This window comes from Silene latifolia, chromosome Y (genome assembly GCF_048544455.1).
Source record: "Silene latifolia isolate original U9 population chromosome Y, ASM4854445v1, whole genome shotgun sequence".
NCBI lineage: Eukaryota > Viridiplantae > Streptophyta > Magnoliopsida > Caryophyllales > Caryophyllaceae > Silene > Silene latifolia.
Window position 1 is genome coordinate 392,351,696 of NC_133538.1, and position 72,089 is coordinate 392,423,784.

At 41.6% G+C, this 72,089-nt stretch overlaps 4 protein-coding genes across 4 annotated transcripts; all 4 read left to right on the forward strand.

Annotated features, from left to right (window-relative positions):
• Nucleotides 1–21,765: 21,765 nt before the first annotated feature.
• Nucleotides 21,766–23,708, forward strand: LOC141632082 (uncharacterized). Its single transcript, XM_074444664.1, has 3 exons — nt 21,766–22,546; nt 22,736–22,836; nt 23,085–23,708. Exons 1-3 carry the CDS (start codon nt 21,766–21,768, stop codon nt 23,706–23,708), a joined length of 1,506 nt encoding a protein of 501 aa, XP_074300765.1.
• Nucleotides 23,709–27,737: 4,029 nt separating this feature from the next.
• Nucleotides 27,738–30,810, forward strand: LOC141632083 (uncharacterized). Its single transcript, XM_074444665.1, has 4 exons — nt 27,738–28,642; nt 29,622–29,784; nt 29,838–30,167; nt 30,577–30,810. Exons 1-4 carry the CDS (start codon nt 27,738–27,740, stop codon nt 30,808–30,810), a joined length of 1,632 nt encoding a protein of 543 aa, XP_074300766.1.
• Nucleotides 30,811–33,661: 2,851 nt separating this feature from the next.
• LOC141632084 (uncharacterized) lies at nt 33,662–34,339 on the forward strand. Its single transcript, XM_074444666.1, has one exon. It carries the CDS (start codon nt 33,662–33,664, stop codon nt 34,337–34,339), a length of 678 nt encoding a protein of 225 aa, XP_074300767.1.
• Nucleotides 34,340–34,722: 383 nt separating this feature from the next.
• LOC141630111 (autophagy-related protein 101-like) lies at nt 34,723–53,326 on the forward strand. Its single transcript, XM_074442985.1, has 7 exons — nt 34,723–34,973; nt 35,083–35,119; nt 35,511–35,596; nt 36,831–36,926; nt 37,482–37,641; nt 37,737–37,902; nt 52,972–53,326. The coding sequence occupies exons 1-7, from the start codon at nt 34,941–34,943 to the stop codon at nt 53,045–53,047; spliced, it is 654 nt and encodes a 217-aa protein (XP_074299086.1). The 5' UTR covers nt 34,723–34,940; the 3' UTR covers nt 53,048–53,326.
• The last annotated feature ends 18,763 nt before the right edge of the window (nt 53,327–72,089 follow it).

Consider the following 72,089-nt stretch of genomic DNA (forward strand, 5'->3'; position numbering starts at 1 on the left):
TGGTTGAATCAGCGGGCCGTTTGGCAAGTAGATACCAAGGGGCGTGTTGAAGAAGATACGTCGATTGGCATTTGACACGGCTGTCGCGTACCTGTCAAAAATAACCAACTGGCCAACTAACTAATATAGCTAGGGAAGTCGGGTCGAATCCACAGAGAGGTAGGAATTTGTCGGCTAAACTCAAGTTCGTCTAAGTAACCAAAATGGGGTTTATAATTTGTGATTTCTACACTAAAGAGAGTAAAGAAAAGAGAAATAAAGGAAGAGGATTTGACAGATAAAGGGGAATAGCTAAGACAAGCGGTTCACCACAATCGTCCTCGAGTAATCTAGGTCCCAGTCAATGCAAGATCTGATCTAAGGGGTAGCGAACGTCACCTTTCGGTCCTTAATTCACCCTAAAGTGTAAACAGTTTAACTTTCGTCCTCGCTGCAATACTCTATTGCTCGCTACTAGTCTCCCCCTTCCAACCTTTCGGTCCAGGTCAAGGTCCACTAAGAATAAGGGTCTAATTGCGTCGACTCAATTAGGCAATTACAATTATATGTAGCATTTTAACAACATGGACGATACTAGCATTAACCCAGTAATTCCATTACTCTCCCTTCAAATCATGGATCCCCTATAGTCTTAGCATGGGAAATTAGCTACTCATAATTATGGGGGTAACAATCATAACAACTGAACAATTAAAACTAAACATGATGAAAAATCTAAAGAGATGATTGAACAAATATAAATCAAGAGGGGAAAGGAAATAAGAACAATAAGAACAGTAAAAACGATTAAGAAATAAATTGATAATACCGAATTGAATAACAAGTAGAGTGAAGAATCCAAAGGATAGTGATAAAAGTGGCAGTAGAAAATGTTCGTAGTGAATGAGATGGGAGTAACGTAATGTTCTCCTCAGTCTTATACTGTAAAAACATCTTAAACCTAACCCATGGACTGATTATGAAAGGCCCACAAAAGATTAGGCGGAATTAAACTAAAAACACACGAGAAACCCCTCGATCGAGTAGAGAGACTACTCGATCGAACACCAAGTCACTCGATCGAGCTAGTGCATCCACTCGATCGAGCACTGCTGTATGAACTTCCTCGATCGACTCCTCCAACCAGTCGATCGACCAGCATGGGTGCATGAAGCATTCGATCGAGCAGAGAGGCCACTCGATCGAGCTATATAAGTGCGTCAGGAATTGTGTTTCTCCCTTGCTCCGCTCATGCGCACTCTAGGTGTGAAATTCCTAGGCTCCGGCTCCATATTTCCCATGAATGCATACAAATGGGACAATTAAGGCTCGTTTTAGCTCCTCTTCGGTCAATTCCTGCAAAATACAATAAACGGACCAAAGTAGAATATTCGGGGGTATTTGTAGCCAGATGCTACATAAAAAGCACAGAAATGCGTGTAAAAATGAGGTAAAAACCTTATATAGAAGACACGCATCAAATCTCCCCAACCCAAACCTTTGCTTGTCCCCAAGCAAATATGAATGCGACTAAGGGTGAACAATAGAACGGGACCAACGCATCAGCTACAAATCATCCATCAGAACCAATTTAATGCAACAAAATGACAAAGTGGCAGCCGAAAAGTGCAACCGAGTTAAATTAATATTTCAAGCTTACTGAACCGTCGACCTTGCAAGATTCAAAGATGTCGGACTCTCACGGGTCGCTCGTCACTAAAAATCAGGTATAGGGTGAGTATAAATGTGAAAGATAGGAAGAAGCAAGACACTCACCTAACTCGACCTATAAGAACATGCATGCAATTAACGTGAATAAAGTCTCTACAACCGTACATAAGCATTCCAACCATACTAATGACCAAGACACGTGCCGAGGACTTACATTTGGGTTAGTGAGGTAATGGGTAAGAAGGGGCTAAAATGAATTTGGATATGTGGGGTTAATAGCTAGGCTAGCAACAACGGATCCAAATATAGACTGCATCCCAACTTCGTACTCATTACAACAAGATTAAACGGTGCAAAACTATGCACTAAACCTCACAAAATACCAAAACTCGTCAACTCCCCATAGGATATAAATAAGTCATGGGAGTGTGAAACAATGCACAATTCTCAATTTTTTTTTCATTCTCTCCTTTTTTCTCATTTTGAAATTTTTCTTCTCTGTCTCTTTTTCGTTTTTTTTTCTTTTCACTTCTTTCATTTTTTTCATTTTCACAACTCAACACATTTTTCTTCTTTCTTTCCCTTCAATTCTTCCACCATCTTCTGAAATCAGATGAAATAACCATATTGCAATAACACATTCCAAGAACTACTCGTTACTAGCTCAGCTAGGGTAGGAAAAATTATAGAAAGTAGTTGATGGGCAAAAAGGCAATTTGGCTATGTGAGGCTCATGGATAGAATGAAATAAGGGGGATTGCCTCTCCTAACACGTGTCACCATCCACAGACCGAATGCATACAGGTATTAAGAAGACTAGACTCATGCTTATGCAAATTGATGTTACATGTCTTAAAGAGAGTACTACTCACATTCTAAATGAAACCGGTCATGAATGTCACCAGTTTAATAAGCTCTAACCTCAGAATGTTATTGTAGCTTGCCGGCATAAAGAATCAAGTCTATTCGTTCAGATAAGAGAGAAATAAAAACTCGTGGATTATGCATACAAACATGCCAGCTAAATGTCACGAATATGCCAGGCTCCAATAAGGATTCAAAGTAGCGTCAGTGTTCAAACGTTCCGACTCAATTTAAAACATGAAAATATGGAAAATTTTTTGAATTTTATGATTTTTTGGAATTAATTAAAAAAACAATGCATGCGGAAATAAATAAACGTGCAAGCAGAAGTGCAAGAAACATGCAGACACAGAGATGGATGCATACCTCCCCAAACCAAACCGTACAATGCCCTCATTGTACCAAAAATAGGGAAAGAAATGCAAACTGAAAGGAAAACGAGAAGTGGAGTCGGGAACTTACAAAACGTCATTAGCGGGACCTCCCCAAACCGACCATGAAAATGGGAGGTCCAAGAAAGTCAAACAATGGTTGTGTGGACGTAAAACAAGCACTGGGGTCACAATTTCTCGATCGAGCCCCTGAACATTCGATCGAGTGAGCCTATGCATTAGAAGAGCTCGATCGACTACCAACCCACTCGATCGAGCGGGCACGAGTAAGGATCTGGTCGATCGAGGACATCATCCCTCGATCGAGTAGCAGCCGCGTCAGAAAGTGCTCGATCGAGCACAAAGTCCTTCGATCGAGTACTTTTAATCTGCCAAAAACGCATAAAAGCAAGGAAAAACACAAAAATTGTTCCGTCTAAAGTTTAACGTAAAGCTTAAGGAAAAACAAATAGTTCAACAAAGTTCAAAATAAAATCGTCCGGCCGCCTCCCCGAGAGCGCTGGTTTAAGAGGTCCCGCACGACCTTTCGGTATCAAATCGGCGCGCGTCGAGCTCGTCGAAGTGCAAAACTTCAACAGGCTTGTCCGCTTCACTCGCCTCATAGTAATGCTTCACATATTGGCCATTCACCTTGAATCTATGGCCCTCGGAATCTTCAAGCTCTACGGATCCAAATTTGGTAACACCCACACCGTGTATGGACCAGTCCACGGACTTGACTTGCCAGAAATAGTCTCAACCGGCATTGAACAATGAACACCTTTTGCCCCACATGGAACTCCCGAGGTAAGATTCTCTTGTCGTGCCATCTCTTCGTCTTTTCCTTGTAGATGCGCGAATCGTCATAGGCATTGAGCCTAAATTCTTCTAATTCATCTAGCTGCAAAAGACGATTCGACCACACGCTTTAGGATCATAATTAAGCTCACGAATTGCCCACCAGGCCTTACATTCCACTCAACGTAAGTGACACGATTTTCCATAAACTAACCTATAAGGTGATGCACCAATTGGTGTCTTAAAGGCGGTTCTATAAGCCCATAATGTGTCATCTAGCTTAAGACTCCGGTCTTTCCGTGATTTAGAAACTACTTTAGACAAGATCTCTTTCATTCGCGATTAGAGACCTCTGCGACCACTAGTTTGGGGATGATACCCCAAACCACGCCGGTGTTGGACACCAACTCTGACAAAGATGGAAGTGAGTTTCTTTTCTTTAAAATGCATTCCTCCGTCACTAATGACGACCCTAGGGACACCAAAACGGGGAAATATGATCTTTTTGAACATTTTAATCATGGTCTTACCGTCACAATGAGGTGAAGCAATCGCTTCAACCCACTTTAGACCCTTAGTCTACAGCTACTAAGATGTACCTGTTACCTTTACTGGATGGGAACGGTCCTTGGAAATCAATGCCCCAGACATCGAAAACCTCAACCTCTAGGATGCCGTTTTGTGGCATCTCATGTCTCTTCGAAATGTTCCCAGATCGTTGGCAAGCATCACAAGCTGAAACAAAAGACTTGGCGTCGGCAAACAAGGAAGGCCAAGAAAAACCGGACTGAAGTACCTTAGCCACGGTGCGCGATGGACCGTGGTGACCACCATATGAAGAGGAGTGACAACCTTCCAGGACTATTTTGGTCTCCCACTGCGGAATACACCGTCTGTAGAGACCGTCTGCACATTCCTTAAACAAGTAAGGGTCGTCCCAGTATATCGCTTAGCGTTATAAAGAAAACGCTTCTTTTCTTGATGAGAAAGGTCAAAGCGCGCTTGCCACCGACAACGAAGTTAGCTATATCTGCATACCAAGGTTCCTGGTCAACAATAGACGACACAAAAGCAATTAGACTATCGTCAGAAAAGAATCATCAATGGGTAGAGAATCTTCCCTTCTTGTCGCATCGCCGCGACAAGTGATCGCCTACAACGTTCTCGGCTCCTTTCTTATCTTTGATCTGCAAATCAAACTCCTGGAGGAGGAGTATCCACCTCAGCAGCCGTGGTTTTGCCTCCTTCTTAGCAAGGAGATGCCTCGAGCTGCATGGTCAAAAAAACAGAACTTCCGACCCAACTAAATAAGTACGAAACTTTTCTAAGGCATAAACTACGACTAACAACTCCTTCTCAATGGTAGTGTACTTCACTTGAGCCTCATCCAGAGTTCGGCTCGCATAGTAAATAGCACTCAAGGCCTTGTCTTTCCTCTGGCCAAGCACCGCTCCTAGTGCGTAGTCACTCGCGTCACACATGATTTCAAACGGCAAGTCCCGGTTGGGAGGTCGATGATCGGCGCAGAGAGACTAAGGCCCGCTTTAACTCCGTTAAAAGCGGAAAGACAAGCATCAGTGAACACAAAAGGGGCATCTTTAAGCAACAGCTGTGTAAGTGGTTTAGCAATTTTGGAGAAATCCTTGATGAACCGGCGATAAAAACCGGCGTGACCAAGGAAGCTCCTCACCCCCTTAACATTAACAGGAGGCGGTAATTGCTGAATCACTTCCACCTTTGCTTTGTCAACTTCTATTCCCCTATCAGAAACCAAGTGCCCTAAGACAACTCCCTCGTTGACCATGAAGTGGCACTTCTCCCAGTTCAGCACAAGGTTAACCTCAATACAGCGCTGCAACACTTTCTCAAGGTTAGACAGACAATCAGAAAAATCACTTCCGTATACACTGAAGTCATCCATAAAAACTTCCATGATAGACTCAATATACTCTGAAAATATCCCCATCATACACCTTTGGAAGGTGGCAGGGGCATTGCACAAACCAAAAGGCATTCTGCGGTACGCAAAAACGCCCTTAGGACAGTAAATGTAGTCTTGGCCGATCATCCGGGTGGATAGGGATCCGAAAGAACCCCGAATACCCGTCTAAATAGCGAAAAAATTTGTGGGAAGCTAACCTTTCTACCATTTGATCAATAAAAGGAAGGGGAAAGTGATCTTTCTTGGTGGCGGCATTTAGTCATGTCTGTAATCTATGCACATCCGCCAACCGATTACTATTCGAGTAGGTATTAATTCATTCTTTTCATTCTTAACTACAGTTGTCCCTCCTTTTTCGGGACCACCTTGCATGACTTACCCATTTAGAATTACCGACAGAATAAATAATACCGCATCCAACAACTTCATTACCTCACCGTCACAACATCCTCCATCTTCTCGTTCACCGGGCGACCCTGTCTGCAAGGTTTGTGATCCTCCTCCAGCTCTATCCTGTGCATACAAATATCGGGACTAATACCCGTGATATCATCCAGTGAATAGCCCATTGCTTTCCTGTTTTTCCTAAGTACAGCTAACAAAGAAGTCAGCTGTTCATCACTAAGCTTAGCACTAACAATGACAGGATACTGCTCTGTATCGTCAAGAAAAGCATATTTAAGATGAGATGGGAGAGGCTTACGTTCCGGTACCTTTACCTCAATGGAGCAAAGAGTGATGATCATTTGTTCCACCTGCTCTCCCTCACGCTCATCTAAATCGTCAACAAGCAAATCCAATGCAGCGTCATCGTCCTCTGGGCTATCTGCACACTCATCAAAAAGCATGAGAGCTTCCAGTGGGTCCTTCATAAAAGAACCCGACCAGAAGTCATAAATAGACTCATCAATGATATCGACCGAATAACAAGTGTCCTCTATCATTGGGTGGGCTAAAGTATTAGGCAAACTAAAGGTGATAGCGTCATCCCCTACTCGCAAGAGTCGACGCCTTGTCTAACATCAATAACGGCCCCAAATTGCACAAAGGAACGGTCTTCCTAAAATAACTGGGTCCGGGTGTCCTCGGTATATCCAAAACAATGAAATCTATCGGGATGTAAAGCTTGCCTATTTTCACAGCACATCCTCCAAGACACCTAAGGGTCTCCTAACGATCTATCGACCATCCAGGGTAATGTTAGTCACTTTGAAGTGACTCGCTTTCAATTTCTTGCATGTGAAGGGGCATGACACTAACACTGGCACCTAAATCGCAAAGGGCCTTATCAATAATCAAATCACCTATGACACAGTAATAGAAAAGCCGCCGGGTCTTTCATTTTTGGAGGGGCCTTATTTAACAACAGGTTACTAGACTCTTCCATAAATGAAATCGTCTCAAATTCGCTCAAGTTCCTCTTACGCGTCACAATATCCTTCATAAACTTAGCGTAAGTAGGAACCCGAGTGACAAGGTCGAGAAAGGGACAATTACAAGGTTCTTCACGATGTCCACGAACTTACCGTCTTGTTGCTCGATCCTTGCGTCCTTCAGACGACTCGGAAAAGGTACCCTGGTAGCGATGAGTGGTCCTGCGACCTTTCCTTTACCCTTATTAATTCGTGACGTCTCCACAAAGCAGGGGAGATGACACGGTGGCGGTATTAATTAACAAATTGGGATTCCCGCCATTTACAAAGATCGATCGAACGTCTTCACCGGTCGATCGACCGCTTTCTTCCTCAAATTCATTCGATCGACCTATCCCGTCACTCGATCGAGTGCCTTCTTCACCTCTCTTCACTCGATCGACCAACCTGGGCTCGTGATTCTCGATCGATCGTCATGTCACTCGATCGAGTGATCGGGTGATTAGAACCACTCGATCGAGTGGATGTGTTGCTCGATCGAGTGGTTACTTGCACACGCAGCAAGCATTTCTGCAGGAACTCATCTAAATCGTCTTCTTCATCACCGTATCGACACCTCATTTTCTTCATGATTAAAGTCACTTTGGAAGTTCATTGACCGACGGAATCGCGAATTGGAGGAGTCTTGGCTTGGTCTGCCGCGAGTGTTAGGCTGCGCGACTTGCTCTCTCAATTCGATATAACGAATCCGATTGCAACATGATGGATTTCGGTTCGGCAATTGCTTCTCTTGAAGAAGGAGAGCCCTACCGTGATGTTGGCGTAGAAGGGGTAGAAACGCTCTTTATCTCCTCATATAACTGGGAGAAAGGAACTCCCTGCTTGAACTTCTTGTATGCAATGGCACGCTCTACACCTGCCGTGCACTCATAAAGGTCATGCCCTTCCTCGCCGCATCTACCACATGGCTCTGTATGCTCTGTAATCGTAGGCATCTTGACAAATAAACTGCTATCCCGCAAAACTAATCAAAGCTTCGCGAAAATGAGATCGATCTCAAGGAATGAATCCCTTGAGACGAAAGACAAACTTAATTAAAGCAACAAATATGCACCACCTCCCTAAGAACGGCGCCAAAATTTGACACGGTTGTCGCGTGCACTGTCAAAAATAACCAACTGGCCAACTAACTAATATAGCTAGGGAAGTCGGGTCGAATCCACAGAGAGGTAGGAATTTGTCGGCTAAACTCAAGTTCGTCTAAGTAACCAAAATGGGGTTTATAATTTGTGATTTCTAAACTAAAGAGAGTAAAGAAAAGAGAAATAAAGGAAGAGGATTTGACAGATAAAAGGGAATAGCTAAGACAAGCGGTTCACCACAATCGTCCTGGTCGAGTAATCTAGGTCCCAGTCAATCAATGCAAGAGAGTCTAAGGGGTAGCGAACGTCACCTTTCGGTCCTTAATTCACCCTAAAGTGTAAACAGTTTAACTTTCGTCCTCGCTGCAATACTCTATTGCTCGCTACTAGTCTCCCCCTTCCAACCTTTCGGTCCAGGTCAAGGTCCACTAAGAATAAGGGTCTAATTGCGTCGACTCAATTAGGCAATTACAATTATATGTAGCATTTTAACAACATGGACGATACTAGCATTAACCCAGTAATTCGATTACTCTCCCTTCAAATCATGGATCCCCTATAGTCTTAGCATGGGAAATTAGCTACTCATAATTATGGGGGTAACAATCATAACAACTGAACAATTAAAACTAAACATGATGAAAAATCTAAAGAGATGATTGAACAAATATAAATCAAGAGGGGAAAGGAAATAAGAACAATAAGAACAGTAAAAACGATTAAGAAATAAATTGATAATACCGAATTGAATAACAAGTAGAGTGAAGAATCCAAAGGATAGTGATAAAAGTGGCAGTAGAAAATGTTCGTAGTGAATGAGATGGGAGTAACGTAATGTTCTCCTCGCCTTATACTTTGTAAAAACATCTTAAACCTAACCCATGGACTGATTATGAAAGGCCCACAAAAGATTAGGCGGAATTAAACTAAAAACACACGAGAAACCCCTCGATCGAGTAGAGAGACTACTCGATCGAACACCAAGTCACTCGATCGAGCTAGTGCATCCACTCGATCGAGCACTGCTGTATGAACTTCCTCGATCGACTCCTCCAACCGATCGATCGACCAAGATGGGTGCATGAAGCATTCGATCGAAAGCGAGAGGCCACTCGATCGAGCTATATAAGTGCGTCAGGAATTGTGTTTCTCCCTTGCTCCGCTCATGCGCACTCTAGGTGTGAAATTCCTAGGCTCCGGCTCCATATTTCCCATGAATGCATACAAATGGGACAATTAAGGCTCGTTTTAGCTCCTCTTCGGTCAATTCCTGCAAAATACAATAAACGGACCAAAGTAGAATATTCGGGGGTATTTGTAGCCAGATGCTACATAAAAAGCACAGAAATGCGTGTAAAAATGAGGTAAAAACCTTATATAGAAGACACGCATCAGCATTCTGTCAAGGAGCGTGTTGAAGAAGTTTTGTCACTGTTTGTCGATTGACATTCCATGGCTGCATGCTTGACATGTGTCTCGTTGTTGATTGGTTGACGTTTCATGGGCTTTGCCCTGATTGGTCAGATTGAGTGGGCTTTGCCCTATAAATAGGAGAGTTAGCCCCTGAATTTGGCCTTCCAAATTCATTTTCTCAAAAAATTTTCTTCTTCTTGCTTAACTTTCTTTGACGAAACTTCTCTCTAGTCTTCGAAGCGTTACTCGGCGTAACACTCATCCCAAGGTAAACAAACAAATTTTCCAACTTTTTAATTGTTTAAGTTTCTTTGTTGTGAACATGTCTTCTGCTGATGCCGGACCTAGTAATCCTGCGCCGGGGGGTTCCCCGTCGCGTCTTGATAAAGAGGAGGCACTAGCCGCCGTTCCGATAAGGTCTGGGGGCCCTAGGTCTCCTTCTTTTGAAGTTGATCCAAAAGTTCTGGAGGATTGGGAGGATGATGATGATGTTGATGATGACGGTGATGATGAGGAAAGGGCTCATCCTAATGACGAGAGGCCGTACGTCCTGGATCACGGCGACGCCTGTAAGGTCGGCCCTGACCGTGCTTGGACCCACAAATTTGCCCGTTGTTCTGGTCCTGACTTCTTCGAACATCATTTCTCCTTCGGCAGGGAATATAAGATTGTTATTCCTAGAGAGGGTCAGCCGTCTGTTGCCCTCCTCCGGTCAGATCGGCGTATACATCGGACACCGGAGTATGGGCTCCGGTTTCCTCTTAATGAATACGTTATGGCCATAATTAAAGCCATGAACGTCGCCGTGGCCCAACTGCACCCGTTGGCCATTAGGACTATAGTCGGCTTTGTGTGGCTCTGCCTTTTCAAGGGGGAGGTCCCAACGGTTAACTTATTCCGCCGGCTTCATCACCTTCGCCGTCGGCCCCCAGGTCGCGTTGGGTGGTACAAAGCATGCGACGGAGCCGGGTTATGTCTCCGTTGATAAGCTTTCTTCCCGCAAGGACCGGAAGCCGCGGTGGGTGTACGTTGAGGTTCCGAGGATTATCCATCGCCCGGTCCTTCCAAAGACCGCGTCAATTTGCGGTGCGAGAGTAAGGGGAGCATGACAAATGGGTCTCCCGGAGTAAGCTTAAGATGGACGCCAGCACGGTCCCTCTTAATGCGGATGAGAAGCGGGCGATGAGGCTGTTTGAGGCTGAGAAGAATGGGATGCCGAAGGGATGGATGCCCCCAAATCAGATCATTCTTCAGGATGAGTTGCTCTGCCATGTCGGCCTCATACCGGCCCTCGAATGGGGTGAGTGGGGTCGGTGTGAGGCCCATCTCTGCTTTTAATGTTTCTGTTTTTTTTTTTTTTTTTTGAACTGAGATTTATTTCTTCTACTTAACCCTTGCTTCGTTTCCTTTGCAGACCATTTTGGCCCGGATCTGTCTGAAGATATCCTTAGGAGAATGGGACTTGATAAGGACAAGCAAGTTGTTGATTTGCATCCTAAGGCCCAGACCCGTGATCGCAGACCGGCGCCAAATGATCTCATGGATCAGCAGCTGAAGGGCTTAGATACGACGGCGGCCCAGGCGAAGGTTGTTGGTAACATACCGCGCCGAACGCGGAAAACAAAGTCTTCGGCGGCGACGGCGTCAACATCAGTTCCACCTCCAATTCCCTCAGTTCAAAAGGAGACGGTGGAGATCGTCGATATTACCGAGGAGGTGGTCACCTTGGCAGTGGAATCTCCTCTCTTCCGCAAGAGGAAAGAGACTACTACTGCCGCTGATGCTTCTGCTTCTACTGCTGCTACTGCTGCCGAGGCCGACAAAGAAATGCGTCCTCCGGCCAAGAAGGCCAAGCCTGGTACAGATCTATCCTGTGGCTCAGACTTAGCCGGTTCATTAGGCGTTCCTGATGACAGGCTCTCTGGTATGTCCATGAATGTTGACATGGATGCTTTGATTGAATTTTTTGTAGATCAACCGCCGCCGCCTACCGGACACACTGTTGAACGGCGTGCTGAGAAGCGAACTGCGCAGGCAGGTGGTACAGATGCCACCGTCGTCTCTTCCTTCCCGAAGCCTACCCCCGCCCAGATTAGGTCGGAGGGCCTGAGTTTGTCCAGGATGCTGTCGAAGTAGGCTGAGGTGGCCGGTGCTCTTATTGTGGAGCAAGAAAAGGCCATGGCTGAAGCTGCCCCACAGCTCGAGCGGCTCAGGCTTGAACTCGCTGCTGCGGAGAAGGAAGCTGAGAGGGCCAAGGCTGAGGCTAAAGAGGCGGTCCGTGCTGAGAGAAAATTTAGGAGGATGTCGAAAAGGCGATCCTTCCGAGAGAGCCAAGGCTGAGGCTGCAGGGGCTGAAGCCGCTAAGCTGCTGGAGGAGCGTAACAAGCTTCAGGCCGTTGCCGACTTCAATGCTAAGAAGAGGGAGGAATGGAGGGACATGTTTAGGGCTCAGGGGAAGGCGCTTCAAAATAAGATTGCTATCATCGCCCAGAGGGAGTTGGTCATTGAGACGCTCCAAAGCGAGATTCTTCCTAACATGTGCGCCCAATCACGGACTGGCCGAAGAAGCCGCCAGGGAAGTGATAGGGAGCTCTTTCTTGATGGCTCCTTTCCGTGGCAAAATTTGACGAGCCGCTTGATGACAAGCTTGAAGCTAAGGAGAAGGCCGCGAGGCGAAGGCCGCCGAGGAGGCAAGGGTGAAGAAGGAGGAAGAGGAGGCCGCGGAGAAGGCGGCCCTTGTTGAGAAGGCTAAGGCGGCCAAGGAGGAAGCCGAGAGAATGAGGGCAGTTTGAGGCCGCCGAGGCAAGCCGCCAAGACAGCTTTCGGGTCGCCTACCAAAGATGATGCTTTGCTAACGTCGCCGATGGCAAGCAAGAACAGCATAGGGAGACGGGCGGTCGTCACCACAGTTCACCCGACATCTCGGATAGCTTCACCATGTCGGGGCCAACTATTGAGCCTTTCCTCCCCGCCATCTTTTGGCGCTTCAAATGATATGTCTCAGAACCTTTTGTTCTTCTTTTCCTTGTTTTTTGTAAAACTTTGGTAGGTTGTATTTTGGCTTATCCCTATGGGACTACGTCGTCTATATTCTCCTTGTAATCATTTTCAATAAAGTTTGTTTATTGGCCCTCGGCTTGGCCGGGGCTTTGATCACAATCCTTCACTTGTCTTCTTTCGTTATTAATTGAGCGCTTTTTCGTTTTTACCTTCGGCCTGGCCGAGGCAGTTAGAATGCGTATCTCAACTGTGTTTAACGTTTTTTAAACATGTTGGCATGTTGGTCGCTTCCTCTTTCACTCTCGGTCTGGCCGAGGCGTCCGATTTGCGTTTTCCAACCGTCGTTGTGAACATGTTAGCGTATCGACCGTTGTGTCCCCTGCCAGGCCTTCGGTTGGCCGAGGCGGCTAGAGGTTATGGCTCGACAGCGTTTGTATCTGTAGACATATTGATCGCTTCCTCTACCAGGCCTTCGGTTGGCCGAGGCGGCTAGAATTGCGTCTCAACTGTACTTATACGTTCCTAAGGCATGTTGGTCGCTTTCGCGAGTATCAATCGTCTTTGGTAGTGATCGCCGTGGCGTCTACTTCTTGGGGTGACTGCCCGGCTTGGGCCGTGGCGTCTATCTCGATATGACTACGGAGGGGATAAATACTTTGATGGAAAACTTGGATGATTTTTCAATAGATATAAACACGCGTTGGGGTGCCAACAACAGTTTTTGGACACCTCCGCCGCTATACAAAGTATTTCCTGAGGTTGTCAGTGTTCCAATGGCTCATCAAAGGCACACCCTCCATATCTCATCGGGTATGTACCCGGCCTCATTTCTTCAACCACTTTGTAAGGACCCTCCCAGTTGGCCGTCAATTTACCATGAATGTTCCCTTTGTTGGTGGCGGCCGACTTTCTTAGGACTAGATCCCCTACTTTTAAGTCCCTTTTGTGGACTCTTCGATTTATAGGCTCTTCTCATTCGGTTTTGGTATCGCCAAGTTGAGGCGTGTTGTATCTCGGCTTTCTTCGACCAGGTCTAGGAGGTTCTCGACCTTCCTCATTTTCAACCGGGTTAAAGGTGGCCGTTTCAATGCTCGGCACCGCCGCTTCAATTAGGCAGGATCGCCGGACCCGTAGACTAAGTGGAATGGATCATGCACCCGTTGCTTCTTTCTCCGTGGTCCGGAGGGACCACAGGACGGCGGGTAGTTCATCGGCCCATCTTCCCTTTAGGTCTTCAACTTTCTTCTTCAAACCGTTGAGGATTGTTTTATTGGTCCGCCTCACTTTGCCCGTTTGCTCGTGGGTGGCGGGAGAGGAGTATGCAAATTTGATACCAAGTTCTTCCAACCAGTTCATTATTGTGTCACTCCAAAACTCCCGGCCGTGGTCAAATACCATGACTTGGGGTAACCCAAAACGAGTTATAACATTTTCCCAGATTACCTTTCTTACGGCCGCCGTGGTCTTGGCAGGTACCGCTACAGCTTCAACCCATTTGGTGAAGTAGTCAACGGCGACAATCAAGTACTTTCTTCCTCCGGACGCCGTTGGAAATGGCCCTAGTAGATCCATCCCCCACTGTGCAAAAGGAAGGGGACTAAGTACCTACCAGTCTCGGGAAGGTGCATGTATCACCGGAGCATGTATTTGACAGTTGTTGCACTTTTTGGTTTTGGCTCGGAATCCTCAAGCATGGTGGGCTGTAAGTAGCCGGCTCGGAGAGCTTTGTGGGCTAGTGTTCTTGCCCCCATGTGATGACCACAGATGCCTTCGTGAATTTCTGTCAGTATTAGCTCCGCGTCGGCTAGGCCGACACATTTCAAGAGTGGCCTCGTCACGGACCTCAGACCTGGGAATGCATTGTATCTGGAAAGATTTCAATTTTGAAGTGTCAGCTTTTACCCTTTCCAGGTATCTTACCATCCCGTCGTCTCGAGTCTCGTACTCTCCTCTGATTTGATTAGCCACTAAAAGTGAATCTGTTTTCAAAATGATGTGTTTCGCCCCGGCAGCTCTAGCTAGCTCGACTCCGGTTATCACTGCCTCGTATTCGGATTCGTTGTTTGAGGCCGAGAAGGTAACTTTCAAGGCGTACTCAAACTCGTCCCCGTTTGGGCTGATGATAAGTATGCCGGCTCCTGAGCTGTTCGCCGTGGAGGACCCGTCGGTGTATACTTCCCATACTCCGGGGTTTTGCTCTTCTTGATATGTGCACTCGGCCAGGAAATCTGCAAGTGCCTGTCCCTTTATCGAGGGCCTCGGCTTGTATTGAATGCCGAAGCCGGATAGCTCTACTGCCTATTTGATGAGCCTGCCGAATTGCTCAAATTTTTCCAATGCTTTCTCCAATGGTTGGTCGGTTAAGACCGTCATGGGATGTGCGTCGAAGTAAGGCTTCAGTTTTCTTGCGGCAACGACGACAGCAAAGGCTACTTTTTCAATCAGTGGGTAATTTCTTTCGGCAACAATGTATGGTCGACAAAGTAGATTGGGTGTTCTTTGTTTGTCTTCTTCTCTCGATGATCACGGATCGACCGTGGCGAGGTAATCGCTATGTATAGATATAGCGTCTCCCCAAAGATCGGCCTGGACAGGGGTTGGGAGAGTTTGAAGATGAGCTTTCGATTGCCTGAAAGCGTGCTGTTCCTCCCCCCACCAAGTCCTTATTTCCCTTCAACACTTTGAAGAATGGGGTGCTCTTGTCGGCTGACCGAGAGATAAAACGGGCTAAAGCCGCCATCCTCCCGTCAACATCATAACCTCTTTTCGATTCCTCGGCTCCGGCAGTCCAGGATTGCTTGGACTTTCTCGGATTGGCATCAATTCCCGGCGCCGACAAGTACGCCGAGGAACTTACCTGACCGGACACCGAAGTTGCATTTCATTGGGTTAAGTTTCATCTTGTATTTCCTTAGTGAACAAAATGTCTCGTGTAAATCCGCTAAGTGCTCGCCGTCAGACTTGCTTTTTACAATAGCATCGTCGACGTAAGCCTCAATGTTTCGCCCTTTTTTATTTTGGAACACTTTGTCCACCAGTCTTGTGTAAGTTGCGCCGGCGTTCTTCAAACCGAACGGCATCATTTTATACATGTATGTGCCGTTACCGGTGATGAATGCGCATTTAGGCATGTCTTCTTCGGCCATGAATACCGATGATACCCGAGAAGGCATCCAGCGAGGCTCAAGATAGTGTAGCCTGCCGTGGCGTCGATTAAACTATCTATTCGAGGCAAGGGATAGCAATCTTTGGGGCACGCTTTATTAAGATTGGTAAAATCTACACACATCCTCCACGCCCCCGATGATTTCTTCACCATTACAACATTAGCTAACCACTCAGGATAAGTACAAGGCATGATAAAGCCCGCCGCTAGTAATTTATCTACCTCGGCTTTGATGGCCTCATCTTTCTCGGCTAAGGAGTTCCTCATCTTCTTCGCTTGACAGGCGAGCGGTGGAGAGTACGTTCACTTGTGAACAATTACCTCCCGCTCACGCCCGGCATCTCGGCCGCCGAGTAAGCGAAGACGTCTTTGTTCTTCCTCCGCAGGTCTAGGAGAGCGGCCCTGAATTTTGGCTCCAGGTTGACACCGACGATTCACGGTGCGCCCGGGTCAATTTCCACTTCTTCGGTCTCCGCTCCTTCGACCATGCCGATAGTGGCATCCATGAGGTCGCCCTCCTGTTGTAAGGATGGGCTTTTCCCCTTCTCTGACTTCTTCGCCACTTTGAGGGATTGCATGTTGCACCCTCCTCCGCGGATATCCGGACGTTGACTACTTCGTCTTTTTCGTCCTTTGAGACGAGCTTATGCGCTTCCCCCCGGTCCGAGACATACATCAGTGTTAGAGCCCAGATGGACATTACTGCATCGGCCTCGCTCAGAGTGACTCGGCCTATGAGAACGTTGTAGGCGGACGAGCCGTCAATGACCACGAGCTCAGATAGGACATTCTTAGCCGCATTCCCTCGCCGAACATCACCTAGATCGATTGACCCCGGGGTACCAGGCCCCGGAAAAATCAGACAATGGATTGGTGCAGGGGCTCAAGTCCTCAATCTTCAGACCGAGATTGAGAAAGCACTCCCTGAACATAATGTTCGTGTAGGCGCCTGTGTCAATCAGGCACCTCTTGACCAGGTGGTTGGCTATGTCCAAGTGGACTACAAGTGGGTCGCTGTGCGGGGCGATGACTCCCTCGTAGTCCTTCTTCCCAATAGTCATATCGGGGATGTTGGAAGCGGGGATCGCTGTTTTGGGCACAAAGTTGATGGCCTGATATAGCTCGTTCAGGTGCCGTTTGTGCCCATGAGCGGACCCACCGTTCTCGTTGCCCCCGATGACAACATGGATTACTCCTATCCGTTCAAAGACGGACTTTTTATTTGAGCCGCCGGTATTAGTCTTTTGGCCTCCGGCAACATATTTGCTGAGGCTCCCCTTCCGGATCAGCTCTTCAATGGCATTCTTCGGATGCCATAGCGGTTGTCGATTAAGTGACCGGTGTGGCCGTGGTACTCACAGTACTGGCTCGTGTCACCGTCCCCCCTCGCCTTGGGAGGCCTTTCCCACTTCTGACCCTCGTTCTTGCTCAGGGAGAAGACCTCGGCGGCAGATACGACCAGGGGGTGTGACCATTGTACCGCTTTTGGTAGTACGGTCCCGAACTCCCCCCGGCGCCCGCCGAGTTCTGTTTCCTGGCGGACTTGTCAGACCGTGACCTATTATTGTCACGGCGTCCTTCATCCGGGTTGTCCTCCCGGCGACTCTTACTCTCTGAGTGCCCGGCCTCGCTGGGGCCTACCCAGGTTTTGTGATAGTCCTCCACCTTTATGGCTTGGTCGGCCATCTTCCTGGCGGAGTCTAGGTTCAGGCCTCCGCACTTGATGAGCTCGTTTTTTAAGTCTCCTCTCGGGAGGCCTTTCATCGCGCGAAGGCGCGCTTCATTGCTCACTCACGAATTTGTCGAACCTTGGCGTCGAACCTCTTCACATAACTTTGGAGAGACTCGCCTCCCTCCCGTTTGATAGTCGAGATCCGATGTCTCGACGGCCCTTCTCTTATTGCAAGAATACTTTGGGCCAAAATATGTCCCTTAGGTCGCCATAACAGTATATCGACCCATTGGGTAGCCCCTTGTACCAACTTTGTGCCATCCCATGCAGGGTCATTGGGAAGACTCGGCACCAAACCTCATCAGGTTGCTCCCATACCGACATGTAAGACTCGAAAGCCTCGGCGTGGTCGGTTGGGTCGCTTTCTCCTTTGTATGATATGGGCGGCAACTTTAGCTTAGTCGGCACCGGGACCTCTAGGACATAGGGGTTGAGGGGCTGTCTAACCACGTGTCGAATGACACGCGGCGATCGGCTCCTCGCATCCTTAGTCCGGCTCCTCTCCCCGTGATGGGAAGGGCTTCTTCTCCGACTCTGGTGAGTCGGGCTTCTTCTCCGACTCTGGTGAGTCGGACTTCTTCTCCGACTCTGGTGAGTCGAACTTCTTTCACTCCTCCTGCGGGGCAGGCCTCGTCGGTGCTGCGGCGACACCGTCCTCCCGCGAGTGCGGGAAGGACTCGGGTCTACCACCTGCACTCTCGCTCCCCCTGCGTCTTGACATGGTCGCTTCCTCCAATGCTTCGTTCAAGTTTCTCGGAGTCACTTTTTGGACCCTGATCTCCTGTGGGGGCGCCACCGCTCTTGTCGTTGTGACAGTGTGAGTCGGCGTGCTACCCATTAGGTCCAGGAGCAGCTTTAGTTTAGCTGCATCAACCACATGTCCCATGATAGTGACTTGGTCGGCGGGCAGCGGTGTATCTTGTTCCTTTGGCATCCCGTTCGTCGTATCAGTGATACGGCCGGTGGGGGACTGCCCGATTTCAGAGTTGTGGAATGTGTCATCTTGGTAGAATTCATTTTCCACGAGCACCATCTCTGGTTGTTTCGACATCTTCTTAGCTTGTTGGATGGGTTTTGTTTTGTTTGGGAATGAATGTGACTAGCTTCTAGTATCTTCCCCACAGACGGCGCCAATTGTTCCGGGTGTAATTCCAGAGCAGTGTTGTTTACCACGCAAGCTTGGTGAATGGATGTCCTTCCTTGCCTTGACTCTTCCTCTCGGTCTCTCCTGAAACGATGAACAAACTGAGGGCTCGGCTTTGCACCGAGCGTACTCACTCCGACGCTCAAGTCAGTGAACTTAAAGGGATTAAGTTGTATGTTACTTGACAAAGTATATTTTAGAGAGATAAGGGAGATTATACCAGATGAATCGTGAGTTTTAGGTTAGATTCTGGATCCTTTCCTCAATGAGGGTTGAGGAGTATTTATAGACTTTCACCTTTTGTCACGTAGTGGCCAAGTGGCCAAGTGGCTAGCAGGTGGAAAGACTGATCTACCCTCGGCCGAGGGACCCATGGCAGCCGGCGGGCCCCGTGACTCCATGCCGAGGGGTCTTGGATATGAGTACGCGGATATGTGCCCCTACCGCTAGTTGTCCCAAATAGAGGCACAAGAGACAGCCGACAGTCGCGTCGGCTTGGGTCAGTTTCTAAGTCGTTGACTTGTCAGGATATCTTTGACCTTGCTCAATATGTTGACTCGGTCGGCGGGTGCAAAATATGCCCCATCAATAATAATAATAATAATAATAATAATAATAATAATAATAATAATAATAATAATAATAATAATAATAATAATAATAATAATAATAATAATAATAATAATAATAATAATAATAATAATAATAATAATAATAATAATAATAATAATAATAATAATAATAATAATAATAATAATAATAATAATAATAATAATAATAATAATAATAATAATAATAATAATAATAATAATAATAATAATAATAATAATAATAATAATAATAATAATAATAATAATAATAATAATAAAAGGATTATATAAATGTAGAGTGTAGGAGTAGCTGAGGGTGTTGTCGATTTTTGGTTGGTCCGGATTAAACTAGGTTCAAAAGTGAAATGTGACGGTCTATAGCTAGATGGAAAAATGTCTCGAGTTTATTTTAACTTGAGACGGAGACTAATATTATTACTGTCACTATTATTATCCGACCAAAAATACGTATACATTTATTCTTATATAAATTATGCCTCAAAAATATAATTTTAATAATTTGTATTTTTATAAAAATGAGCTTTTATATAATACGTTCATAAAAATCGTGTTTGACATCAAATTAATTAAATTGAATAATTCAAAAATATATAATAAAATGAATAAACAGTATAATAAGTTTTAAATGTCAAAAAGGGAAATTCGCGGGTGTTACAATGACGATGATACTAATGTCTAATCATCACAAGAATCTATATCTCACTGAAACACCCCTGGTAATTATACGTCTTTATTGCCAACATTTGTTTCCTAAGTTATCTACATGTGACCTACTAAGTCAACTACACAAATCCTATCACTAACATATCCTAAATCTACAAATATTTACACAAAAATATAAAAAACCCTAGAGAGAGAAAGCAATGGAAAACTAGAGAGAGAAAGCCGCCATTGATTTTCGAGCCTATGGCTAGGAAATCGAACCTTCAAAGACAGAGGGAGATGACACTTAGAGGACGGAGTGTGCCAGGCACAAAGTCTTCTGCAGAGGATGAATCAAACACGGAAAATGTGGAAATATCAAACCCTAATGCCCCAAAGACAGGACCGAATGTTGAAGAGGAGGGTAAGACTAGGAACATTAATGAGATTACTGGAATTCCTGAATTAGTGATCGAATCTGAAGATGACGAAGAGGAGTATGATGAGGATGAAATTGAGAATGAGGAGGATGAGGAAATAGTGGTGGAGACTGTAGAACAGGGGAAACCTAATGCTAAAGATGCTCAAAAAACAGAGACTGACAGTGAGAATGAGGAGGAAGAGGAAATAGTGCAGGAGACGGCAGAACAGGGGAACCCTAATGTTGAGGATGATCCAATAACAGAGAACGATGACATGTTACAAATACAGATGGAGGATGTTGAAGAGGAAATTGAATTCTGGAGCCAGCAGTAGTGTGCTTTATTCTAGGGGCAAATCCGCCATGGGAGGTGGTTGAAGGTTTCATTAGACGTATTTGGACGAAGTATAATATTGACAAAATCTCATTTATGCCAAATGGGATCTTTCTGGTGCATTTTAAAACCATGGGAATGAAAGAAAAGGTTTTGAGTTCAGGGCATTATTTATTTGACAATAAACCTATGATAGTGAAGTCGTGGACAAGAGATTTAGAAATGACGAAGGAGGATGTAAAATCGGTTCCTGCTTGGGTTCAATTGCATAAATTACCCCTGAAATTTTGGGGTAAAGGACTACCTAAAATAGCAGGTTTGATAGGGAAGTTTATAAAGAATGATGCTGCCACTGAGGAGAGGACTAGATTGGGGTATGCTCGTGTTATGGTTGAACTTGTTGTTGATCAGGAGCTTCCTCCACAGGTTGCATTCAAAGATGAGAAGGGTTCAATCATAAGAGTTGATGTAGAGTATGAATGGCGCCCAATTAAATGCAAGAAATGTATGGGTATGGGGCACTATATGGAGCACTGTAGGAAAGGGACACAGGAGAAATTTGTTCAAAAGCCAGTTAAGAAAGTATGGAGGCCAGTGGTGAAGCAGAATGCTATTGTTAAACCTCAGGAGAACAATGGGATTGTGACCACGGTTCAGAAAGTTCCGGTTGTAGCTGGGACTGTCACTCCACGCAAAAGACTGGTTAGGATGCATAGACAGGAGGGGGATAAGAGTGGATATAGCACTGAGTCTTTTGGAGCTCACTCTTACAAGGATGTCTTGGCCTCCCCCTCTAAATTGAATGGTGGTGATACTAGTAATGGTAAATCTTCTCCAACTTCTTATGGATAAAATAGGATTTTGGAATGTGAGAGGCATGAATAGAGTACATAAGCAGAAATTTATAAAAATTTTCTTGCAAAATAAAGAAGTAGGTTTATTTGGTTTGTTGGAAACAAAAATAAAGAGTAGGGCATATGCTCGCACTGTAAATAATTTCAATAATTGGTGTATATCCACTAATAATGGGTATCACAATAGTGGGAGAATTTGGGTTTTGTGGGATCCTAAGTTATTTAGGATACAATTTCTTGAGTATAATTCTCAATTTATTCACATGAAGGTTGAGACAGTGGTGAGTAGAAGCGTCTTTTATCTAACAATGATCTATGCTTTCAATAATATTCATGAAAGGGCTCCTCTATGGGATCATCTTAGGAGAATTGCAGGACTGGTTGATGGTCCTTGGGCCATAGCAGGAGATTTTAATTGTGTGCTTTCAGCAGCGGAGAGAGTGGGAGGCAATACCCCTACTGCTGAAATTGATCCCTTTAGGACCTGTGTTCTTGATTGTGGAATAGTGGATATACCTGCAATTGGTTCACTTTTTACATGGAACAACATGCAAAGGCCTGAAGATAGGATTTATAGCAAGATTGATAGGTTTATGACAAATAAAGCATGGAGTGATCATTTCCCTGATCTATATGCTAACTTCCTGCCTGAGGGCATGCTTGATCACACCCCTTGTCTGATCAGTAGCTCAACTCAGGTCCAGAAAGTCAGAAGTTTCAAATATTACAACATGTGGGGAGCATCTAAGGAGTTCTTGCCTACCATCACACGATATTGGAGTAACAGTATTCTGGGCACTCCTCTATTCAGGCTAACAAAGAATCTGAAACTACTGAAACCTGCATTGAAGGCTTTGAACAGGAAGAACTATAGTGATATTGAGAATAATACTGCCATTATGCAAAGACGGGTAGCTGATTTGCAGGAACTGATTGGGAAAGATCCTACTAACCTGCAACTAATCTCTGAAGAGTTTGAGGCATCTAAAACTCTTAGGGAGTTGAGTGCTGCCAGGGACAGCTTCCTAGCTCAGAAGGCTAAAACTCAGTGGCTGCAGAAAAGAGACTCTAACAGTGCCTACTTTCACTGTCTGCTCAAAAAAAGAAGGAGTGGGAATAGAGTCATCAGGATTGAAAGATAGGCATGGTAAAATGTATGATACCCCAGAGCAGGTGCACAATGCTTTTCTAGATTACTACCAACACCTGCTTGGGGATAATCAGGAAACCAAAAAGGTTTATAGAAAATTATTGATCAAGGTCCTAGATGTAATGCAGATCACTATGTGCAGCTGGCCAGACCTGTCACTGGCAAGGAGATCAGGGACGTCTTGTTCAGCATTCCTGGCATAAAGTCCCCAGGACTGATGGATATACGAGTAAGTTCTTCAAAGATGCATGGGATATGGTAGGTGGGGATGTTATCAGTGCTGTCAAAAATTTCTTTACCCGGAAAAGACTTCTTAGGCAAATCAATGCAATAACTCTTACACTCATACCCAAATGTGAGAGACCACAAAGTGTAATGCAATTTCAACCAATAGCCTGCTGTAATGTCATCTACAAAATTATCTCAAAGCTCTTATGTGCTAGACTAGCAAATGTGTTGACTGTTATTATTGATCAGAATCAGGGAGCTTTTATTCAGAATAGGAGCATCCAGGAGAACATTTTGATTTGTCAAGACTTAATCAGATTATATGAAAGGCCAAATGCTACTCCTAGGTGTATGTTCAAGATTGATTTGCAAAAAGCGTATGACACAGTAGAATGGTCCTTTGTTGAACAACTGTTGGATGAGTTCCATTTCCCTGATGACTTCAAAACTATGGTCCTGCAGTGTATCAGCACTGCCAGCTTCTCACTCTCTTTAAATGGGGATATGTTTGGGTATTTTCAAGGTAAGAGGGGCCGTAGGCAGGGAGATCCACTCTCCCCCCTACTCTTTACCTTATGCATGGAATACTTGACAAGGACTCTGAAGTATGCAGCTAACAAGTTTGACTTCAAATATCACCCTTTGTGCAAAGAATTAAAATTGGCAAACCTGATGTTTGCAGATGATGTGCTACTGTTCAGCAGGGGTGATGCTCATTCTATGATGCTTCTGTTAAAGTCCTTCTCTACATTTTCCAATGCGTCTGGGCTGAAAGTAAGTGCCACCAAGTCAAATGCCTATTTCCAGGGTGTGCCTGAGCATATAAAGCAGGATATTTTGAGAGTCTCAGGATTTGTTGAGGGGCAGCTGTAATACCCCGTATTTTATATTACTATTTAAGTTGGGTAAATTGTTGAGTCGATAATTATGGCAAGTTATTTTATTTAACTCGCGTTGTATCGATCCTAGTTAATTGACACGGGTTTATACGGAAATTTAAATGTGAGCTAACCCATTTAGCATCGACCCATTTGAGCTGGCCCAATAAAATGTCCAGCCCAAATTAACCTTAATTAATAATAGTACCCTAACCTTAATTAAATAATAGCACCCTAAGCCTACAAATACTACCCACTACCCGTAATAATGAAAGCACAAGCACACAACCAGCCTTCCTCTTTTCTTTAGATCCAATCTTACCTTTCACACATTTCGAGAGAGAGAGAGAGAGAGTGGGGCCTTGACAGTGCAGCAAGGAATAAATTAGGGCGGTTGTCGACGTGGTAAGGCGGCTCTACTGGTGGTTTTCGTGGCGGTTCAGGTAAGCTGTCACCACTCCTTTCCTCTTTTGTTGGTTGTCAGGGTGTGGTTGTGGTCACGGTGTGTCGTAGTGAGGCTATAAGGGTGGTTGTTGGCAGGGTGAGGGAGTAGTGCGGTAAGGGTCGAGTATGGTGGTGGTGTTTAGGTGGTCGTTAGGTGGTGGTGGTGGCTGTAATAGGCGGCAGCGATGGGAAGGGTAGCAACAGGTTAGTTACGTTTTTCAGACGGGTTTAGGTGTTTAGTTTTGGGGTGGAGCCACCGTGGACTCGGGGGAGGTCGAAACGGTGGCTCCATGTTGTCTGGGTTCGTGGGCTGGTGGCGACCAGGTCTGTGGTGGTTGGCAGGGGGATGGTTGTTGGCTGCGGTGGTGGTATGGCAAGAAACAGAGGCGTTTGGTGAGTCGTGGTGGTGAACCAGACCATTTGGTGGTGCTGGTTTGACTCGCCGGCGGGAGTCGACCCCAGTGGGGGCGGTTGTTGGTGGCTGGGTTGAAGTGGGGGACATGGTTGGTGGTTGTCGTGGTGGTGTGAGTGGCGCGTGGTGAGGGTGAGTGAGTGTAAAGGGGACGGGGTTGATGACGGGGTATTTAGGTTTCGAAACGGGTTTTGTCATAAGTTTAATAATTAGAATTCGTTGATATATCGTATTAATTAATTAATCAATTTAACTTCCGAGTTATTTAAATAATTGGAGACGGGTGTTTGAGTTGTTTAAATTCGATTCGGGTTTCTTAATCGTTAATTCATTTAAATCTTTTAATTAACATATTAGTTATTTAATTCAATTCCCGAGTCACTTAAATAATTATTTAATTCAATTCCCGAGTCACTTAAATAATTATTTAATTCAATTCCCGAGTCACTTAAATAATTATTTAATTCAATGTCGAGTCATTTAAATAATTAGAGACGGATTTTGAGTCGGGACTAGTAAACTGGAAAACTGCTATATCGGGGAAGTTTCCATTTAAGGAAACTTCCAATTTAGGAAGTTCTATTTTTAGTAACTTCTATTTTGGGAACGGGAATAGTTAAGTAATCATTTATCACTATTTATCTTTCAGAGGGCGAATTTGTTGTGGAATATTACTGAGCATCTGTCCATTTGACTGCAGTACTGAGGTAGGGAAATACACTTGTCCTATCATCGTTGTTGAATTGTGTTGACCTGATTCCTGGTTGTTGATTTACGTTATGATTTATATACGGAAAGGTGATTGACTGAATTGATCATATTGAGTATGATATCACAACATCGGGTAACTGGCATGATTTTATGATTTATCAGTTCATTGACTTATATATATATTGTGTTGCATCAATTTCTTTTGAGCATTCATATGCATTGGAGATGGAGGATGTTGTGGTGATGCGGTGTGATGATGACGATGTTGTGATAAGGCCCAGGCGGGTTCTGCAGACACATACTGGATAACCTCACCGTTGAGTGGTATATCGACGACGGTCGATTGATATAGTCTCTTAGGGATCGGTATGGCTGGGCGTTCCGGGGATGTGTGTGATGGAGTTGTGACCGAGATGGAGGTGACGGAGGAACATGCATATCATATTTTATTGTTTCATTGTTTTCCCTACTCAACCTCGTGGTTGACCCTGTGTATTCGTGAACACCTGTGATGAACCGTTTTATGGGGAGCAGATTGACAGGTACCTCAGAGACTGATAGGAGCTGGATGGGAAGAGAACTTGGATTGCATGACCTAGAACTAGCCCACTTTTATTTTTGTTTAGTTATCAGACTTTAATTTCAGTTATGAGACGTATTCCATCTGAGTTGTAAACATTCATAACTTTCTATTTAAAGTACTGTCTATTTTTCCTTTGTTATCTACTACCTCGGATTTCCGAGATGGTACCACCCTTCTTTATCTGAGGAGTCCTAGGCCAGGCCCTTAAATAAATGGGGGTGTTACAAAGTGGTATCAGAGCGAACGATCCTCAGGCCTAAACCAATGAATCCAATGAACATAGGAAGAGTCTAAATAAAATGAACCCCGGGATAGAACTGTTAGGAGCCCACTAAGGTAAGGGATGAGTTAGGGGCCCCCTCACACCGAACCAGTGGCCCTCTCAGTTTGACCCGGAAAACCCGAGTGTATATGAGAGAAAGGGTAGAAAAGTTACATGATATTGGGCATGAAATTCATATATCGTGCCTAAGGGTTAACCGATCGGTATAGTAATTGTTGCGTAAAAGAGTTAATGGGAAGTGATAGCATAATACTTTGCATGTTTTAAAGTTGATTCATACTTATATCTTTATGCGGTTATATGATCCCTAAACCATGTTAGGTAGACAAGTAGAGTAAGAAGTGATAGAATTGGCTAGAGCTGCCAATATGATTTTGTGTTGTAGCTAAATCCTAAAATTTTCTTATAGTCATGCCTCCAAGAAGGGACACAGCTGTAAATAACACCCAGGCAGAGTTAGACCAGCTACGGGCTGAGAATGAGGCCCTAAAGGCCAAAAGAATTGATCCTGCTAGAACAAGTAACATAGTGGCGAGGCATAATCCCACCTTCTTCACTGGGGAAGGGGAACCTCACTTGCTGGGTGAGTGGTGTCGGGAATTCACCAACCTTTTTGAGCTGATTGCTTGTCCGGAGGAGCTGCAAGTGGACCAGGCTGCCCACTATCTTAGGGCCTCCGCTGGAGAATGGTGGATCAGGAACAAGGCGGAGATCCGACATGTTGCTCGGGACACCGAGGAGGGCTATGTGTCTTGGTTAGAGTTCCAAGAGATACTGACGGACCAGTTCATGCCAGAGTTCAGGAAAGCTAAGCTCAGGGAGGACTTTGATACATTTCGGATGACAGAGGATATGACGGTGGACACTTATCACAGGAAATTCCGACTGTTGGCGTCGTACATCGACGAATTTGCTAGGAATGAGACCATGCTGGCTATGAGGTTTGAAAGGGGACTGACGGTGGACACCAAGAAGAGGCTTACGGCAGCTCCGCCTACCACCGTTCAGGACATCTACCTGAGGGCTGGTGCTGCTGAGAGGCTCTCTGAGCAGATCAAGGAGGAGAAGAAAGGAAAAGCTGAGAAGAGAAAGCTGGAAACTGCCAGCGATAATGCTGGGGCCAAGAAGCCAAATTCAGGCAAGTTCGGTGGATACTCCACCAATAGTGCTCCTGGGGGTATGAGAAATCAAAGCGGAGGCAGTTACAGGAGTGCTAGTATGGGAGATAGTGCGCCCAAGGTCACTTGTTTTGGCTGTGGGAAGTTCGGGCACAAGGTGCGGGAATGCAGGAGTTCTGGAAGAAACCAAGCTGGGGGTTTCCGGACACCTACATCTGGGTACAGCGGATCTCGTACAGCGGGGTCAGGGTACAACAACTACCGTGCCCCTAACCCTGGCTATGGAGGAGGTGCCCGATCTGGGGCAAGTAACAGTTATCAAGGAAGCTACAACAACTATCACAACCGTAGCCAGCTGAACCAGCCCAGTGGGAGTGGCAATTTTCAGAGGAACCAGAATGAAGGGAACAAGCAACCTGGTACGGCTCCATCCAAATCGATCTGGAGCTAAGTCTAGTGGCAAGATCTTTGCCATGGGAAAGGAAGCAGCTAAGGAGGATGCTCACGTAGTGACTGGTACATTTCTTGTCAATTCTATACCCACTTTCGTGTTATTCGTTTCTGGTGCCACACATTCGTTCATATCTAAGGAACATGTTAGAACCTTGAACCTTACTGTTTATGATAGAGTCGTTGATTCTGTTACAGTACCTTCGGGAGAGTCTGTGTCTTGCGATAGAATCTATACTAGTATACCTATTCAGATTGGGGAGGTTGTCTTTCACTGTGACCTTATGGAGTTTCCATTAGGTGGTTTCGAGGTGATTCTAGGGATGGATTGGTTGGGAAAATACAAAGCCTTCATTGACTGTTACCAAAAGAAAATATCATTGAAAGGACCTAAGGGAGTCAGAGTAACCTACAGGGGATACAGGGTTAAACCCAAAGTCAAATTTATTTCTGTAAACACCCTTAAATTGAGTCTGAGAAAGGGAGACCAGTTGATCTTGTGTCAGATGTGGGATAGAGAGTCTGAAGCCCCTAGGATTTCTGACATACCTGTAGTGAGAGACTTTGAGGGGGTATTTCTGGAAGAGATTCCCGGGCTACCACCTAAGCGCGACGTTGACTTTTCCATTGATCTAAAACCGGGAGCTGGACCTATTTCTAAACCACCATACCGTATGGGACCGAAAGAGATGGAAGAATTGAAGAAGCAATTGGATGAATTGGCTGAGGAGGGTTATATTCGACCCAGTGTTTCACCTTGGGGAGCACCTGTCCTATTTGTCAAGAAAAAGGATGGAAGTTTGAGGCTGTGTGTGGATTACCGAGAGTTGAATAACGTGACTATCAAGAATCGTTATCCTTTGCCAAGGATCGATGATTTGTTTGACCAACTGAGTGGAGCTGGAGTGTTCTCCAAGATTGATCTGAGGTCGGGTTATCATCAACTGAGGATAAAGAACGAGGATATTCCTAAGACGGCATTCAGAACTAGATATGGACACTACGAGTTCGTGATCATGCCCTTCGGATTGACCAATGCGCCAGCTGTGTTTATGGACTTAATGAATCGGGTGTTTAGTCCTTATCTGGACAAGTTCGTGGTTGTATTTATTGATGATATATTGGTTTACTCCAAGAATGAGGAAGAGCACGAGGAGCATCTGAGGATAGTGCTGAGAACTTTGGCAGAGAATCAGTTGTATGCCAAATTGAGTAAGTGCGAGTTCTGGTTGGAGAAAGTTGCCTTTCTGGGGCATGTGATTTCCAAAGAGGGGGTGTCAGTGGACCCTAGTAAGATCGAGGCGGTGACTAGATGGCAGAGTCCAAAGAATGTGGGCGAAATTCGAAGCTTCTTGGGACTAGCTGGATACTACAGGAGGTTTGTCAAAGACTTTTCGAAGATAGCAAAACCATTGACATCTCTAATGAGGAAGGAGAATAGGTTCGTTTGGGAGGAGAGTTGTGAGAAGGCTTTCCTAACACTTAAGGAGCGCCTAACCACAGCTCCTATCCTTGCTTTGCCAGATGGGAATGATAACTTCGAAGTGTATACCGATGCTTCCAAGAAAGGGTTCGGATGTGTGTTGATGCAGAACGGGAAGGTAATCGCGTACGCTTCTCGACAGTTGAAGACCTATGAGGAAAATTACCCTACTCATGACCTAGAATTGGGAGCGGTGGTGTTTGCTCTTAAGTTGTGGCGACATTATCTCTATGGAGCGACCTTCAAGGTATTTTCTGATCACAAGAGTCTGAAGTATATCTATACTCAGAAGGAGCTGAACATGAGACAAAAGGAGATGGATCGAGTTGATTGGCGACTATGACATGGACTTACTCTACCATGAAGGGAAAGCGAATGTCGTAGCTGATGCTTTGAGTCGGAAGTCTATCCATGCCCTGATCAGTGCCAGATCCAGGGTGAGGATGCTAGGTGAGCTAAGGAACATGGGGATTTACATGATACGACGAGGTGAGACTATGGGAGATATGACAATTGAGCCGGAGTTGTACGAGGAGATTCGAGAACTACAGCAAGAGGATGCTAGAATTCAGAAATGGCGCAATGCGGTAGAGCGGCAGTGCGAACCTTACTCTAAATTCGGTATTCATTCGGATGGGAGTTTGAGGTTTGGACAAAGGTGGTGTGTGCCGGCTATCGAGGAATCAAGAAGAAAATTCTTACAGAGGCACATGCTACTCCTTACTCTGTACATCCTGGAGGGGATAAGTTATACAAAGATCTCAAAAAGACGTTCTGGTGGCCTAACATGAAGAAGGAGGTCGCTGAGTTCGTGTCTCGATGTTTGACATGCCAGAGGGTGAAGGGTGAACACAAGAGACCGCAAGGGAAGGTGCAGCCACTAGAAGTGCCAGAGTGGAAATGGGAGAGTATATCCATGGACTTCATCGTTGGGTTGCCTCGGACTCAAAGAGGTAACAACATGATTTGGGTAATCGTCGACAGGTTGACCAAGTCAGCTCACTTTATTTCCATGAAAGACACTTGGAGTAAGGCTGAGTTGGCTAAGGCTTATGTTCAGTACGTGGTAAAGCTGTATGGTGTGCCTAAGGATATCGTCTCCGACAGAGATTCCAGATTTCTATCCAAGTTCTTGCAGGAATTGCAGTCATTAATGGGCACTCAACTGAAGATGAGCACCGCTTTTCATCCTGCGACTGACGGACAGACAGAGAGGACTATTCAGACCCTCGAGGATATGTTGAGAGCTTGTGTTCTGGAGTTTGGCGGATCTTGGGAGGACAGACTAGGGTTGATCGAGTTTTCTTGGAGAGGTGGCATACCGTTTAGCTTTGCCACCAGCGTTAGCCAGAGTTCACAACGTCTTTCATGTTTCCCAGTTGCGGAGATACTTGAGCGATCCATCACATGTGTTGAGTCCTGAGGTGATCGAGGTGGATGAGCAGTTGTCCTATCTAGAGACACCTAAGGAGATTCTGGACAGGAAAGTGAGAAAGACCAGGAATGGAGAGATAGCTTTGGTGAAAGTCTTGTGGTCTAACCACAACGTTGAGGAAGCTACATGGGAGACTGAGGCTTCCATGAGGGAAAGCTATCCACATCTGTTTGCATGAGGTAAGTTCCGAGACGTAACTTTCTTTTTAGGAGGGTAGAATGTAACATTTCGGTTTTATAGGCCTAAACCACGAGTCCTTTTACTGGAACATCTGTTTTGGTACCCACATCGATGCGTGGCGGTTTGTTAGATGAGCGAACTTCGGGACGAAGTTCATTTTAAGGGGGGAAGACTGTAATACCCCGTATTTTATATTACTATTTAAGTTGGGTAAATTGTTGAGTCGATAATTATGGCAAGTTATTTTATTTAACTCGCGTTGTATCGATCCTAGTTAATTGACACGGGTTTATACGGAAATTTAAATGTGAGCTAACCCATTTAGCATCGACCCATTTGAGCTGGCCCAATAAAATGTACAGCCCAAATTAACCTTAATTAATAATAGTACCCTAACCTTAATTAAATAATAGCACCCTAAGCCTACAAATACTACCCACTACCCGTAATAATGAAAGCACAAGCACACAACCAGCCTTCCTCTTTTCTTTAGATCCAATCTTACCTTTCACACATTTCGAGAGAGAGAGAGAGAGAGTGGGGCCTTGACAGTGCAGCAAGGAATAAATTAGGGCGGTTGTCGACGTGGTAAGGCGGCTCTACTGGTGGTTTTCGTGGCGGTTCAGGTAAGCTGTCACCACTCCTTTCCTCTTTTGTTGGTTGTCAGGGTGTGGTTGTGGTCACGGTGTGTCGTAGTGAGGCTATAAGGGTGGTTGTTGGCAGGGTGAGGGAGTAGTGCGGTAAGGGTCGAGTATGGTGGTGGTGTTTAGGTGGTCGTTAGGTGGTGGTGGTGGCTGTAATAGGCGGCAGCGATGGGAAGGGTAGCAACAGGTTAGTTACGTTTTTCAGACGGGTTTAGGTGTTTAGTTTTGGGGTGGAGCCACCGTGGACTCGGGGGAGGTCGAAACGGTGGCTCCATGTTGTCTGGGTTCGTGGGCTGGTGGCGACCAGGTCTGTGGTGGTTGGCAGGGGGATGGTTGTTGGCTGCGGTGGTGGTATGGCAAGAAACAGAGGCGTTTGGTGAGTCGTGGTGGTGAACCAGACCATTTGGTGGTGCTGGTTTGACTACTTGGCGGAGTCGACCCAGTGGGGGCGGTTGTTGGTGGCTGGGTTGAAGTGGGGGACATGGTTGGTGGTTGTCGTGGTGGTGTGAGTGGCGCGTGGTGAGGGTGAGTGAGTGTAAAGGGGACGGGGTTGATGACGGGGTATTTAGGTTTCGAAACGGGTTTTGTCATAAGTTTAATAATTAGAATTCGTTGATATATCGTATTAATTAATTAATCAATTTAACTTCCGAGTTATTTAAATAATTGGAGACGGGTGTTTGAGTTGTTTAAATTCGATTCGGGTTTCTTAATCGTTAATTCATTTAAATCTTTTAATTAACATATTAGTTATTTAATTCAATTCCCGAGTCACTTAAATAATTATTTAATTCAATTCCCGAGTCACTTAAATAATTATTTAATTCAATTCCCGAGTCACTTAAATAATTATTTAATTCAATGTCGAGTCATTTAAATAATTAGAGACGGATTTTGAGTCGGGACTAGTAAACTGGAAAACTGCTATATCGGGGAAGTTTCCATTTAAGGAAACTTCCAATTTAGGAAGTTCTATTTTTAGTAACTTCTATTTTGGGAACGGAATAGTTAAGTAATCATTTATCACTATTTATCTTTCGGAGGGCGAATTTGTTGTGGAATATTACTGAGCATCAGTCCATTTGACTGCAGTACTGATCGAGGTAGGGAAATACACTTGTCCTATCATCGTTGTTGAATTGTGTTGACCTGATTCCTGGTTGTTAATTTACGTTATGATTTATATACGGAAAGGTGATTGACTGAATTGATCATATTGAGTATGATATCACAACATCGGGTAACTGGCATGATTTTATGATTTATCAGTTCATTGACTTATATATATATTGTGTTGCATCAATTTCTTTTGAGCATTCATATGCATTGGAGATGGAGGATGTTGTGGTGATGCGGTGTGATGATGATGATGTTGTGATAAGGCCCAGGCGGGTTCTCGGGACTCCGCCGGATAACCTCACCGTTTGTTGAGTGGTATATCGACGACGGTCGATTGATAGTCTGCCGGGGATCGGTATGGCTGGGCGTTCCGGGGATGTGTGTGATGGAGTTGTGACCGAGATGGAGGTGACGGAGGAACATGCATATCATATTTTATTGTTTCATTGTTTTCCCTACTCAACCTCGTGGTTGACCCTGTGTATTCGTGAACACCTGTGATGAACCGTTTTATGGGGAGCAGATTGACAGGTACCTCAGAGACTGATAGGAGCTGGATGGGAAGAGAACTTGGATTGCCTGACCTAGAACTAGCCCACTTTTATTTCTGTTTAGTTATCAGACTTTAATTTCAGTTATGAGACGTATTCCATCTGAGTTGTAAACATTCATAACTTTCTATTTAAAGTACTGTCTATTTTTCCTTTGTTATCTACTATCTCGGATTTCCGAGATGGTACCACCCTTCTTTATCTGAGGAGTCCTAGGCCTGGCCCTTAAATAAATGGGGGTGTTACAGCAGCTGCCTTTCAAATACCTGGGGATGCCAATACAGACTACCAGGATGAAGAAGAGTGACTGTGAGTGCCTAGTTGAGAAGATTTGCAGCAGGATTCACAACTATGGGGCAAAGAAATTCTCTTACACGGGGAGATTGGTATTAGTCAAGGTTGTCCTCTCTTCTTTACACTCGTATTAGGCCTCATTGTTCATTATCCCCAAAGGGATCATAAGCAGGATTGAAGGCACATGTCGGAATTTTCTGTGGGATAGTAGTACAGATTACAGGAGGGTGCCAAACTGCCAATGGTAGCATGGGAAAAAATATGCAGACCAAAAGAAGAAGGAGGTTTAAGATTGAAAGATCAGGGAGTAATGAACAAAGCAATGATTGGCAGGCTAGTACATTGGATAACTGTTAAGAAAGACTCTATATGGGTGAAGTGGGTGCAAAAGAATTATCTTAAAAGACGGGAATGGCTGGACTATACACCATCTGCTAGCTCTAGTTGGGTTTGGAGACGGATTTGCAAGGTAAAGGAGGAAATGCTCCCTGGTTATGCTGCTGGTGAATGGAATGCTCAGTCAGAGTACTCTCCTAGTGAATGTTATGAATTGCTAAAAGGCATAAATCTAAAGGTCCCCTGGTATAAGTGTCTCTGGAATGATCATGTGATACCAAAGCATCAGTTCATAGGCTGGTTAGTTGCTCATGGAGCTTTGAGAACAAGAGACAAGCTGATTGGGTATGGTTTGGATATTGATAACAGGTGCTTGCTTTGTGAGCAGGTGACTGAAAGTATTGATCATATACTGTGTAAATGCATCTACAGTAGAAGGGTCATACAGACTATCAGTCAGAAAATGCAGATCAACTTCCCAGTGAATGATATGATTGTATGGTGTACTCAGAGGACAGGTACGAGTGTGCAAAAAGGGATACATGCAGCTCTGATGTGGGGTGTGATCTACCATGTATGGTAGCAGAGGAATAAAAGTAATATGGAAGGGGTCCTTCTCAGGCCTGAGAGGATAGCAGATCAAGTTATTGAAGAAGTAAAAGTCAGAGTGCGAGGAAGGGATTACAAAGTTTTAACAAAAACGGATTTAGACTGGCTAAGGCAGAAAGATTTGTATATGTTAGATGATTAATTGATGCTTGCTCACTTTTTGTAACCTTATTTAATATCATTATTATATATATATCTCACATTTTACCAAAAAAATACAAATATTTACAACAAACCTAGAACCTAAAACACAATTGACAACTACAACCCTTAAAACTGAAAAAAGGCGAATCTAGAAACTGAACTTTTGGCCGATTTTCGTTGCCCTCAACAACTACAGCAACAACACTTGCAATCACAACCACAGTCCACAAACCCCCAAAATATAATCAATATAATAAGTGAAAGAATCATATTATTATCGCCTAGTTAACACTCACATAATCACATTGGCTACCTCCGAGTTCCCCCCCTAAAAATCGCAGTAGTTCCATTTTACTGCACTTACAAACCACAATCATCAACCTAATTACTTTACCCAGCTTCCAAACAAACACAAATTGAAAGTTTATCAGATGAATTGCGAAGTTTGCCAACTCAAAGAACTGGTTTGTGCTTCTTAATTACTCTTAATCGTCTTCAATTTCCCCTCTTTCAATTTAATTTTTACTCAATTCACTAATTATTTGTTCTAATTTTTGTGATTTTATGTTAAAGCAAGTGGATGACTTCGAGATCAAAGAAGTTCTTCGATGTAAGTTGCTGTTGCTTTTCGTTCTTCCGAATTTTATGAATATTACCTGGAATTCAATAGAAATGATATTGATACGCTGATATTTATATGATTCATGTACCTAATTGCGGCAATTTTTTTTATTAGGGTTTTATTTGAACTTTCTTTTGTGTCCATGGTATTTTTTGGTTTATCGTCGATATAGTCTTTGCATTTGTATGTTTGCTAACTTATCATCCAGTAGCATGGAAGGAGGCCATTTTAAGCTTAATACAGTGTCAAATGAGATTCTGTCCATATCAAATTGGTTGATTATTACTTGCTTTATTATCGTGATCAAATGTTCTGCATTGCTTAGATACGGAAGTTTTGCTTTGAAGCTCAAATGAGCTGATTTTTCATATGTTTGCAGGTATTTTACATACAATTATGTTTCACAGGGCTTTAGGACTTGTCCGGCCGAAAGATATTGATTTGGAGCTCTTTGACATTACATATGTGAGTTTTGTCATTGTGAAGTGAGTGGAAAGTATAAGAATTCAATTTTTGTTAGCTGCATTTGTGGGTTTGCTTGTTATTGAGGCATTTGTTCTTGACTAGTACCACGACACAACCTGTAAATAAAATCTTCAAATTTGTAACCATATTTAGAACTTTGGATGGGTTGAATTGCCACATGGCCCTCACCATGGTCAGAGGAGCGATAAAAATTAAGGGATGAAAGAGATTAAGAGTGCGATTGGAGGGAAGGATGAAAATGGTGGGAGGCTATTTCGTTTGTTTGGTTAGCAAAATGGGTAGGAGGGCTATGGAGATGATGAATCCCTGCATTTTCCTCTTATTAGGCAAATTAAAATGTTTCCAGCAAAGGAAAAATTTGAAGTGAAAATTTATAGACGAATGAGCTTTTAGTCAATGCAATTCTTAATGCCATTTTCATCATGGGTTATCCGTAGCATTAATTCTGTGTTGATGCAAGGATCAGGTTGCGTACATCGGACCGTATTTCCTATTTACCATGTGAATGGGAACCTTTAAGGCACTAGTGTATGTGAAAGAAACTACCGATGAAACTATTCAACTTTCAAATGGTATACAAAAGTATTACTCCAATACATGAATAGTTTATTAGGGTTACCTAATTCGCTCGTCCTCCCTCCGAATTGCGAATTAATTCGAACGAATTAATTCGCAATTCATTTTCATCTTAATTCGTCCCAATTCGCGAATTATTCGCTGAGATGAGCGAATTATATGATTATGCTAAAAACCAAAAAAAATCAGGAAAAATTGAAGTATAGACAAGATACCTGGTTATTTTGAAGTTTGAACTTTGAAGCCAAGCACAATGATTTGATTCACTATTGTAGATTTGTAGATTTAGCTTTAATTTGATTTTGATTTTTGACAGGAAGTTGATTTTTTTTTAGCTTTGTTGATATAAAAGGATAATCCTTTTGCGAATTGCATTCGACGAATTACCGAATTTTAAAATAATGTAATTCGCCAGCGAATTGAATTCGCTAAATTGAGCGAATCGCGAATTAGAATTAAGAAAGCGAATTGAACGAATTGCGAATCCGGTAACCCACTTTAACTTTAACTAGTGTCCTATTTAGCAAAATTAAACTCCATGGAACTATGGAAGGCTTCCACATAAGAGGCTATTAAAGTATCTTGTGCTTATAATATAAATATTTGAAGATATTTAACGAACCTGTAAAATTTACAGGTGCAGTGTGGAGATGTGGAACTTGAAAAGAAGATAGATGAGAAGATTGAACACTTCATTTCTTCGGTAGAGAAGCACCCAAATAAGAAAAGTCAGGTTTGTAACTTTTGTCTCTTTGTTGTTTATCTATTCTTTTTTGTCAGCCACATTGAAATCTTTGAGTATATCTTGTGTATAAATGGAAAAGAAATACGGAGTATGGTTTATATGAGTATTTTTATTTTTGTATTTGATGGTCTAACAAACAGACGCGAGTAGGATAACCAAGTGCTCGCAGTTTATGACTGTATATTCCATGCAGTATATGTGACACTAAAATATGGAATTTTCAGGGAAATACACACTCAAAATAAATTTTTGTTTTTATTTAATAGTTAGTTACTTAAATAAGACGTCAACCATCCTAAGGAATCTATTCGATGCTGGGTTTTCGAAACATTGTTTCCACACTGCGAGCTAAACTGTGTAACCATCCTCATTCACCATCCTTGTTAAGATGCAAAAATGTGAATGGGAAATAACACAAGGATGTATAGAAGCTTGCCTTGCTGAGGACTTCTTGCTTAAAAAATCATGCATTGTCATTGTCACGAATGTCCATTTGACTCTCTGTAGATTTAGAGCACAGTCTGATTCTTTTCACTGTCTCAGATATGTCTTTCATTCTACGAAATAAAGAACAACAAAGCAATATGGTTCTCAAACAAAGTTGAACGTTTGATTTGGGAACAGTGGTATATTAATTTGAATGTTGCCCACCAGAGAGCAACCTCTAACAAGTCTTATCATTCCAAGGTCATGGACTCAGGAGGTAAAGTGATAGGAAACTTGTACAGTTATCTTATAATGTAGTCATTTCTCGTAGACTCCGACTTACCTATAACCTTTTATAACTGCTCTCTTCAGAGGGTTTGTCAGAGGACAGTAATTCTCAGAGGAGGATTGCAAAAGAAATTTCACTGCGAGAGGTTCTTTTTCAAATTATAAAGTTTGTAAATGAGAAAAAGGATCACATTCCTCCCATCCCAAGCCGTGAAGGAATCTCATTTCCCTATGAGATCACTATTCCAAGGTGTGTTATCCATTCCGCTTCCACTGTGCTCTATGGATTTGTATTGAGACTGTGATTGGAAGCCTGGCAACTCATTCATTGGTTGTTTTATTTGTTTGGGCGTCCTCTGCATAAAACTCCATCTATCATGGTCAATAATCCCTCCAATTCTTAGGAATTGCTCCTCTTGCTTAAAATAGTCTTCAAAGATCTTAAAAAGTGGGGCAATTCCAAAGAATTAGAGGAAGTAACTGTCATTTTTTATTTTTGGTTGTTTCGGTCAATACTTATAAATTCCTTTTTTTGGGTAAGCTTTTATCTAGCATGACATATATGTCCTCACCTTTGTACATAAAATTAGGTTATAGATGATCACTATGAGTTATCTCCATATTGTTACTTAGAGACAACTAAAGTGTCATGGGTAAGTGTGTGACCGTCGGAATTGGCTATTTTTATGGAAAAAAATACTAGATTTCTGGCTTAAAATTACATAATGATGTCCTAGTGTGGATTGCCAAGTGTTACGCATGGGTACGGAAGGATGCGAGGTATTATGAAGTGACGGAGTAACATAGATTTGTGTATGCAAGGAATTTTTTCTTTAAATGGGGCTGAAAATCAAAGAAATTAACAAAATGGGATTGGTTTCAAACTTATTACTCAAAATGGGTCCACGTCATCACCGAAGCTAGGCTCGGACTTAAGTCGCTCTCCCCCTAAGCGACCACATCCTAGGTGACCAGTAAATAGAGCATATATAAAAAACTATGCGATTTTGAGTCAAGTCGCTGAGGCGGACGGCGACCAGACTTCAAAATTTTAAAAAAAAAAATTTATGTTACAAGTGGGAGTCGAACACGGGCGTCCGCAGAGTAATAACTTATTCTTTAACCATCTGACCAAATGTATTGTTATGTTTAGGATTAGCGCTTTTTAAATACATTATTATATATTTGTTGTGCGATTTATTATGCGCATTTAAGTCTTTTAATGTTAGTTAAGGTATTAAATTTTAATAGCAAGTATAATTGGCAAGAATTAAAATTGCTCGGTGGTTAGTTTATGGTAGATGAAGCCAACGGTTCTGTGTTCGAATCTCCGCAGCTGCTACATTATTAATTTTTCTTTTGTTCGCTTTAAAGTCGCCTTGGGGGGAAGCGACTTTGCCCCAAAGTCAATTTCTTTTTATATTTTTCTCCTTATATTTACAAGTCACTAAGGTCGTTGAGGGGGAGAGCGATTTTACCTCAAGTCGTCGTCCGACCGAGCGACTTTAATCTTTAACTCAGCTTCGTCAAAACCAATCCTACGTGGACCCATTTTACGTAATTAGTTTCAAAGAACACCCATTTTGTTAATTTATTTGTTATTAAACCCCATTTTGGAAAAAAATTCGTATGCAAGATGAAGATGGTTTACAAATCACAATTTTAATGATAGTCACTCCCATCTTTCCAGTTTCCACTCCTTGGTCCATCTTTTTTCTTCAATTCCTTGTAAATTACTTAAAACAAGCACTATGTAAAAGCCAAACACCCTCGCGATTTTGTTCTAAAATCATGATGAATGAGAATAGTATCAAGATCTCAAACTATGTCCTCTCTAAGGGACGGATAAAGACAATTTGAAATACTAACAAGAGTGGCAATGATTTTCACGAAGATGACAATGCAAGGATAGACTCGTAGAAGATACTTTTCAAAGAAATTTGCAAATATGATTTCTCTTATAAAAACGTTCACTGAAGAGTAATTTATAAGTGATAAAAGAGTTTTCTTAAAAAGACTAAGAAGCACTAAAGGCTTCCAACACCTAGTCTTTGAGTTTGGCAAGGCAAATAATACAAACTAAACTACTCATATTATCATGAGGAGACAAAAGTCATCATATGTTAGCATAGTATCCAAGTATCAAATATAGTTAAAACATGTGCAAATGAGAGGTGAAAAGAGGCTAGGACAAGTTAGGCTAAGACAGAGAGAGAAGTCAGGGAACTAACGACGTAATATAAAATAACCTAAGTTAAGATGTGGGAATACGAACTACTCCCTCCGATTCTTTAGAATTTCCCCATTTGATTAAAATACACCTCACAAAACTTAAAAAGTGGGGCAATTCTAAAGAATCGGAGGTAGTAAGAGAATAGAGTAGAGATGACGGAGTCAAGTTTGGTAGTGAGAGACTTCAGACTTTGACTCAAAGCTGCAAAATACTTTCTCGACACGCTCTCCTCATATATAATAATATCTTGCTTTTGACTTTCTAAGTACACTAGTAACCGCATCAAGCTTGGCAAGAGTAGTTGTATCATTAACGAACCTAGAGTTGAATTCACCATCAACTCTAGAACTCTCAACCCTCTTCTTTTTAACGAGTGTCTGAAACTGATAATCAAATCCCTTAAGGTAAAACTTGTTACTTAAAGGGTATTGTGTCTTTGAGCGGGGAAAAAATTAGTTTAATGTATCTAAAGACTAGTAAAGGAGGTGAACAAGTTATGATGCATCTAAGCTGTAAATAAAAATCATGTCACCAATCAAACAAGTATCCCTCTTGCTAATCCAAGGGAGAAGCGCTCGATGAACTATATGATAGACAAGTTTCTGTTCATGTGACAGATCCGAAGCCAAGACAAACGCTAAAACTGGACCACCTTGCTTAGTAACCGGGTGAATTTTTTCAAATTCTTTTGTTCGTAATTTTTAGGCCAAAGTTTTCCAACACAATGACTTACTCTGACCTCGACTTGTGGTACATCACATGTCTGAAGCAAAAGTCCTCGATAGTACGATGGAATGTCGTTCCATTAATTTGAGCATCAAGAGCACATCAATCATATCACTAACTACAATAGTCGCATAAAATTGGGCATGTCAGTCTAGTGCGGCCCTTCCATAATGGGTTGGCTGACTTGGCTCTAATACGAATTGAAAAGTTTTCTGGATCAGAACACTTAAAAAGGAGGGTTGAATTAAATACTTTCCAAGTTGTTACAATGTTACAATGTTGGCTTCTGGTCTGTCACCTAAGCTTGTATATAATCTACTAATTCATTTTGCGCTTCGCCCTTGGATTAGCAAGCGTGATACTTGTTTTTATTGGTGATATGGTTCTCTTTTACAACTTAATGCATCATAAACTCGTTCACTTCCCTTTGCTAATCTTTAACTACATAAAGCTAATTGTTTCCCCGCTCCAAGACACAACACCCTCTAAAGAACAAGTTTTACCTTGTGAGATTTGGTTATCAGTGATCTTTAAAGCTCTTTAAGGCTCGAGGGTTTTTATCTGTTGATAGCTATGGAGTTTTACCTAAAGATGTTATGAATGACAAAATTCTGGAAAAGATGTTCTTATGGTATCTGATGGGGATACATTGGTAAAAAAGATTTTCATGGTGAGGGTACCTCATTGATAATACGACTACTCTTGCCACTCACACGGGTACATATCCATGTGTTAGACTCAACGTGACTAGCATTTTTAGACTGAGGTCCTTTGTCTTAAAATGAGGATACAGGTGCAGGAACATGTTTGCAAAGCAAAACTACACTTCTAAACTTGAACTATTTCAAGTCTTTTAGAAGTATAATGGAAATAAGTTTGACAAATAACACTTAATATCATTAAATATAACAAAAAATGCTTTATAAACTCTTTTCCCCTACCTTTGTTGTGCAAGTCTTATTTGTTTAGTTCTCTTAAGAAGTGTTTGATTAATAAGTGTCGGTTATGGAATCCATACCCATATCCCCTATGATCCGCGAATCGTGAAGAGAATTTTTTTCATGTCTCTTACTAAAAAGACATATATAACACATTTTATAATTGTGAGTCGTGAATCCATAATAGCGTATTTATATCGAATCCGGTAACCATGGTGTCGAACGGGTGCGATCCTGATGCCTATCGCGAGCGGAAGTCTTAATTGTGCGACAAATAAACGAAGGACCCGAATGCACTAGGTGCAACCCGATCAATTCGTGTTACTTGAAGCTAAGTAAAACGTAAATAAAAGGGATGTTTGCTCGATCTAGACCTGTAGATCGACCAATGGTGATTGATTCAGAGAATAATCGGGTTTTACTCGAAAACGCGTCGAATAAAACAGAGGATTTTCGCAACAACGATTTTTATCACACAATGTAGTAATTCAGACTATATATAGGCCGAATATCCTTGGGCTCCAAGGTAAAAATAAATGCTAACCTTGATTTCCAAGGTGATTAATTAATACCCTTGACTATGAAGAAAAACATGTTTGGCTATGAAGAAAAACATGCACTACCATAAAGACTAAAATGATGAAAACTTGGTTGTTCCTTGGGCGGCACTTCCACGGCTCCTCACGGGTCCTAGGGAGTTTCTTCGCGTGTTTCGGATCCTTGAGTCGAGATCATGCAAACCTCTTGCCTCTTGTTAGTACCCATCCATGTTTGATGCGCCAATATTGACGTGTTTGGATTCGAACCATTCTTGATGCCCATAGGGTCTCCTAATTCGAGTACCACTTCGTCTAAGGTGTCGATATCCGTATCATCTCCTCCCCCTTGAAAAGGAATTGTCCTCAATTCCTTAATCCCATCATCATCGATATAAGGAGAGAGATCACCTATGTTGAAGGTGGCATGAACACCATACTCCAGGTAGTTCGATCTTGTAGGCATTATCACCGACCTTTGAAACTACCTTATAAGGACCTTCCGCGCGTGGCATTAACTTGTTCTTTCACTTGCTCGGAAATCGATCCTTTCTCAAGTGCACCCAAACTAAATCCCCTTCATTGAAGACCCTAGATTGACGATTCTTGTTTGTCTTTCGCTTGTATACTTCATTGATGGATTCAATTCTAGCTCGAACTTGCTCATGTAGCTTGATCATTGCTTTTAACTTTGCCTCCGCATCCTTATGCACTATTTCATCTTCCGGTAAATGAATAAGGTCGAGTGGTAGGTAGGGATTCACACCATACACAATTTCAAATGGGGAGTGCTTTGTTGCGTATGTTGGAGATCGATTGTAAGCGAACTCGGCATGAGCGAGCTTTAAATCCCAATCCTTTTGAGTCTTGTTCACGAGACCACGCAACAATGTACCAAGAGTTCGATTCGTCACCTCCGTTTGCCCATCGGTTTGGGGATGGTGAGACGTACTAAACAACAGCTTGGTGCCCACTTTCCTCCATAGGGTGTTCTAAAAGTAGCTTAAGAACTTGGAATCACGATCACAGACTATCGTTTTCGGAACTCCATGAAAACGGAGTCTCTCTCGGAAGTACAAATCAGCCACGTTGCTAGCGTCGTCCGTCTTGTGACATGCTACAAAATGAGCCATCTTGGAAAACCGATCCACAATAACCATGATTGCATCCTTACCTCTTTGAGTACGAGGCGAAGCAACAATAAAATTCATGGACACATCCTCCCACGCCCGGCTAGGAATAGGTAATGGTATGTATTCTCCGGGTTTGAAGGTACTTTTCGCAACATGACAAGTGACACATTTCCGGACCACATTTTGCACATCTCCTTGCATTCGAGGCCAATAGAAATGTTCCTTTAGGACCTCCAAAGTCTTATTGACACCGAAATGTCCACCAAGTCCACCTCCATGAGCTTCTCGTATTAATAACTCCCGAACTTGATGTTCAGGCACACCAAGCCTATTTCCTTTGAAAAGAAAGTCATCTTGAATGGTAAACTCGCCGTGTGCTCCTAAGTTGCATTTCTCAAACAATTCCCCAAAATCGGAATCATTCTCATAATAATTCTTCTAAGGTTTCAAATCCAAGTAGGCGAACATCGAGCACATTCAATAAAGAATAGCGTCGGGAAACAGCATCTGTGACACCCCCATACTTCAAGTGCCTTACTGGGACCACTTAAGGTATGAGAACGTCACCTTCTCGGTTCCCCTAGGCAATGATAATCAAAAAACAATGAAAAAACATACTTAAATAGTAAATACGGTTTAAAGTGATTACATGTCAACTCCAAAACTGTTAAACTGAAATACAGGGTTCTCAAAACTGTCTACTATCAATACTATAAAGTGTCTGACACAGCGGAAGACTTTTAAACTGCATCGTGGTGACTCATCCCAGCTATCCCATACGCATCGTCTCATACCTGCTCAATAACTGCTCACCACCCCCGAATGGATCACCACAGTTTTTAAAACATTTAAACGGGGTCAGTACTAATTACATAAAACAAATGCCACAAAGAAACAATGTCACAAACAGCTCAAACAAATCCCCGGTCTCCATCTCCAATCTCCACACAACTCCACACAACTGACTACACACTAAAAGTGTGTAGCCAGAGTACTCATCGCAACAAGTACTCCACGCCGCCAGTGGGGACCGCAGCCGTACCCACCAAATCCCTGCTCATCACCACTGAGCGATAAACCCAAGTTTCCTTAATGTGCACATCCCCTCCTATGGCGGGTTCCACAGAGGGCCAAGGGCGTGAAGCCACTCCCGCAAGTGACTCCACTCAGCCAGGGACGCGCCCCGAAGATCACAGACAGATACAAACCAATCAACAGTATGAAAACAACCGTCTAACAGCTCAACAATACAATCAATCTTTAATCACAACAACCGTCACCACACGTTATGTAACTAATACTGAGTAGGGAAACCCTACCTGGAAAAGCAATCACCACAAACGGTCTAGCAGCTAACCAAAATCGTTCTTCAATGAAATCACCTCCTATCAAACATACAGTCATACAATTACCATCTAATACTCCCAAAACCCCCAATTTACCCAATTAGGGTTTCAACCATAATCAATGAAACAGCATAAAAACTGTACTAGGACCTTACCCACAATACGACGGTCTCAACGGCGTAAAGAACACAACGATCCGATGACTCTAGCCCTTAGGATTTGATAGCAATGCAAAAGAGGAGAGTAACGTAACATGTTTTTACTCTTTAAGAAACTTAGAAAAGGGTAAAATGAAGAGAAACTGACGAAAGGTGATTTTATATCCTTCTCGCGTTACTATCAAAACCCGACAAAATAACCCGTAAGACTCACTTACTCGATCGAGTAAGTAACCTACTCGATCGAGTGCCCCTTACTCGATCGAGTGCCACACATACTCGATCGAGTACCCATCAGACAGACTAGTGTTTCGTATAAAAACATACTTACTCGACAGAGTAAGCCCACTCGATAGAGTACCCATAGACATAGAAAACCGTAGTATTACACCATCGGCCACCACATTCCTTTTGCCATCCTTATACTTTGAAGAAAAGTGAAAGGATTGTAGAAACTCTACCCATTTGGCATGTCTCGGGTTCAACTTCTGCTGCCCATTAATGATCTTTAATGACTCATGATCCGAATGTAAGATAAAGTGATTCGGGCGAAGATAGTGGCTCCAATGATTAAGAGCTCTTACGATTGCATAGAACTCTTTATCGTATGTAGAGTAATTGAGTCTAGCACCACCCAGCTTCTCGGAAAAATATGCAATGGGTCGTTTTCCTTGAACCAACACGACACCAATTCCAACACCGCTTGCATCGCACTCTACCTCAAATGGTTGGGTAAAATCCGGAAGTGCCAACAACGGTGCCTCGCAAAGCTTTTGAATAATCGTTTCGAAGGCCTTTTGAGCAGCCGCGGTCCAGACAAATGCTCCTTTCTTCAAACACTCGGTTATAGGACTAGTGATAGTACTAAAGTCCCGAATAAATCTTCGATAAAACGAAGCAAGTCCATGAAATGACCGGACTTCCGTGACGGATTTAGGAGTAGGCCACGACTTGATCGCCTCAATCTTGGTTTGATCAACCGAAACCCCATCTTTAGATACCATATAGCCGAGAAAGATGTCACTCTCGACCAAGAATGAACACTTCTCCTTCATTCCATAGAGTTTCTGCCCTCGAAGTGTGTCGAACACCTCTCGAAGGTGCTTGAAATGCTCCTCCTCATTTCGACTATACACCAAAATGTCATCTAAATAGACGACCACAAATCTGCCTAAGAATGGTTTGAGTACCTCGTTCATGAGTCGCATAAAAGTACTCGGAGCATTAGTTAATCCGAATGGCATGACGGTCCACTCGTATAACCCATGTTTAGTCTTGAACGCGGTCTTCCACTCATCCCCTTCCCTCATTCGTATTTGGTGATAACCACTCCTCAAGTCGATCTTAGAGAAGATCTCGGAACCATGTAACTCATCAAGCATGTCGTCAAGCCTTGGAATAGGAAAACGATACTTGATAGTTATGTTATTCACGGCTCGACTATCAATACACATTCGATAAGTCCCATCCTTCTTTGGAACAAGTAGAGTAGGAACGGCACATGGACTTAGGCTTTCACGAACATAGCCTTTGTCCATTAGCTCCTCAATTTGTCGTTGCAACTCTTTTGTCTCCACTGGGTTGCATCGATAGGCCGCTTTGTTAGGCAATGAAGCTCCGGGAATGAGATCGATTTGATGTTCGATCCCACGAATAAGGGGCAAACACGGTGGTAAATCATCGGGGAAAACATCCTCGAATTCCTCCTTTAAGAGTGCTGCTAATTGGTTATTTTCGACCCAACACTAACACTTGGTACCTCATTGACCACCATCAAATAAACACAACCACCCTCCTCAATGGCTTCATCAACCTCTCGCTCACTAGCAAACATGGACATGCTAGAAGCTTTTCCACGCTTGTACTCATAGAGCGAATAGCACTAGGCGCCATAGGTTTCAAAACAAGCTTCTTACCCTTGTCGACCAACTCATACTCATTACTTCGACCATGATGTACTACATTGCGATCGAATTGTCAAGGACGCCCCAAGAGTACATGGCACGCATCCATCGGCACAACATCACACAAAATCTGGTCGACATAAGATCCCATGGTTAAAGCCACTCTCACTTGCTTGGTAACCGTCACCTTATTCCCGTCATCAAGCCAATGTAATGCATGGGCTTGGGATGAGGTGTTGTAACCAAACCCAACTTGCTCAGCATTTCCTTTGAGGCAACATTAGTACAACTGCCTCCGTCGATGATTAGGCTACACCACTTTTCCTTTACTTGATACTTGGTGTGAAATATTTGGTCTCTTTGCTCCGATTCAATTGGTGTGGATTGAACTTGTAGGGTTCGAAGAACCAAAGCACAATCGTAACTAGGAGCAGCGTAAGACTCGACATTCTCGTCGTCTCCCTCCTCTTCCCCTTCTTCGAGATTGAACACATCACCCAATCGTTCCTCCTCATCAAACAACTCATCTCGACAAGCAATAGCTTCTCTCAAAGTAATTACTCGTTTATTTGGACACGCATTTTGATAATGTCCAAACCCTTGACATTTAAAGCATCGTACTTTGGAGAGACTAGTTTCCTTAGGAGCGGGTGTTTTTGTGGCGGAACTAGGGGTGGCAACCGATTTGGGATTCGGTTCGACAACACTACTACTCGGACTCCCCTTCAATCCTCCTTCATTCCTCTAACTCCGACTACTCTCACCATAGGTCGGCGCAAGTTTAGCCTTCACAGGTTACATAAGGCATCGAAATCAGCGTAGGATTGTAATTCAACCGAATTGGTTATATTACGATTTAATCCACGAAGAAATCGAGACATCTTTAACTCTTCGCTCTTCTCCAATCCTCCCATCAAAGCTAGATTCTCAAACTCATTGATGTAGTCTAAGACACTAAGCCTTCATTGGGTAAGATCGCCGATCTTACGATAAGTCGTAAGCCTATATGTCGCTGGGACATATCTCTTGCGTAATTTGCGTTTAAGAGATTCCCAAGACGATATTTTCTCCTTTCCAGCCCGAGCACGCTTAGCTTTCAAGCCTTCGTACCACAACGAAGCTCCCAGCGTACTTGCAACATTTCTCGTCCTAAAGGATTTTGAAATCAAACATTCGTTCGATTTTCCATTCCCATTCGAGGTAGTCCTCGGGATCCGTGCCTCCCACGAATTCAGGCAATTCGTTGATCTTGAACTCGTTGACGACTCGTTCCACACGACGTGGTTGTCATCGTGAGTCAAATTCCGGGATGTTACGCAACGTATCTCGAAGGCTTTGAAGAAAATTGGGATCTCCAAAGTTCATTTTCAAAATGTGGGTATGAGTGATAACTTTCAGTTTTTTTTTTTTTGATAAAGAAATCATCTCGATTAATGGAAATCAAGAGCCGAAACTCTGATACCACAATTGATGCGTATCGCGAGCGGAAGTCTTAATTGTGCTACAAATAAACGAAGGACCCGTATACACTAGGTGCAACTTGATCAATTCGTGTTAAAACATAAATAAAAGGGATATTTGCTCGATCTAGACCTATAGATCGACTAATGGTGATTGATTCTCAAGACCTATTGAGAATAATTGGGTTTTACTCGAAAACGTGTTGAATAAAACAGAGGTTTTTCGCAACAGCGATTTTTATCACACATTTTGAAATTTTCTTAAAACTTGGATGATTTACAATGAAGGAATTCGGACTATATATAGGCCGAATATCCTTGGGCTCCAAGGCTATGTTACTCGGACACGGGGGAGAAGTATCGTATCCGATACGTATCGGAGTATCCGACACGTGATTTTGAATTTTGATAGATACGGAGATACGGTCAAAGAAGTGTCTTGACTATTTTATAGACACGGATACGACACGTCTTCCATATATATATATATATATTTTTTTTTTTTTTTTATAAATTAGGAAATAACTAATAAAAAATATGTCATAGCTATCTTCTTTTATACGTAAAAGTGACATGGGGTAATGGAGTAATAGTGTAAAGATGTGATACAACTTGATTAAAGTAGTATTAAATATTACAATTTGATAGATATTTACTTTACAGCTGTCGTCCAACTACCCCTCTCTCTTCCTTTTCAAAAATTAAACCCTAACCAGCCGCCTCACTTTCCCCTCTATACTTTCTCTATCTTCATTCTTTTCTTTTCTCTCTCTTGCAATATATCGTCTTCAAACTCATGCTGCATCAACCAGATCTGGGTGAAGGGTAAGATCTTTATACTTGAAGAGCTTCATGAGAGCAAATAGGTAAGTTTTCTCATTCCTTTGCGCCGTACGCGTGTCGTGTCCTATTTTGGCGTATCAGATACGTATCCCGTGTCGTATTACGTATCATATCGTATCGACACGTGATACGCCGGTGCTCTGACGTGTCGGAGTATCTGTGCTCCAAGGTAAAAATAAATGCTAACCTTGATTTCCAAGGTGATTAATTAATACCCTTGATTATGAAGAAAAACATGCTTGACTATGAAGAAAAACATGCACTACCATAAAGAATAAAATGATAAAAACTAGGTTTTTCCTGGCGGCACTTCCACGGCTCCTCACGGGTCCTAGGGAGTTTCTTCGCGTGTTTCAGATCCTTGAGTCGAGATCATGCAAACCTCTTGCCTCTTGTTAGTACCCATCCATGTTTAATGCGCAAATATTGACGTGTTTGGATTCGAACCATTCTTGATGCCCATAGGATCTCCTAATTCGAGTACCACTTCGTCTAAGGTGTCGGTATCTGTATCAGATCCCAAAAGTGAAGAGTCGAAGTAACATAGGTTATTAGTGTAGTTCTAGGAAGCATGGACAATCCTCCAAACTAGCGTCCCCGTATTAGACACACTCACTGTGTCGGACATTCCTAAATGTTTTGGAGAAAGTGGGCTGAATACTTCAATTCGGGGTGAGTGGCTTTCTTTAGAAGGGGAATGTGAGGTCGAAGGATATAAATTAGAATTTAGAGGATGGGCTTGGGTGGAAGATGGGAATAGGTTAATCAGGTTATAGTCAAGTTCAACCTTGACTTTGACTTTAGTTTCCAATTTCCAATTATTTCATTTTCTTTGCCATTTGATCAGTCTTGACGACTTGACATTAATTTGACTTGCATGGTTTTGAATCGCCACCTCGGTTTCCTTCACTTATAATAGAACTATTATTGTAATAGAACATGGTTTTGTATCGCCACCTCGGTTTCCTTCACTTATTCTTGAACACGAAGGTGACAATATGCTGTTACCCAATACTTGAAAATAACATGATAACGGCAATTATTGTAATAGAATTACTATTTACTAATTATGTTATACTACTAGAAATTTGACACTATAAGAACACGAAATAGGACTATATAAGTAATTGCTAATTATAGTATAGTACTAGCTATTTGAGTTTGTACGACTTGATGTTTGAGTTTACGTTTAAAAGACTTTGATGCTTGTTTTGTATTTTTACTACTTGGTCTTCTAAGCGACCTGCATTTGTGTGTTGGATATAAAAGGATTCAGATTACCTTTATTTCAATATGTATATTGATTTTTTCTTTTTGCCTTGTCCGTGTCAGGTAAAATTTGGAATGCCATGTCCGTGTATGTTTTGATGCTAACGTGTATATTGATTTTTTCATTTTAGTGCCCTCCTAAAACTATTTATCAAAATGGTGTCCACCTCATCAACAAACTCCTAAAAATTACAATTTAGTCCTTCATTTCACATGTACACAATTTTGATTTATTTTTAATGTTTTTTGGGACAATTAATACTAAACTAACCAACAAATCAACATTAACTCAATTAATAATCATATCATAACCCCACCCAACTTATGACTACATACTACACAAACACCCAGTCACCCACCACCTCCCCGTGCTACTTACTTACCTCCCCTGATGTCCTCAGTACCTCTCGTCCACCACCATCAACAAACCCATCACTACACCACCCCTAAAACGCCACCAATGAACTCACCGCCAACACCATCAAAAAATCCAAATCAACAACCGGTATAACTACCACAACAAGGAGTGAATGGGGAAGTCGGGGATGGCTGCCTGGGAAGAGAGTGCAGTAAAATGATGAGTGAAAGCGGAGAGAGAAAAGCGGACGGTGGTGGTGTTTGATGTGTTTCGGGGATGAGGTGGTTGTAGTTGTGTGAACTACGGTGGTGGGAAGGAGAGGCAAGGCGCTGGCCGACAGGTCATGCGAAAGTGGTGGTCCGAGAGTATGGTGGTGGTGCAATGGTGTGGCAGCGCCACTATGGTAATGTGAAAGTGACGGCGGTGGTGGGTGGCAAGGTGGCGTGATCCGTGAGGGTGGATAGGTGGGTGGGTTAGGGTCGGTGAGGTGGTCTGGTGTTGTGGTGGGTGGTAGTGGTGAATATGACAACATTTGCCATTGACATAATTAAGTTAATTAATGTTTTTTAGTTGGGTAATATTATGGAGAGGTGGACATGATAAGGACTAAAGTGCAATTTTTGAAAATTTGTTGATGAGGTGGACCCTAGAATGAGAAATACTTTTACAAGAACACCAAAATGAAAAATATTTCTATGTTAAACACTACTTTAGAAGAACATATATGAGCAATAGTGTGTTGAAAGAGAATTTTGCAGCATTTGAGTCAAATTCTACAATCTCTCACTTTCAAACTTCAAGAATTAACAAGAAAATGTCTACCTGCTCCTCTCCCATTAGTAGAGTGACCCCTATCATCTGCACTCCATTCTTTTAGTTCATATTCCCACCTATCTTAGCTTAGCTTATTATATACTCCCTCTAGTATCTCATTTCTTCCCTTTTTTTGTGCACAAGAATTCAAAACACACAACCTCACATCCAAAAGAGGAAAGAGGTAAGAAAAGGTGACTTGAATGAAAAAGGAAAGAGGGAACAAATGAGAGACTTGGAGGAAGTATTATGTTGTTAATCCCTCTTTATTAACTTGTTATAGCCTTGTCTGGACTTCTCTTTTGTACATTTCTAACAATGTTTCATGTTTGGGTATTATGATGACATGTGATTGCCTTTTGGCTCTTATAATGATAATATATTTAGTTTGTATGTTCATTAGCATTGATTTCTTTTCAATGATAATAGCAAGAGGAGGGAAGTAGTCATACGATTGAGTAAATTTGCTTGCTACTAGTCCTTCTCGAGACTGTTATTCTCTTAGCGACCTTATGTAGGTGGTGGTAAAATGTTTTATCTGCTTTGGGAGTTGTTTAAGCTCGCTTCATGTGCTAATTTTGTAAGAACATTCTTAAACACATGATCTTTCTTCACTTCAAGCTCCAACTAAGACGTAACATGTTCTGAGAACTTGACACAAGATTAAATGCATAGGGTAAACATATACATACAAACGTGGACTTGTCATCATCAAAACACAGCTCAATAGTGTATCCTTGGAAGTGTACTAAGCTCCTCATGACTACTTAGTCCTTTCTTCCTAATATCTTCAACTCTTTTCTTTCTTCAAACAAATTCTGAAATAATCAAGATTGTTCGAGTGTGTATTTCTTGAACAAATAATTTTGTACAACGGGTTTATGTTAATATTATGAATTTTTTGTTAAAAACTACCTAATATTTACCTCATTTTCATAAATACTACCTAAAGTTTTTAATTTTGCGAGAAACTACCTAATATTTTTTTACTTTTGTCGAAAACTACCAAATTGAAATTAATGAGCAAATTCGACAATTTTTTTTCCAAATTAATTTAAATTTCGGCAAATAAGTAAAAATGGCAATCGAATTAATAATAATTTTGTCCAACTTAGCCACAATCTCTGCCAAACTAGTCAAAATTGTAGTAAAAAAAATTGAAATAACTGTGTTAGTAGCTAATCAAAACAGTTGGTGATGGTTAAGTATAGTAAATAATGTATGTTCAATGCCAAAAACAATGTTTTCGAGTTAGAATTTAGTCTAATTTGATCGGATTTTTCAATTTGGTAGTGTCCAACAAAAGTCAAGAAAATGTAGGTAGTTTCTCGCAAAATTAAAACTTTAGGTATTATTTATGAAAATGAGGTCAATATTAGGTAGTTTTTGACAAAAAACTCTAATATTATTGTAAAACCGACTCTTGTTTTACATAGTTGCTCTTGTGAAAGTAGTCATCAATTTCTTTTGTGTGCCTTATTTTGGTAATCAAAATTCAGTTTTTCAATAAGATATCTTAAAACCGCAGTACACAACATTTTGATAAAAATTCACGACTCGGAGTATTTTGTCAATTTAATGCGTGCTTTGTGCTTTGTTCAGCTCATCAGACACTACGTTCGGGATGGATATGATTAAAAGAATGCTTCAAACTGGCCATCCAACCATGCTTAGTTGACCGTTCAGTGGTCTCAAAAAAGCGTTCCGAGGTGACAGCAATGCGATTGACTAATCGTTTGGTTTGTTTTTGTATATATACTGTATTGCCTAGTTATCCTGCTTCCATTTCATACCATGTGTGCTCAGTTTCTTGTATATATGAATTGATTTTATGGTCGTGTAGTTGAATGTGTTCACATAGCTGATTTGATGATGAGCTTCCCATGTTTGATTTCTAGTTTCTTGTATATATGAATTGATTTTATGGTCGTGTAGTTGAATGTGTTCACATAGCTGATTTGATGATGAGCTTCCCATGTTTGATTTCTTAGTCTTGTATGAACAATAGCCTCTCAAGGTATGCAACAATCATTAAGCAAATACTTCTTAGTTATATGTGAAGTTGACAAGCTTCAGTTGGAATTATAGGTAGGGGTGTTCACCGGTCCAAAACCGGACCGGACCGGACCGGACCGGATGAACCCGCGGACCGGATAACCACATATTCCAAGACCGCGGACCGGACCGGTTAGAAGGAGACCCGGACCGCAACCCTTTAGGTCCGGTTTTTTCCGGGTTTGGACCGGACCGGTACTAATTTATAAGGCAAATTTAGTTTTATTTTTTAATGTGGACCGGACCGGAGACCGGTCACCATATTTTTTGGGACCCGGAGACCGGACCGGTATGTATCCGGTCTGGACCGGACCGGACCGGCCGGTCCGGGTCGGTCCGATTTGCCGGTCCGGACCACTTTTTGTTCACCCCTAATTATAGGTAATCAAATGCAGGCGTGAGTCATTTACTCACATATGACCAGGTCAGGTTGGACCGAAGTGGAATTTGTGGTCCTCAGACAAACAACTAATAGGTTCGGCATGGTTTAATAGGCTAGATTGTCTGAACGTATTGTCCTTGTTGTTAAAACATATTTGGTTGATGATGCCAAGTCCCTTTGTTATTTGATTGTTTGCTTTTAGTTGAAATTGCTTAGTAATTGAAGCAATCAAATGGACTTTCAAGATGATCAAGATGAAGCAATCAAGAAGTCAAGACAAAGATATTATCCTAGCCTTAGTCGAAAATTGTAAGAGTAAGTGTAACATTCTCATTCAAGTCTACTTGTGCCAAAACCATGCAACAGTACGTTGTACTGTGGTTTCTGATACTATCGTAAGGAGGAAGGTTTTATACGAAATGTTTTAAGTGTCAAAATCTTTACAAATTTCATATTCTCAAAGATTTTACATTTGAATGATCCCATTTGAAAACAAATCTGAAAAAATCAATTTAAAAGTCTCACATGTTGACTCCTCTAAAGTTGTGCATCTACTTTTGCATAAATGGAAAGTTGATTTAGGCAAGTACTAAAGCACTCTTCCATTTGTGGTAAGTTGTCACTTGTCAAATGTGTTGAAGTTTTAACTGAAATAAAAAGCAAAGCAACCTGGTTGTTGCACTCACACGCAACACCTAACACTTACAATCAAATAAGGCTAGTTATTTTATTGTGTGATTAATTAATCTTAAAGTATTCACCTTAAGACCACTATTTCCACTATAAATAGCAAGTCTTAGCATCATTTAATTCCCATGACTTTCAAAAGCATTTATTGTAAAACCTTGCAAATCATTTGTGCATTTAAAACTTTGTTCTTCAAGTGTTTGCAAAACGTTTTTCAGATTTTAAAGTTTTCATTTGTTTTCGAAAAGCTGTAAACCTCCAAGTATCAGTTCGCTGTACTGTGACATAATGAGTTTGTTCCATGATTCTCGTGTTAAGTCTTAATTGTAATCTACATGTTCATTAAGTGAACTCTTGAGATTCAAAGATTCAGTACACCTTGAGATAGAACCCATAAACTCTTGAAGCGGCGTAGCTTTAAGTTTGAGTGCAATCGGAGTAGGTTGGCGAATTATTTTCATTGTAAGGGGTTTAGTAAGTTTGAGTAAATTTCTAAACAAGCAATAAAATAACGGTTGGACGTAGGCCTCGGAGTAGAGGCTGAACCAATTTTTTAAATGTCGTTTGTTTGTTCAATTACTTTTACGTTCTTTCACTTTGCTATTTCTCGCTTATATCTAGTCAAGTTCTGTGTCACAGTCAGCTATACCGTGACATAAAACGGCTGTACCATCTTGTGAACTTACATTCTATTAAGTTTTTCAAGGTTTGTGCTTCAAGGTTCTTTACTTAAGTTATCAAGTAACTAAGTTAAGAACAAAATTTTAAAAAGGTACACCTAATTCACCCTCTCCCCCTCCCCCTCTTAGGTGTTTATCGTTCCTAACTCTTCAATTGGTATCAGAGCCTCGTGCTCTTGATATTGGTTAAAACCAAAGAGTTGATCCTATAGTTATGGACGATTCAAAACACACTAAGTATCCCATCTTCAAGGGAGAAAACTATGCTTGGTGGAAACACCTCATGGAGCACTATGTTAAAAGTGCGGACTATGAATGTTGGTTGATCATTCAAAAGGGTCCCTTCAAAATCGAAGTGACTAATGCTGATGGCACTAGTAACTTGAAAAGTGAGGAAAATTATGTTGAGGCTGATTATAGGAAAATCGATAAAAACTCTAAGGCCATGTTCATTCTTCAATATGGGATCGGTGACCAAGAGATTAATCGAATATCTGGATGTGCTTCGGCCAAAGAGATTTGGGACACCTTAAATCTTGCTTATGAAGGAACGTCACAAGTCAAAAAGTACCGTATTGATCTTCTCATGCAACAGTATGAGATGTTCAATATGGAAAGAGATGGGTCAATTAATAGTTTGTCCTCACGGTTTTTCTAGTATTGTCAATGACCTTAAGAGTTTAGGTAGAAGTTTTCAGTCCGAGGATTTAGTTCGTAAAATTCTTCATAGCCTAACTGAAAAGTGGCAACCGAAGGTTACGACTATTGAGGAAGTTAAAGACCTTTCATTGCTCACCCTTGATGAACTTATGGGCTCACTTCTGGCTCATGAGTTAACTCTCATGAAGCGTTCTAGTGAAAGCTCTAAAGGGAAAGGACTCGCTCTTAATGCCCTCTCAAGTGATGAGGAGAATGAAGACGATGAGTTTGCAATGTTCACTAAAAACATTATTGGCATGATAAATGGTCGAAACTCTCAAAGGTATAGCAACAATTCTAGCAAACGTCATTTTTCTAAGAGAAGATCAAACCTCACTGTTGGTTGCTTTAAATGGGGTGACAAGGGTCATCAAATCAAAGAATGCCCAAAGTGGAACGATATCAAATCTAAGGAAAAACGTTGATTTTGCTAAACGTGATTACAAAAACAAGGTAATGACTGCTATTTGGGGCATGTCTGATTCTGAAGAGGACGATGTCCTTGAGGATGAATTAGACGCCAAATTGTACATCTCGCCTAGTTCCTCAAAAGGTGATTCCAAATCCTCAAAGAAAGAAGACATCAAATGTCTTATGGCTCACTCCCCAGATTCCGACTCAGATTCAGACCATGAGGTAATTAAGCTCAAGAAAAAGATTCGAACCTTCTCTAAAGACAAAATTTGTCTCCGCCTAGATCAATTCATTGATAAATGTCGTGTCCAAACCAATAAATTGGAAGCTATGCAAATTGAAATTGAGGACATAGCCGAAGAAAATGTTAACTTAAAAGAATATCTTAATGAGAATGATCAACCTAGTTCCATGTTAAGTCTTGAAAAATAAATCAAAAAGCTTCGAAAAAAAATTTTGTTTCTAGCCAATAAGGTTGATGAAACGAATGCAACAGATTCCTGCACTGTTACATCTGGTTCTAACAAAGGAAATGTGTCGTCACTAGCTCAAGAACGTGACCAACTTTTGATTGACTTAACAACTCGTGAAAATAAAAAAGATGATCTTATTAAGATTGCTGAAATGTTAAATGATGAGTCAAGTCATGTCAAAAGTACTTTAGATCGAGTGCAAAAATTAAACGATAACCTTCTTGCTCAAATTGAGATTTTGAAAAAGGCTGAACAGACTCATGCAACAGATGCTGCTACTGTGGCATCTGAATCAAGAAAAGAAATAGATACTCTCACAAAATTAGTGTCTTGTTTAACTAAAGAATGTGACTCTCTTCTAAATTACCTCACCAAGTGTAAAATAGATAACAAACAACTTGAACAAATTGGATTATTGCTTAGTGATGAAGTAAGGCATGCAAAACAAGCTTTCGACAAAGTTGGTCAACTAAATCTTAATCAGCTTGCTAAAATCGAAACATTGACAAAAGAGCTAGATGAGGCTAAGATGTTGAAGCAAATATGGTAGGCCGACATTTTGTGTTAAAACAGCCAGCTTTCTCGAGAGAAATGAAGAGCACAATTGCAAGATTCCATAGACAAAATGACATCATATGGTCCACTTTTTGTACAAGCAAAAGGCCAAAGCAATTGAAGAAGCAAAAACAACAAAATGGGCATCATTTTTCACGCCTAAACAGGCTGCCATGCTGTTTATTTTGGACCCATTTGTTGTGCTTTTTTGTGTAAAATATCTACTTTTACTTTTGTCCATTTATGCTTTTAATTGTAGCCTTTAGATTTACTTTTAGATGGATGGTTTGGATGTAATTTGAGTCTCTATTTAAAGAGCACCTATCCCTTGTAATAATTTCAGATTTGAAGATTATGAAAATGAATTTAAGAGGTTTTTGAAAAACCCTTGTTTAGTTCTTTGCTTAGTGCTTGAACAACCTCCTTTGCTTAGTGTTTGGAGATGACTCTTTCCATTTGCTTAGTGCTTTAGAAGAGTATTATCCTAGGCTTAAACATGCTTTGTGATCTTGTTTAAGTTATATCTTTCATTTTATGTTTCAGATAAAACCTCACAAAACAACCCAAACCGAAAATAATACAAATACACAAAAGCAGCCTGTCTCAACGCAGTTTAAACAGTCCGTACAACTGTTCGATTTTATATTTTGTTCCTGTTTTGTGTCGTATGTTGGGTTTGTTGTTTTTAGGCCGTGGCTCTTCATTCCTTTCTCATTTGCTCATGCTAATGTGAGGGTGATGATAACCCAAACGGTTTCCGGGACCGTCCTATCCCTAGTCCGGTTTTAGGTCTCTTTTTATGTTAATTTTGGGATCATTTTCAAAGGTCTTAAATTTCTTTGCATTTGTTGTCGTTTTTGCTGCGTTTTTTGGCCTATTTTGGGCTGATTAAGGACCACACTCTAGTTTTACTCGAAAGTGGTATCAGAGCAAAGGTTTAACACAATTCCATTGTTGTGTTAGTCTTGGGAAGAAGCTTTTCTTGTAAGTTCACCATAAACCTTAACCACATCCGAAAATACAAAAACAACCATGAGTGAAGAAAGACTACTTGGAATTGAGACTCAAGTAACACAACTCTCCGAGAAATGCGACCTAATGATAGACTCCTTCAATGCTATCATGGCTAACATTCCAACACCACCAAGGGACCGAGGAAGACATCCACCTCGCCGTGGTAGAGGACGTGGCCGAGGGTTTGGAGAAAGAAACCAAGAAGCCGACTATGAAGAGGAGGACTTGCACTCGGATGAAGAGGGTTCTTTTATTGAGGCCGAGCATGAAGAGCATCCTAAAGACCTAAAGGTAGAAATTCCGGACTTTCATGGTAGTTTAAATCCCGATGACTTACTAGATTGGTTTAGGTCAATTGAAAGAGTCTTTGAATTTAAATCATACTCGGATGCTAAGTCTTTCAAGGTTTCTATTTTAAAGTTCAAAGGTTATGCATCCTTGGTATGAAAACATGAAAAATCAAAGGAAGATGGATGGTAAAGAACCCATAAAATCTTGGTCAAAGTTGAAAAAGAAGCTTAGTGACAAGTTTATTCCCAAAGAGTATACTCAAGACATGTTCATTAAACTTACTCAACTAAAACAAGATCAACAACCACTTGAGTCTTACATTAGGGATTTTGAACAACTCACTTTGCAATGTGAAATCAATGAGAAACCGTAACAAAAAATTGCTAGATTTGTTGAAGGGTTGGATGATAAAATTGCTAATAGAGTCCGAATGCAACCATTGTGGTCTTTTAATGAAGCCGTAAACTTGGCTTTAAGGGTAGAAAAATTAGGCAAGGGGAAACCCTCCAACTCAAAATTGCCGACCAAAACAACCACCAAGACTACCTATGCCGAGACCAAACCCAAAGAAACCCACACCCCAACCGTGAACCCCACATTTGACAAAGGAAAAGGCATTGAAACCTCACAAAGAAAGACCTTACCCCTTAAAAAATGTTTCAAATGTCAAGGCTATGGTCACTTTGCCAAAGAGTGTCCAACTCAAAGAGCCCTTAGTAGCTTTGAAGTGGTTCATTGGGGAGAGGATGAAATTCTTGTGTGTGATGAGGATGAGGAAACCGAAGAGACTAAGGATGAGGAGTTAGTATTGTCGGATTCTGGGATGAGTCTAGTCACTTGGAGAGTGTTGAGTGCTCAACCATTGGAAATGGATCAAAGACAACAACTTTTTAGGTCTAGGTGTACCATTGGAGGGAAAGTTTGAAACCTAATCATTGATGGAGGTAGTTGTACTAATGTGGCCTCTAGTGTCCTTGCTGAGAAGCTTTCCTTAACCACCCAAAACCATCCATGTCCTTACAAATTGAGGTGGCTTGACAAGGGGGCCGAATTGAAGGTTGACAAACAATGCCTAGTGTCCTTCTCCATTGGCAAAAATTATGTTGATAAGGTTCTTTGTGATGTTCTACCTATGGATGCTTGCCATCTCCTACTTGGTAGACCTTGGGAGTTTGATAAGAGTGTGGTGCATCATGGAAAGGATAACACTTACTCCTTTGAGTTTGACAAGAGGAAGATCACTCTAGCACCTCTTCCACCACCCTCCATGCTTGAGCCTTACAAAGAAGTGATGTTAATCAAGGAGGCCGAAATGGTCCCCGAAAAGAACAATGAGAAAGGTGTTCATGTTCACCTTGCCGAGGGTGTATCCAAGGAACAAGACGAAACATTCCCTAGCATGGTTCAAAATTTAAACAAGTTCTTTTTAGATGATCCACCTAATGTCGAGCATATGTCCATGGAGCAAGATGAGCCGTTCACTAATGTGGTTCGAACAAGGGTCGAGGTCCATTAAAATGTTCCTCCAATTGCTAATCTAAGAATGAAGGCCGAGGTCCCTAAAAATCCTTGGTTCGACTATGGTGTCCATAAGTTCAAAGACAAACTAGGGGAGTGTTCAAATGTACAAGAGGAATCCAAGTGGAGTAATACCAATGAGCAAGTCCAAGATGAGCTCTTTGTCAAGATTGGAGCCGAAAGTACCGTTGGTAGGGTGCAAGTTCATCATCCCGTCTCTCCCACCACTAGTCCAATTGGGAATGAAAGCAAGGACAAGTCAAGTGCCTACTTGAGTGATCAAGGAAATAGAGTCAAGGAACGGGTTGAACAAAGGTTCGTTCGTCATGTTCAATTCAAGGCCAACAAGGAAGGGTCCGTGAACTCCAAGCAAGTCATAAAATTCAGAGTTGGGGATCGTGCCAGCTTTCGTCCGTGCAAGGGGAGGGTCCTAAAGCATGAGAAGAACAAGTCCATAGTCCATGAAGAAGGTCCATTCAAAATCGTCAATCAAATTAGACCCAACAAATACAAGGTTAATCTCTTTGGAACTCATGTCACATTTGATGTTGGGATTTTAAGTCCTTATTGTGAAGAGCTTAGTGATGAAGATGCCGAGGATTTGAGGACAAATCCTTTTCAAGACGGGGAGATTGAAGCAAAACGAATCACCTTAGGCATGCTTGTGCCCGGTTTTGGTCCCTTATCCGAAATGGGGTCCAAGTCGGAATCCGCCTAAGCACATGGGTCCTTTTCCGGCCTAGAAATCTTCCATGAGGAGTTTAGAGTATTTTTTTCCAAGAGCTTATGTCTTGGGAAGGTGATAATCATATAGAAAGGCAAAGAACAAAACCGGTGGACCTATGGCTACACGGTTTGCTATGGCAAGTACAAGGGTCGCTTTCAAGTCCCTTTCACCCTTCCTAATTTAACCAAGACATCCACAAGGCTCCTTTTGTTGCTCTAATACTCTTGCATAGACTTGGCCGGACCCCATTGAAGCTTCCAAAAGAGTTTACTCCATGTTTAATTAATCATTGTCCTTATTAGTTTACTTTCTTGCTTTTCTTTTAAGATTTTTAACTTGTGTAAGAACTTTGTGTAAGGCTTAGGGCCACCTTTTGAAACCGGTGTTCTAGGGTCTTTTGGACCGTTAGATGCTAGGTAGGTTGGATGGATGGATAGTATTGCTTAGCTTGGCCTATAAAAGCAAGGCATTCCTTAGTGTAAAAATCAGATTTGATGAATGAAAAACACAAGTTAGAAACATTGATTTCTACTAATCTCCTTTGCTTAGTGCTGGGAAATCCTATATTGCTTAGTGCTTAGAGTCGGGTATTTTCTTTGCTTAGTGCTTGAAATTATCCTTAGGCTTAGTCTAGCGGCGTAGTACTTGGATTAAGTCATATCCCAATCACGTCTTGTACTCTATTCGATTGTAGAGTTCAGGAAACCGTGGTTATAAACAGTTCAGTCGACTGTTCGATTGCAGTCCTCGGAGTTTCTGTTTGGTTTTTAGTCATTTTTATCACAATTAAACAGTTCCTTTCACTGTCCAAATCGAGTCAGTTTCAGTAAAAATCCGAGTCTTGAGAGTTTTACTTCAAATTGGTATCAGAGCTTTGGCTCTTGTGTTTTCTTAAACTAAGACGATCTTGGGAACTGGTGGTCCTTGGTGTTTTAGGGTGTGACCTCTCAAATCTGGGCGCGGCTTGATTTGTGAGTGTTGGCTTTGGTTCAAGCACTGTGTGATGCATGAATCGAGTTGGCTAACAAGGGGATTCTATGTCTTTGCTAAGTGCTTGACTAGAATGGGCTCATGTTGTCTCCCTCTTTAACATCTATACTACATTTTTCTGAAATTGTATTAGTTTTTGAAAATCGTCTTTTGTTATACCATGTTCTTAACCGCGAAAGTTTGAGGACAAACTTTTCTCAACAAAAGGAGTTTGAAGCAAATATGGTAGGCCGACATTTTGTGTTAAAACAGCCAGCTTTCTCAAGAGAAATGAAAAGCACAATTGCAAGATTCCATAGACAAAATGACATCATATAGTCCACTTTTTGTACAAGCAAAAGGCCAAAACAATTGAAGAAGCAAAAACAACAAAATGGGCAGCATTTTTCACGCCTAAACAGGCTGCCATGCTGTTTATTTTGGACCCATTTGTTGTGCTTTTTTGTGTAAAATATCTACTTTTACTTTTGTCCATTTATGCTTTCAATTGTAGCCTTTAGATTTACTTTTAGATGGATGGTTTGGATGTAATTTGAGTCTCTATTTAAAGAGCACATATCCCTTGTAATAATTTCAGATTTGAAGATTATGAAAATGAATTTAAGAGGTTTTTGAAAAACCCTTGTTTAGTTCTTTGCTTAGTGCTTGAACAACCTCCTTTGCTTAGTGTTTGGAGATGACTCTTTCCATTTGCTTAGTGCATTAGTGAGAGGCAGCAGCAATTGGTACTTAGACAGTGGATGCTCTCGTCACATGACGGGAGATGAACGCCAATTCCTCTCGCTAGAAGCCTATGATGGTGGCATTGTGACTTTTGGCGATAACAAAAAGGGTGAGATCATTGGTATTATAAAGGTTGGTAAGTCAAAGTCATTATGCGTGGACAAAGTGTTGCTTGTCAAAGGTTTGAAACACAATCTCTTGAGCATTTCACAACTATGTGATCGAGGTAATATTGTTGAATTTCTTGCTAGTGAATGTAGAATCATCAATGGAAAAACTAGAGAACTCATACTTGAAGGTAAACGTGTCAAAGATGTCTACATGACTAACCTATACTCATTGTCGGGTCAATCATTATCATGCATGAGTGTTCAAAAGAATGACCCTTGACTTTGGCACAAACAACTTGGTCATGTAAATGCTAAAACACTTAACACCCTCAAGAGACTTGATCTAGTTGAAGGCATTCCTAACATTAAGTTTGAATTTAAGTCACTTTGTGATGATTGTGTTCAAGGAAAACAAGTCAAGTGCTCCTTTAAATCCAAAAGGTAGTTAGCACTTCCTTACCTCTTGAATTCATCCATATTGATCTATTCGGTCCCATGCGTATTGTGAGTAGAGGTAGAAGTCGTTATATTTTTGTCATTGTAGATGATTTCACAAGATTTGTTTGGCTTCTCTTCTTAAGTTCTAAGGACCAAACATTTGATGAGTTCTTAATTTGGGTCAAAAAGGTTCAAAACAAATTTGGTTATAAACTTGTCTCATTGAGATCCGACCATAGAACCGAATTTGAGAACTTGTCATCTGAGTCCTATTGTAATGAGAATGGTGTTAGCCACAATTTTTCGGCCGCAAGAACCCCACAACAAAATGGGGTTGTGGAACGAATGAATCGAACTCTTGAAAATATGGCTAGGACCATGCTCATTAGCTCTAAATTTCCTAAGAATTTTTGGGCCGAAGCCGTAAACACATCTTGTTACATTTACAACAGTGTCATGATTAGAAAAATCATTGAGAAAACTCCCTATGAACTACTATGAGGAAGAAAACCTAACATCTCACACTTAAAATGTTTTGGTAGTAAACGCTTTGTGCACAATAATGGAAAAGACAACCTTGGCAAATTTGATGCTCGTAATGATGAAGGAGTTTTTGTTGGTTATTCCGATCATAGTAAAGCTTATAAAATTTATAACAAAAGAACTATGAAAATGGAAGAAAGTGTTCATGTAATATTTAACGAATCTAGTCTTTTTGTGTCAAACACACAGGTTGATGATGAGGATGATGAATATGATGATGATTTTGAGATTGGAATGACACGAAATGATATGGATCAAGTGGTGGAAGAGGCTGAGCAACAGTTGGAGCCACTATTGCCTGAGGAGGATGTCCAAAATTCAGGGGGAACTAATCGTCCTCCAACACAAGAAGATGCTAGCTCATCCAGGGGGGAATGAGGATGGTGAAGAACAGCCCAATCAAATAATAAACGAACCACAATCACCCCCTTCAAACAATCCTCATGCAACAGTCCCCTCCACTGTTACAGACGAACAAACCGATTCCTCTAACTCACTTATTCCTAAAAAATGGAAACACCAAAGCTCACATCCTTTATCAAACCTAACCAGTGACTTAACATCTGGAATAAAAACCAGATCATCGCTCCAAAATTTCTGTGCAAACAATGCTTTCCTCTCTCGAATTGAACCTGACCATATCACAGTAGCCCTGACTGATGAATGCTGGGTGACAGCCATGCAAGAGAAATTGGAGCTATTCGAAAGAAACAAGGTATGACATCTTGTCCCTAGGCCCTCCCAACGTACTGTAATTGGTACACGGTGGGTCTTTCGCAACAAGCTAGATGATGTTGGAGAAATCGTAAGGAATAAAGTTAGACTAGTGGTGCAAGGTTTTAATCAACAAGAAGGAATCGATTATGACGAAACCTTTGCACCGGTAGCTAGGCTTGAGGCCATACAAATGCTTGTAGCTTTGAATCTTATCAAGGTATAAAACTTTTTCAAATGGATGTCAAAAACGCATTTTTAAATGGATACCTTGATGAAGAAGTGTTTGTTGAATAACCTCCGGGCTTTGTAAACAACGAGTTTCCTAACCACGTTTTTAAACTTGATAAAGCGCTTTATGGTTTAAAACAGGCTCCTAGGGCCTGGTATGATAGGCTTTCAAAGTTTCTAATGGAAAATGGTTTCTTATGTGGTTCCGTTGATAAAACGTTGTTTATCAAGTCACAAGGAGACGAACTGTTGCTTGTGCAAGTATATGTCGATGACATCATTTTTGGAGGACCTAACAATGTTCTTTATAAGTACTTTTCCAATTTAATGACTTCCGAATTTGAAATGAGTATGATGGGAGAACTTGGATTTTCCTTTGGTTTTCAAATCAAACAAAGTGAAAACGGAACAATGATTCATCAACAAAAGTACTTAAAAGAAATGATAAGTAAGTTTGGGTTGACTAATTTTAATCCTATGCCTACACAAATGGTGCCTAAAATCAAGCTTGATAAGGACGAAAATGGTAAGAGCATTAGTGAAAAGGTATATCGAGGTATGATCGGTTCCTTACTCTATTTAACCGCTAGTCGACCTGACCTACAGTTTAGTGTGTGTGTTTGTACCCGTTTCCAATCAAATCCTAAGGAATCACATTTCAAAGCCGTCAAACGGATTTTTAGGTATTTGATTGGAACACAAGGGCTATATCTTTGGTACCCAACTCATTACGAACTTTATCTTGTAGGATTTTCAGATGCGGATTATGCCGGTGACACATTGGATAGGAAAAGCACTTCGGGTATTGCTATATTCTTAGGACCATGTCTCATCTCGTGGGCATCTAAGAAGCAAAACACCGTTGCATTATCCACGGCCGAAAGTGAGTATGTAAGTGCCGCTCTTTGTTGTGCACAAATTCTTTGGGTACGTCAACAATTGCATTATTATGGTATTATTTTCAAGACCACTCCCATATTTTGTGATAATACTAGTGCAATTGACATATCAAAGAATCCCATACAACATTCGCGCACTAAATACATCGACATAAGACATCATTTCTTGCGTGATCAAGTCGAGAAAGGTAATATATGTCTAAACTTTTGTAAAACGGAAAATCAAATTGCGGACATTTATTTCACAAAACCGTTGGAAAGAGAACAATTCGTAAGACTTCGGTCGGAAATTGGTTTATTAGGTGACATGTAGCTAAATTGAATTATTTTCTCCAATGATTTATTAGAGGTTGGAATTAATGTATTAATTAGCAAAATAAACATCATGTGCATGCAAATATAAACCGAGCATTTTAATCAAGATTCCTTAGTTGCACTTGAGTTCTTTTTCTTTTGCATTGAGTCACACCCACTTTATGTCCCATCAACTACAATTAAACACTCCACCTAACCCTCATTAACCGTGCCCCTCACATGACCACATTAAACCCTCTCTTTAACCCCACCATACACATCATTACCTTTTATACAAATCCACAAAAATCCCCTTTTACCCACTAAACAATAGAAATCCTTTAACTTCCCTTCATTTTCAAAAAAAAAACCATCAAAATCAACCCTTTTATATTCAAAGATGCCTTCAAAACCTAGATTGTCCAAGGAACTCATAAATCTTAGAAATACCTTTAATCCAAAGTTCATTGCAAAGCAAAAAATGGCCCCCAAAACCGCTGCAAGTACTGAAGAAATGACTCCCACTACCACTGAAACTACCAAAGACACCACCTCTGTTACTGTCAAGCCCACTGTGACACGAAAGAAAACAACCGCAAAACGAGGCGGTTAGCGTGGCAGAGGCGGTCGTGGAAGGAGACCTCCCATCTCACTTCATTTGGATCTTGAAGTTGATGTTGAGTCTGATGAGGAAGAAGCCACCAACATGCAAGCCAAAGAAGGTGAAAAATCAAAAGAAAAAGGTGGCACCTCGAAAGAAAAAGAGGGGGAATCTGATGAAGACAAACTGGAAGAAGGTGATGGCGACGACGAAATTGGTGAAAAGGAAATGGAAGATGTTGAAATTCAGAAGGAAATACAAAAATAAAAAGAGAGTGGAGAAAAATCAGAAAAAGAGGGAGAAATAGGTGAGAAAAAAGAAAAAGAAGAAAAAAAAATGAAGAAAAATCAGAAAAAGAGAGTGAAATAAGTGAGAAAAAGGAAAAAGAAAAGAGTGAAGAAAAATTAGATGAGGAAAAGAAGGATGATGGTGTTGATGAAATCTTAAAAGACTTGGTGAATGAGAGAATGAAGGAAGATGTACCGGCTTAGACTGATGCAACAAAGAAGAGGTAATCAATGTTGATGATTGTGATGTTGAGAAGGAAGTTGATGATGGGTTTGACCCACTTTTCTCAAAGCCGTCCTCTCGGACACGATCTAAGCGGAAGATGGTCGAAATCTTTGGTGATGACGACGATGCAACACCGGAAGCATCCCCACCAAAACCCAAAGTCACTCAAAGAAGAAAGGGATCCGGTTCAAGGACCAAGGCACTCAAACGGCCTCGGTATCATCGGGATTTGCCGAGTTTGGATGGAATCAATGAGGATGAGATTATTGAGGAGAAGGTTCCTCTCAACATCTGCATGGACCTGATCTTTGCACCTCATACCGATCAATTCAAAAATGATGTCCTGAATCATCTTAACTCCATTGATCTTCCCGAAGAAACATTGAAGTTATGTCACGGTATTCTGAACTGTTTCTTTCATAGTGGCAGGCGTTACAAGAAATCTTGGTATGACTCTTCCCCTGCTTTTAAGTATTTCAAAGAGGCCATGGAAGCTCAGGGTTGGGTAAATATGTTGGACAAGTATAGCTCTATGTACTTGTCCGAGATTATTCAATTCTATGCTATTATCAAGGTTAATGTTGCATCTGGTACCCTCTCGGCCTACATCAATAAAAAACCCTTTGTCCTTACAACCGAACAACTTGCTGCCCATTTGAGGATTCGTGATGTTGGGTTAACCACCTTCCCAAAACGTGACAGGGGTGAGGTTGAGGAAGTCATATCTACCGAGATTATGAAAGTCCTTATACCTCATGATGAACATGGTCCTACAAATATCTATGCCCTTGAACTCCCTGCCCCAATCCGGTTTATCTTCAATCTGGTCTTTAGGAACCTTGTCCCTAGCAACAACAGTCGAGGGAGATGTTCGCTCCCCGACCTGATCCCCATCCACCATATTGTCAAACACATTCCCATTAACCTTCCTCGTCTCATGTTCCATCGCATTAATGAGATAGCTGCAGAATTTCAAGACGGGAAGTATGATAAGAACATAGTGGTTCCTTATGGGACGTGGCTTTCTTTAATCTTTGAAAAGGAAGGTTTAGTGTTGAAGGGAGCCACGCTGTTGAGAAGCTAAGTGATGAGATGACTCCGGGCCTCCTTTCCCAAATGAGCATGGAGATTCGCAATGGGAAACTGATGAGGAAAAATCAGGGAAAGGGTGATGCAACTGTCGGAGCTACTGTTGATCATGGGGATGTGATTGGTAAGTTGAATCAACTCATTGGGCTTGTCACTCAACTGGTCAAGGAAAATGCAAGAATCAAAACTGACATAGCTGATCTCAAGACCATGAATGACGATCTTATTGAGCGTCTTGACAAAAAGACGCCATCTCCGGAAATTTGACTTTGCCTTTCTAACCCTCTTCATCCTTCAACTTTTCGGCTCTTTGTTTTAAGAACTTATTTTGCAAACCTTGGATGTTTTTCTTTATTATGCTTGACCAATATTTGCGTGTGTTTTGAACTATTTAGGTATCCTTGAACATGTTGATGCTCCCTCCTTGATGATGTCAAGAGGGGGAAATGGTTTAAGTATGCTTATGTGTCATCTCTTAACTCTTAGGCTAACGTTCACCGTGTTTATGTCTTAGCTACCATGATTAGATTTTCTACTTTAGCCAAGCATGTTGCACCCTTCGAATACCTTGATCATGTTTATAAATTATGTATATGTTGAAATGACCAAAGACCGACTAACCATGGGCTAAGGGGGCATATCACACATGTTTGGACTTGTCATCATCAAAGGGGAAATTTGTTAGAACACATTTGGTTGATGATGCCAAGTCCCTTTGTTATTTGACTGTTTGCTTTTAGTTGAAATTGCTTAGTAATTGAAGCAATCAAATGGACTTTCAAGATGATCAAGATGAAGCAATCAAGAAGTCAAGACAAAGATATTATCCTAGCCTTAGTCGAAAATTATAAGAGTAAGTGTAACATTCTCATTCAAGTCTAGTTGTGGCAAAACCATGCAACAGTACGCTGTACTGTGGTTTCTGATACTACCGTAAGGAGGAAGGTTTTATACGAAATGTTTAAGTGTCAAAATCTTTACAAATTTCATATTCTCAAAGATTTTACATTTGAATTATCCCAATTTGAAAACAAATCTGAAAAAACCAATTTGCAAGTCTCACATGTTGACTCCTCTAAAGTTGTGCATCTACTTTTACATAAATGGAAAGTTGATTTAGGCAAGTACTAAAGCACTCTTCCATTTGTGGTAAGTTGTCACTTGTCAAATGTGTTGAAGTTTTAAAACTGAAATAAAAAGCAAAGCAACCTGGTTGTTGCACTCACACGCAACACCTAACACTTACAATCAAATAAGGCTAGTTATTTTATTGTGTGATTAATTAATCTTAAAGTATTCACCTTAAGACCACTATTTCCACTATAAATAGCAAGTCTTAGCATCATTTAATTCCCAAGACTTTCAAAAGCATTTATTGTAAAACCTTGCAAATCATTTGTGCATTTAAAGCTTTGTTCTTCAAGTGTTTGCAAAACATTTTTCAGATTTTAAAGTCTTCATTTGTTTTCGAAAAGCTGTAAACCTCCAAGTATCAATTCGCTGTACTGTGACATAATGAGTTTGTTCCATGATTGTCATGTTAAGTCTTAATTGTAATCTCCATGTTCATTAAGTGAACTCTTGAGATTCAAAGATTCTGTACACCTTGAGATAGAACCCATAAACTCTTGAAGCGGAGTAGCTTTAAGTTTGAGTGTAATCAGAGTAGGTTGGCGAGTTATTTTCATTGTAAGGGTTTAGTAAGTTTGAGTAAATTTCTAAACAAGCAATAAAATAACGGTTGGACGTAGGCCTCGGAGTAGAGGCTAAACCAATTTTTTAAATGTCGTTTGTTTGTTCATTTACTTTTACGTTCTTTCACTTTGCTATTTCTCGCTTATATTTAGTCAAGTTCTGTGTCACAGTCAGCTATACTGTGACATAAAATGGGTGTACCATCTTACTGTGACATAAAACGGCTGTACCATCTTGTGAACTTACATTCTATTAAGTTTTTCAAGGTTTGTACTTCAAGTTTCTTTATTTAAGTTATCAAGTAACTAAGTTAAGAACAAATTTTTTAAAAAGGTACACCTAATTTACCCCCTCTCCCTTTTAGGTGTTTATCGTTTCTAATTCTTCACTTGTCCTATCTCTCCGGATGAGGGCTATCTCTAATGGATCGTCTCATGATTTATTAAGTCGTTAGTAAATTCACGTGTTCATCTTTTCTCCGTCTTCTGAATTCTGACTAATGTTTGAAGTGATTGGCGTAAACACAAGTTGCTCATCTATTTCACCTTTAACGGATAAAATTTAATGTTTATTTATAATAACCTGAAATGTAACATGCCTAATAATGGTATTTAAACTTGTTGAAACTCTAATTCATGAAATACTTAAGGAAAAAAAAAATTGACATGTACCTCTACAATGCACGTATTGAAACTAGTATTGTAGGATAGTAAGTCCGTCCAACTTTGTGGATTTTTTCCCCATATGCTCGCATTTCTCAATTCCAAATTGCACCATAGATTGATTATATGAAATGAAATTAAGTTAGAGTCTTATACCATCTTCCATTATACTTCAATCTCTTCCTCATTTCTCCTTCCCTCGCGTTATTTTTCGCTGATCCATCTCATCATTTTCAACTTTTCAAATAACAAAAGCATTCCTCTAATCATGATATAGTCAAACTCCTCATCAACTATAATTATCAATAATGGTCTCTCTAATTGTAGATCATATAAAATAAACATCTAGTATAATTTTTCTAATTTTAAATTGTTGGAAATAGGGGCTTTGTGAGGCTTCTCTTTTTTTCCAATTGTCCCACATTGGTGAGGAAAAAAGAGCTTTATGTGTTTATATATGTCCTCTTACCTTACACTATCAATAGTGGGTCTAGGGAGGCTTTTGTGGAAACCTTGCGAGGTGCTTAATTCAGATCGCACACACGCGCGCGCGTCATGCCTGAGCCCGGCCCGGATTCGTGATTCGGGATTCGGGATTTGGCAATCGCCTGCGGCGGGCTGTGCCTATCTTTTTGGGCCGCATCCGAGTGGAGTGCTTCTGTTTTGTTGAAACAGTCTATTGGGCTGTTAGTGGAATAAATCACTGCTGTTAGTGGGTGAGTTATTCTCTCCCCCTTTCTCTCGTTGACTGGCGTTTATGGAGGAGCAGTTTTTGGCTCCTAAAACCGCCTGCTCTGCTGTATAAATACAACAGCTATTCCACACCTTTTACACACAGAAAATCATACTCTCCTCTATTCTTCTCTTCTCATCTATCTCACAATTTATGGGTACTGATTTTAATATCGTTCCAAGTTTCACAGTTCCGAGTGGGCGGAACTGCGTGGAGATTGTAGTGTTATCCTTGGGGAACTACCGGCACTAGCTGATCGCCACCATGGTCGTACCGGAGAAATAGTTTTAAAGGTAGTGGCTTCTACCACGGCACTACTTACGGGTCTTGCTTTCTGATCGCTTATAATTCATCTGGTATTTCTATTCTCCATCTGTTTCTGCATCTTTCGAATAACAATTTGAAAACTATTTGTTGCTGCAACATGTCTGTTATTTCGAAAATTGTTCCTGAATTGGCGAAACTAGAGTCGTTGGATGGTCACAATTATAAGCGTTGGTCTCAGAAATTATTGATGTATTTTGAGCAGTTAGAAATTGATTATGTTTTATTTAATGACCCGCCTAAACCTATTACCCCTACTGATGTGGAGACGACCCCTTCTGCTGCTAAAGATGTTAGGTCCAATGAAGAGGATATTGCAAAATTTGTGAAGGACAACAAAACTGCTAGGTGGCACATTCTGAATAATATGACAAACATCCTGTTCGACTTATTTGATGTGAATAAGTCCGCTAAGTTTATTTGGGAGTCTTTAGAAACTAAGTATGGGGCTGATGATGCGGGGAAAAAGAAGTATGTTGTGGGAAAATGGTTTGAATTTCAAATGGCTGACGGGAAACCTATCATGGATCAAGTCCATGTCTATGAAAACTTATGTGCTGATGTTGTGAATGAGGGCATGAAACTTGATGATATCTTTGTAGCTAATGTTCTGCAGACAAATTCCCTCCCTTCTGGTCTGATTACTGAAACCAACTTAAGCACAAA

Coding starts and splice junctions, on each gene's coding strand:
- LOC141630111 (XM_074442985.1), top strand. CDS start 34,941: ATGAATTGCGAAGTTTGCCAACTCAAAGAACTG. Junction 35,597..36,830: donor AGCTCTTTGACATTACATAT/GTGAGTTTTGTC, acceptor TAAAATTTACAG/GTGCAGTGTGGAGATGTGGA. Junction 36,927..37,481: donor ACCCAAATAAGAAAAGTCAG/GTTTGTAACTTT, acceptor TCACTGTCTCAG/ATATGTCTTTCATTCTACGA.
- LOC141632082 (XM_074444664.1), top strand. CDS start 21,766: ATGATCTATGCTTTCAATAATATTCATGAAAGGGCTCCTCTATGGGAT. Junction 22,547..22,735: donor TAACAGTGCCTACTTTCACT/GTCTGCTCAAAA, acceptor GATGTAATGCAG/ATCACTATGTGCAGCTGGCC. Junction 22,837..23,084: donor CAGGACTGATGGATATACGA/GTAAGTTCTTCA, acceptor ATTATTGATCAG/AATCAGGGAGCTTTTATTCA.
- LOC141632083 (XM_074444665.1), top strand. CDS start 27,738: ATGGGAAAGGAAGCAGCTAAGGAGGATGCTCACGTAGTGACTGGTACA. Junction 28,643..29,621: donor TTCTCCAAGATTGATCTGAG/GTCGGGTTATCA, acceptor TGCCCTGATCAG/TGCCAGATCCAGGGTGAGGA. Junction 29,785..29,837: donor TTCAGAAATGGCGCAATGCG/GTAGAGCGGCAG, acceptor TTCGGATGGGAG/TTTGAGGTTTGGACAAAGGT.
- LOC141632084 (XM_074444666.1), top strand. CDS start 33,662: ATGGTAGCATGGGAAAAAATATGCAGACCAAAAGAAGAAGGAGGTTTA.